Consider the following 53199-nt stretch of genomic DNA (forward strand, 5'->3'; position numbering starts at 1 on the left):
TCTCCACATCAGCCATCAGCCAGAACTCATCAGCTCCACGCTCCGCTCTGCTCTGCTCTGCGTAAGGATGTAACACGGTGACAAAAACTCCAGGAATGTTTTTCTGACTGACTGACTAACAAACAAACAAAGGGAAGAAATTCAACATCCTCATAACAAATAAATGTTCCACAAAGATTACGACAGCTTCCAAAATAGCTCATGTGGGTAAATCCCTGGACATCAGCATGACGTCTCCATGGTGACAAAATCAATCAAGCTTCTGTTTCGGGGCTAGAGGAACTTGGATGGTATCAATGACCATTCAACTACTTCTACATTCACTGTGGACAAGTGTCCTCCAGCTTGGCAGGCCTCCGTTGGTTGTAATTACAGTACCTGTCGTAAGGGGTTTCACTGAGCTTGGTTAACTGCATTCCTGTGTCCTGTGTGGTTAGGAAGACAAGGGTTTTGCGAGGGCCTTACGCAAAGAAAAAGTGAAACTCACACTCGAAGACTTTTCTCAGACAAAAGGAAAGTACATCATCGCCCTCTGATTCTGTTGTACTCTGGCCCCCGGCTTGATCCCCCCCCTCCCCGCATACACACACTCAAAGACCTTTGAGTTAAATGGGGTGACTTTCATGTCACTTTACAGGGGTGTGAGGTTTCTTTAAGGGTATTTTTTCCATCATGTTTGTCTTCCTCTTCCTTGTATTATTCTTTTTGGGGTTTACTCAAAGAAAAAAAAAAGTCCTCTCTGTCTCACTCCGGGGACAACCCCCTGAAGTCATATCTCAGAGCGCAGTCTCAAAAAGAAAAGAATAAGAGAGAATGAGAAAACGGCAAAAAAACAGACTTTCCGGATTTACTGGATCCATCCAGTTGATCATCTATAGAGGATGAGTCAGACTACCATGCGTCACAGTTCATAGGTTCACGTCTAGATACAAACACTATTTGAACATCTCTTATATTCACGTGAAAAGGTTTTGTTTTCCTTTCTACGTCAAAAAGTCACGTATCTTCACTCAACCATCTTTTTAAAATATTCTTTCTAAAAAAGAATCCTCGTTCTCTCTTTCTGTCATACTTTTCTCTCTCGCCAGGTAGACTTGGACAGAGGACTGCGGGCATGTGGCTTCGCATGGGCAGAGCTTAAGGGGTTTTAGTTTCATTAGTGGTTGGCGGCAGGGCTGGGTGATGTCTACAGCTGGGTGTTTTCCAGAGGTGTCAGGAATGCTGTGATGTTCCCCGGGTGCTCAGTGTCGACTCATAACGGGAGGAGCTCGGAGCTCAGAGCACAACGCAGATCTCACTCAGAGGGAATGGCCTGCCAACTCACTATGTACAGACTCATATTTAACCATTCAGCTCTCTCAGAGACAGATACACACACACACACACACACACACACACACACACACACATAGAGAGAGAGAGAGAGAGAGAGAGAGAGAGAGAGAGAGAGAGAGAGAGAGAGAAAGACACACACACACCTATTTCATTTTTTTTTTTCTTTTAACAATAATGGAAGTGGGTACTTCCAACAATCCAAACAATCAGATGCTAAAGACCACAAATATTAATTACTATAATTTCCTGTCTGGTTCTGGCAGAACTGGAATCTACCTCTGTTGGGTTGACTGGGACTTTTGTTGATGCAACTGCAGCTTAAGCGGATGGAGGTAGACTTGGAGGAATTACATAAACATGATAAAACCCTGGAAATCCCATTCCATTTCCTTCAGTCAAACTCTTTGCCAATCCTGAATTTCAGCAGTAGAATTTCCCTGTGTGATTCTGTGTACTTGTGTATTTCAGTAGCAGAACCTCATGTCATTGCTAATGTTTACTCATTGAGCTTTTGAAGGAGCGTTTACAGTAAATAAAAGGTGTGTTGTTCATCTTACTGCTTGGAACACCGTGTACAGTACTTGCCAGGACTTGCTGATACATTCACAATTCCCCAACACTTAACAGGAAAGAAGTATGAAAATCACTGACTTAACATTTTTGACCATTGAAAGGAATTACCGTGACCCAAGGAATGGACAGTGCTACATTAGCCACACCATAGCCTATAGGGCAGTTGAATAACATTGCCTGCACTTAAGCCCCAGTTGAACACTTTAAATGGATGTGGAATAAGATGTTTTGACTATTTGTGTTAGTAAGAAAATAAATCATATTCTATTAAGATTATACCCCCCCCCCCCCCTCCCCTTATGCAACAGGTTATCTCTTTCACAATTTGTATTGAACAGAAAAGAAGAAATAAAATTGCATTGTTATTGGGCTCATAGGCCTACTATAACAGGTGACACAGCGACATACTGTATGCAAAAACCAGCCACTGTAATAGGACAGCCTTTCCTGACATTCGAGCGTTTCTGATAACTATGAAGCCCTCACTGTCAGCAGAGAGCCGGTGACCGCTGGCCTTTCACTATGCGTTGTCGTGTGTGCTATTTTCATAAGCGCTCACCTGTTGCTGAGGTGACTGTGAGCCTCACCGCCCACGCTACAACACGACAAACGCCAACGCGTAAGCTAAATGTCACCCTTTCCCTACAACAAACACCCCCACCCTCTGTATTTCAAGGGGTCTTTCCTCCCCACTCCAAATCAGCCTACACTACACTGTGTATTAGTGAAGGGGGGTTGCCTGTTTCTCGAACAAAAAGCGAGGATGAAAACAAAAGTGTGGGGGCAGTCGTCTGCATTGTTCGAAAGAGGAAGAAACTAAATTTACCTGACATACTGAGGGCTGTGGCAGCCCTGTGTCGAGCTGGTAGTGTTGAACTTCTTGTTTTTCTATAATAGTCAGGAGGCCAATTCTGAAAAGGGCTTCCGTTAAGACTTTTGCGGACATGTTTTGGTACAAGCGGTCAACCTATTTTTTTAGTTAGAAGACACCCATAGGTAAGATATTATGGTGGTTGTCAAGCAACATTTTTATTTTTTTGACTTTTGCAAGCAATTTCAGGCCAATTTTTTGGTTTCCTGCTCAACATGACATGCCAACGATAAATGTTGAATATCTCCACAACCACAAGGACCATATAGATAAAAATGGTATGGAATGAAAGCTAACACTCGTGGGATGTCTGCTGAAGTGTCAGAATTAACATTTATTGTACAGTATAAGGGACAACAGACCTAGAACATGAAAAAAACAATCTCCGCCTAAAGAGAACCAGTTTTCAAAGTGAATATCAGATTGGAAACATAACATAGCATTCCAAAACCTCTATCAATCAGTACCCCTATCTATGGGAATGAGTCAAGCCAAGTTTAAAGCTTGTAGGGAGAGACAGTGCACTGCTGCACATGTTGTAATACTTTAATGTTATGGCAAAAATGTAGAACTGTAGATGGTGGTCTATGGTGCTATTTGACTTCATTAATGTACCAGGTTGTGACAAATTGTGTTTAATGGACATATCACTATAGTTCTCAATTCTACCCAAACATAACTGCTCTCTCAGTTCTTTAGGATTAGAGGTTAGTAACTAGTTAGTAGTAATAACTTTGTAATAGTCGTATGGCAAAGGCATTTTTCCCCATCCAAGCAGTGGTGCTCGGGTATAGGCAGCCAACAGAAGAAGGCACATGAAGGATGGCATGCTTTCCCCCCAGCTTTTAACCACAGAGGTCAGGTGCTTGGAGCTTGGTGAGCACAGGTCAGGTGCTTGGAGTTGACGATATGTGGATGTGAGGAAAGTGGAAGTCAGTGCAGTACCAGGCAGTGTCGATGTCCCTGACCAGGACTCAGACTGAGCACATGGACATGGTCCCTGGGTACCTTCTGTTGGCTGCCTACCTGAGCACCACTGCTTGGCTGCACTGCAAAACCCGGGAAGTTAACTTAAGTGTATATAAGTCATTCAGCTGAGTTATTTCTATGTGTGTAGTTTGTGTTGGGATAACTTTAAGGAGTCAAGTAAACTACTGTATACTCATTTTATTCACCTAATTTCAACTTGAGTAAAATACAGTCATGGCTGAAAGTGTTGGCACCCATGTTAAAGTTGACTAAAAAGAGGAATATAGAATCATCTTTTGGAAATTGATCTTAATGCCTTAAGTAATAAAAGTAGAACATATCCAACCTTTAAGGACACCAACTTTCTATGTGAATGAATAATGTACTGTATCATAAATAAATAAATGTATTGGCACCCCTATGTAACCCTATGGGAATTTAACACAAAGGGTTAACATAGGGGCAGGCAGATTTTTAAAGGCCACTTATTTCATGGATCCAGGATACTATGCATCCTGATAAAGTTCCCTTGACCTTTGGAACTAAAATAGTCCCACATCATCACACACCCTTCACCATAACTAGAGATTGGCATGGTGTTTTGTTCAGTTGGCCTATTAGCTGGTTTGATTTGCATTGAGCTCAATGAGCATCAAACAGGCTAATAGGCTAACTGAACAAAACGGAACAAAACACCATGCCAATCTCTAGGTATGGTGAAGGGTGTGTGATGATGTGGGGCAATTTTAGTTCTAAAGACCAATGGAACTTTATCAGGATGCATAGTATCCTGGATCCATGAAATAAGTGGCCTTTAAAAATAAAAATCTGCCTGTCTCCGTTGAGAACATAGGGTTAACATAGGGGTGCCAATACGTATGACCCCAGTCTTTTAAGGAAGAACATTTATTTATTCATGATACATTATTCATTGCATGGGTTGGTTGCCAACTCTTTCAGCCATGACTGTATATGCCACTCATTTCAATTAAGTAATCATGGCAAGAAGTATATTCACAATAAGAAATGGCTGACCACACATTACATTTCCCAGAATGTCACTGTCCATAGTATTCTTAACACATTATCACATATTAATCTTGACTGAAATTGAATCTTAAATGCAATAGTTAAACTATATTTACGGCTATACTATAGCTGTTATGTTATTGTGTTATTTACATTGACACCACACACCATCAAGCAGATGACTATCCATAACAGACTTGGCCTGTGGGCTGATTTTAAAATCTTAGATCACTTGTAATGCTTCTGACAGACGTAATGATAATCTGAAGATACAGTATATCATGATGGCCAGTACTGCCATGGTGATACATATTATGTTTCACAATTACCATCATTCTGCAGTAATCCTATTCATTTAATAGAAGTTTAAACCTATAAAAAAAACCCTGAAATCTTTACTCCTGAAGCTCATATCCTGTCCATAAGAGGGGTAATATAGTTACTCAATGTAAACATGCATAATGTGTCTGTATCTCCCCAAGAGACAATACAGACAGACAATAGGAGGCTCAATCACACCATTGGGATACTCAAATTTGTGATACTTTCAAGTGACTATAGGTCAAAGTCAAATTGGGAAACGCAATCAACTTTGCATTAGGCCAAGAAAAAGTGAACTTCAAAATGTTCTTTATATTTTGAGAATGGGCTTCTCCTTAATGGTACATCTGACCATATTCTGAAAATCATCAACACAATATTTTTGCCCATCACCTGGTAAACAGTAAGAAGCCACACTTAACAGCTAAGAGAACAAATACTTAGAAAATCAAAAGAAGCATTTACCCATAATCCATAAAAAATGATAGCTCACACATTGAGTACATTGCATTTTTTTGTGTGTAGGCCTACATAATTCTTACTTGTCATGATAATTCACTCAAGTTGTTATTAGGTGAATAAAATTAGTGCAGTTTACTTGACTCCTTTAAGTTATCCCAACACAAAATGCAATATACTGTACAATATACTAATAACTCCAGTTGAATGACTTATTAACACTCAAATTAAATGAGTTGCCAAACTCAAATGTCAAGGCATCCGGTTTACTCAAATAATTTCAGATAAGTTAGCTTCCCAGGCTTTACAGTACTCAAATAATTTCAGTTCAGTTAACTTCCCGGGTTTTACAGGGGAAAATCATACCTTTGCCATACGACTATAACAAAGTTGTTATTGCTAACTAGTTACTAACCCCTAATCCTAAAGAAGTGAGAGAGCAGTTATGTTTGGATTGAATGAATAACTATAGTAATATGTCCATTAAATATCATTTGTGTCACAACCTGGTATATTAATGAAGTTAGCACTATACACCACCATCTACAGTTCTACATTTTCACTGTAACATTTAAATATTATAACTTGTGCAGCATTGTATGTCTCTCCCTACAAGCTTTTAACTTCGTCTTCACAACCACCCTGATATCTTACCTATTTGTGTCTTCTAACAAAAAAAAAATAGGGTGACACTGACAGCTTGAACCAAAAGATGTCTGCAAAAGTCTTAACGGAAGCCCTTTTCAGAATTGGCCCCCTGACACAACAGTGGCCCTTGTGGTGTGATACTCTTGTGGTATTTATTGATCATTATTTTTTTAATGATCATGCTTGCACACAAGTTGGATTATATTGCACATTTGCCCAAAATTACAGTAGGTAACATGGAAGAAAAAGGAAGCACTTTGGGGGAAAAATCCGCTTTTTCCACTTTTAAGAATATAGTGTTAAAATGGACAAAATAACATTTTCTAAGCTGACAACCTGTCTAGAACTCATGTTGAGGGGTTAAATATCAATACTGGATAGGTTGTATGCTTGTACCAAAAAGTGTCCGACAAAGTTTTAATATCAGTTTTGGCCCCCTGACTATAACAAAAATGGACCATTACAACTCACACACAGTCAGTAGAACAAGAAATTGGGAGAAAAAAAGGGCCATGAATCTAATTTCAAGTGTCCTTTCAAACTGTCTATTTTGGAAGCCTTATTTTCACTATAACCAAAAATCTGAACCTCTGAGTTCCTTCTGTATCAAAGAATAGAATAGAATATATACTTTTTTGATCCCGTGAGGGAAATTCAGTTCTCTGCATTTAACCCAATTTAACCGAATTAGTGAACACACAGCATACAGTGAACACTCAGTGAGGTGAATCACACAACCCAGAGCAGTGAGCTGCCTGCCCAACCAGCGGCGCTCGGGGAGCAGTGAGGGGTTAGGTGCCTTGCTCAAGGGCACCTCAGCCTTGGACTGGTCGGGGATCGAATCGGCAACCCTCAGGTTACAAGCCCGAAGCCCTAACCAGTAGGCCACGGCTGCCCCAAACGAGCACAAATCAGCACATACTGCCTTCATCAATGAACACATCGAATTGTCTATTCAGAATAATAACTAAGATTACTTTGCACAATTTACAGTAATTACTGAGTCTCAGCCTCACGCCGAATAAACCGAAGGACAGTGAAAAAAAATACTTCAACAACATTTCAAGTTCATGTTATTTTCTTAATAAAAATAATTTATTTTCAGGACAACATATAAATATTTTCAACACATGGTACAGATATTTTGTTATGAATAAATACTAAACAAATCAACAGGAGAGAAAAAAGGCGTTTTCGTACAATAATCTAATATGAAAGGTTGCACAAATAAAAAAATTCTCCAGACTTTCTTCGTTGTCTTAACCATCATTGGAATGTCGCTATGAGTGTCAAAGAAAGTACCATCCTTAAATCAGAGCAGCGTTTTAGGTTATTGTGCAAGTTTGTGATGGTCTGTTACTCCTCTTAGACACAGACATAAAACTGAAAAAAGTGTACACCCTTTCCAAAAAATCTCCTTAAGCGAACCTCAGATATCCCACGCCGGTACATCCTCTGTGTAAAGCACATATGTGTAACTATCTAGGCCAACATTTATCTAGGTTTCAAGTAGACAAAGCTATACATTACAGTATTGGGACCTCGGAGATGCATACAGTGGATATATATTGAAGTATCTGTATCTGTGTGTACTGTATGTGTAGATTTGAATGAAGAGAGTAGCTGCAGAACAGTTCACACCCCCTAGATAGTAGGAATCAGCAGACTGAGCACACAATACATTTGTCACACAATTCTGATCTGGTCTTTTAAAAAATAAGCGTTGCAAAAATTAACATCAAGATGCCATTTTTTAAAGGTCTGCAATGAATTTTAGGCATGGTTGGAGTATTGATCATGGTCCTCTACATTAAGATAGCCCTCCACATGGTAAGGGTTTACAGTGGTCTGTCTGTCTGGCAGACTAGCCTCTTCATGAGAAAACATTACTGCAGATATTGTATACACTTATTTGGCAGCTTCACTCCTAAGTCCATGTCAGTCAGAGCACACAGGCTGTATGTGTGACAGGCATCGAGTGGTTCTTTAGAGAGAGAGAGACAAAGATACATAAACTCTAGGTAGTTTAGATAGATTGATTGATAGATAGGTAGATTAGAGACGGATAGGTAGGTAGATGAATAGACAGGCAGACAGTTCAGAAAAAAGAGAAGAGACAAATCGATAGATAAGATGAACCGAGAGACAGGAAAATAGAGAAACAAAGAGTTAAGACAAAGAAATCGGAATCGATGTGAACGTGGAGGATAACATGCGTTTTGTGTGAGTGTACTGGCGCATGTGTGTTCCTGTGCGTGTGTTATCAGTAGACTTGGGTTGAGTCCTTTTTCATCATTTAATCTCTGTAGTACAGAGGGAATGGCTGATGGCTGTGTAGTTTCTCCAGACTCCACTTTGCGAGTGTTCCCCGTGGAACGCGTGAAACCGCCATGTTATGACAGCTCTCTAGGCGTTGTTTGAAGAGAGCGCGGACAGAGAACAAAATCGTTTGTCCACCATTTATAAAATTGAAGGCAGGATATACAGAAGTTTTATTGCACTTTTTGAAACTGTTTTTCATGAGCTACGTGTCCATGAGGTCTCATTTTCTGGAACCGCAAAAGATTTTAGCTGCTGTGGTACTGCATGTCTCAAAAAACAAAAAACAAACAAACAAAACGATAGTCCTGTTTAGAACCAAAATAAAGTGTCTCTGTCTGCACATTGTACTGTAGGTGTGTATGTGTGTGTTTAGGTTTGTGTGTCAGTATGAGAGTGCTGTGTGTGTCTGTACTGTGTATGTGTGAGAGAGAGAGAGTGTGTGTGTGTGTGTGTGTGTGTGTGTGTATGTGGTCAGAGGCAAATACAAACTCAGTGTCAGAAAGGCAACATGTCCTCCCTCTTATGGCACGTTAAGTGACATGGCAGATCGATGAGTGACCTACTGCACACTCATGATAGGGATTCAGTTTGTACACACAGTGGCATCACATGCCAGTGTTTCTGGGCTATGGTGTGTGTGTGTGTGTGTGTGTGTGTGTGTGTGTGAGAGAGAGAGAGAATGTGTATGTATGTTGTGAGTTTAGCTGTTGCTGTATAGAATTGTGTTGGTGTAGGCTATGCTGGGGTTTTTGTCTTCAAATCAGTATTTTGGCAACGTGCACCATTTGTTTTTGTTTTGCTTTTGTTTCGTTTTTTTCTTTCCTCAAAGATTTACATTTGTACGAAATTAACTTTGGTCAGTTATGCTGCTCGAGCATAAAATAAGATCACTTCATTCATGTCCTTGCTTGTCCTTGAGTCCCTCCTGCTCTGACATTCGATGGGCATTCAGGCCATCTTGGAGCAGGACCCTTCCAGACAGGCAGTTTGGCACTAGACACACGTGACCACAAACGTGTGTGTACTGTATGTGTTTGGAAGGAGACAGGTCTTCCGAACTGCTGCGTCACCCTGTTGCCCGATACACTTTTGCGCAGAGACCATCGGCGGCGTCTGCGCATTGAGAAGAGAGAAAAAGCCAATTCATGAACCTGGCTCTTTCGGCTGGCCACGACTGCCTCTTCAGGCTGATTTCGTTCTGGAGTTGAAATATTTAGTTTAGTTTTTTTTCATCATTTGGCCTTCAGGTTGATTCAGCAGGGGAAGAGGTGGGGGTTGTATGTGATATGGGTGGGCTTCGAATTGGTCAGTGGCAAAAAAAAAAAAAAAAAAAAGAACGAGCCACTCATGATCTCAAATTGCACCTCGAACAGAGCCGCATGCTAGTCCAGACTCTCCGCGCCGGGGTGGGGTAGGGGGTGGTGGCGCTGTGGATTCCTCGTGCTCACCGTCTCGAAAAACACGGCCCAGCTCAGCCGCGGTAGATCTGCTTGAAGTGGTCGCACTCGTTGCAGTAGCCCTGTTTCTCCTGGTTGGCGTAGTGGTCGCAGCCCAGCGTGCGGCAGCGCTGCTTGCTCTTCTCCTTGGGCGCCTGGGCGCGCCGGCCCTCGCGCTGGCCCCGGCCCACGCAGTCCGGGCACAGGTCCGTGCAGCCGGGCGACAGGTTCTTGCAGCCGCTCCGCCGGCACTGGGCCTGGCTGCTGGACGACGTCGTGGTGGGGGGAGGACGGGCCTTGGGCGCCCTCTGGGGGAAGGACAGGACGAAGGGAGGAAGAAAGAAAGAAAGAAAAGACGGAGAGAAAAAAAGGGGGAGAAAAAGAAAGGTAGGAATAGAAGCAAGGGAAAAAAAGGAGCAAGAAAAAAAGGGAAGTTAGATATTAGATATACTTCAGGGTCTCTCACATGGTGATACAGTCTTACGCCCCCAGTCAAACAGTGGAACGGTCTTACGCCCCCAGTCAAACAGTGGAAGTGAAATACAGGTCCCGAATAACCCAAAAAAAGTCCTGCTGTAACCAAGATGACTTTGTGAAATGCTCAACGATGATGTGAGCTCTCACAACCTAATTTTAGATCTTCTGGATATCGATATCTTACTTCATACACCACAAAGTCATACTTCTTTTTTTTCTGCTGTCTGGCCCTCGAGTAAAACCCCTACTCAAAAATCACCTACAGAGAGTAGTGCTTTCCTACAGCACAAGACTGTGATTTCACCTCTCCCCCCCATGTAGACAACATTTGCCCCACCCCCACTTTACCCATGACACAAACATACCCCACCCCCAAGACACCCCATAGTAACTTCCGCAGAGAAACCTGCACTCTCTACTCACAATGAACCCACAGTGACGACCCCCATGAGCAATTAGACAATTGCGTCATAAGAATAACACATTATTAGACATTCCATATTCAACTTCCAACTTCTTAAAGCCTGATGTATATCTTTGTTATGAAACACAATAAAGTAAAAAAATTGAAAAAATTGTAAAAATCCATATTCAAGTACTGACATGCTACAGGTAATCTGGCATGTATACGCCAAACAAAGTGCTATAGATTCAGATAAAGCTAAGAAACAGTGAACGCAGACGCAGAGGTTGGCTTACCATGACTAGCGGGGGCGAGTTGGGTCCTCTGGTGGTGGTGGTGGCCTGGTTGAGCCGGGCGCTCTGCTCCTTCACGTAGCACTTGTTGCAGTAGCCCTCCAGCATGGCCTTGCCCACCGCTCCGCAACCGGGCCCACGGCACCGCGGGCAGTTCTGGAAGCCCGCCTCGGACGTGTGGCGCGGCTGGACGGTGGCTGGTGGTGCTTCTGGACATGGGCACAAAGACAACGATAAATGTCGAGACAAAATGCAAATGATCCCTTGAAGTCACACAACCCAGATTGAACCAGTTTTAGAGTTGGGTTCTAAGAAGTCACACGACCCAGATTAAACCAGTTTTAGAGTTGGGTTCTAAGAAGGAACAATAGACATGCATACACACATATGGACAAATACACAGACATACACAGACAGTTTTCGGGGTTGTGTATTAGCAAGAATCTGGCAATACCAATTACAATACAATATATTGGAATATATTGCGAAACTTGCGATACAATGTGTAAATTGTTATACTGTGATTTAAGTCTAATTCTAGAAAAAACTATATAGAAAAAGACACCTTCATGTGCATAAAATGTAAGCAAAAAAAGTTAAAGAGTTTCTGTGAAAGTGAGCTGTCTGTACAGACATTTGGAATATGACAGAGACGAGCCGGTGAATCACCCCCTGTGGGGTCCGAAACTGGGTCAGATGGAACTGAGAGCATCTCACTGACAATGACAAAGCACTTCAAGTGCCGGTCCCACTATGAATATGTAAGGGCATCACAAGCGCCCTGGAGGTCCCCGAGTAGTAGTTACGAAGCGTTCCAAGGTGACTTGAACAGTCCGTCTCACTTTGAGTCAAACTCAACACAAAGGTCAAACTACCCCACTCCCACAAGAGTGAGTGTGGCGAGCAATTCATTGATAGAGACCATTCATTCAATCAAGTGCAAGCCGGATTCACGTACTAATACATGTTACACAAACACACACGCACACGCACACGCAATAGGAATAGCGGAATTTCCGTAATGGCATAGCCTAGTATTGCATTATTATTGAGTGAAAGAGACTCACGTCATAATCGGTCTTGTAGGTCTGACAGGGATGAGAGGCTGAGACAAATGAATGGGGGGGGAATGCCCCAAAAGGGGGCGTTGTGTTCAGGGCCTTGCTCTCGGGCCCACCAAGACTTTTGTGTGGCAAGCACCGAATTTTTTTGTCTCGCTGCAAAATCTTTTTTCTCCGTCAACGCCCTCATATAGGGCTCTTATGTGTGCCTTCCTGTTTCAGGTACAACACCACAGCAACCACCCAACCACCACCACAACACTACCTATCACCATGGTGACTGACACACACGCACACACTCACACACACACACACACACACACACACACACAGACAGAGTAAGGTGTGTTGGGCCAACACACCTTCCTCTGTGTGTGTGTGTGTTAGGAGTCCCAGTAAGGAGAGGCAGGTGTGTGTACTTACGGTGGTTGGTCTGATAGTCCACATAGCAGATAGTGCAGAAGCCCAGCTTCTCCTGCGTGCCGAAGAACTGGCAGCCGCTGCGCTTGCAGAGCCGCGCCGCGTTGCCCGGCACGTGCCAGGGCGTGAGTCCCGACGCCGCTGAGCGCTCGGCGTCCCGGAGCTGCGTCCACACCGAGGAGGACGAGGCGGTGGCGGTGGCGGCGGAGGGGTCGACGCGGGGCGGCCCGGGCGGCTGGGGCTCGCGCTCGGCCCCCCTCTCCGCCGCCGTCCGGTGCATGCAGGGCGCGCACAGCCCGTTGAACGTCCTGAAGACCTCCTGCCGGCACACGCCACAGCGCTCGGCCTCGCGGTCCCTCTCGCCGCGCTCGCGCTCCCGCTCCCGCTCCCACTCGCGCTCTCGGTCCCGGTCGCGCTCACGCTCCCTGCCGCCGGTCCACTGGCTCCAGCCGTGGTGGTGGTGCGCGGGGCCGTTGAGGGGCGCGGCGTTGGCCGCGGACGACGACGACGACGGCGGCGGCAGCGGCGGCGGCGGGTTCTGGCGGGCGGCGAAGCAGCGCTCGCACAGGCCGTCGTGCTCCACGCTGAGCGTGAACAGGCAGCCGGGCGTCTTGCACTTCATGGCGTGCGTCTCGCTGTACAGGCTCAGGCTGGGGGCGGTCGGCGGGGCCGAGCGCGGGCTCGGGATCTGGGCGCGGTCGCCCACGGTCGCCGGCGCCGGCGGGGCCCCCCGGCAGCGCCCGCCCTCGTGCTCGCCCGCCACCACCGGCCCTCCCAGCGTCACCCCCGCCACCGTCGCGCCCACCACCACCCCGGGCCCGGCCGGCGACGTCACGTTGGGCTCCAGCGGTCGGCTGGCCTGCCGCTTCTCGAAGCACTCGTGGCAGTGCGGCTGCGTGTCCACCGACACGTAGAAGGTGCAGCGCGGCGTGGCGCAGCGGATCTCGATGAGCGAGAGCTGCGAGACGGAGAAGGGCGGCGGCCGCTGCTGGGCCTGAGGGGCCCACAGAGCCTCCTTGTCCTCCTGCCAGCGCTTGTATTCGTGGTTGACCAGCTGCAGGTAGTCCTCCATCAGGTCCATATCCTCTGGGAGGTTCCCTTCGTCCAACCTGGACATCAAAACACACAAACCACACACTCAGGGTCAGCTGCTTAAATGGACTGTAATATCTGCATCCAGATATGTGGTATGTGGTACAGTATGTGGTAAATATCAGTTGTAACTGTTCAGTATACATATGGTAGAGATTTTTTTTTTTTTATTATTACCTGGCTGCACTGACGATGCGCGTAGTGTCGATGGGGAGGCCGATGATGGGGATCTCGATCAGCATCAGGTACTCCTTCAGCAGCCGCTCCTTCTGCTGGTGCTCCTTCTCCGTCAGGAAGTGCACCCGCAGCTCCTCAAAGCCGCCGCGGCCCGGATTGATCAGCGGCACCCCTCGGATTTCTGTGGACGCAAACGGTCGCAAACACACACACATACGTGAGTACAATACAATCCAACATGCCTCTAGACAACTACTCAGAATGCTAACACGATAGCACATGTATTTTTTCTATATTGACCCATGTCTCTGTAAACTGGATTTAGTCACATTTGTCCACAAACACAAGCTATTGCCTACACCACACATATCACACCAATAAAATCAGACATTTCTTCAACAGGAATACCTGCCGTCAGAATGACATACACAACACCCCTACTAACCTTTACTTTTGACAGTAAAAAGGAAACATTTCCCCTTTAAGATATTGGTATGAACAACTGATGGATATTGGTTTCAGTTGGAGTCTGTAAAGTGTGAGTGCAACTGGTATATAGCCCTCACAGGGGTCAGCTATGTGTCACACCAGGTGTGCTCATCACCTGGGCCGCTGTCTTTGATGGTGATGAGGGGAGCGAAGTGCTGCGAGTCGTAGCCGAGCACTATGGGATACTTGTAGCACTCGCTGGCCGGCCAGTGCAGGGGCAGGTAGATGCCACCCACGTTGAGTGGCGCGAAAGAGGATCCAGACTTCATACTTCTTACCACACTGTCTGTTAACAGGAAGAGACAAAAGGACAGCGTTCACTGAATTTGCCATAAAATCAGCGCTGTATAACTCAGTAGATTACACCTACAGTATAATATGTCACCTGCCATGACAGGTCTAGTAAATCAAATAGGTAAAGTAAAAAAATAATGATAATAATAATAGTGACTATTTCAAAGAATTAAACATAAGAATAGCTTTTGCGGTTCAGCAAGTTACCACAGAACTGGACTGCTTCCTTTGAAGAGGCACATGACTACGTTAACACTTCTGCTGAAGGCTTCTGTGGAAGCTGAGCACTGCCCTGACAGGAAGAGAGAGCATCAGCAAGAACAACCAACCAACCAACCTGCGATGACCACAATCGGCCTCCGGAGGATGTTGGACAGCACGAAGATGTGAATGTCCTCCAGGGAGTCAAACTGCAGGCCGTTGCTACTGGACACTGGTGAGGCCATGTCCACGATCTTCCTCCACTCCTCATCCCAGTTCTGCAGCACACACACACACACACACACACAAAATAGGTAAGGGCACCACAAGGAGAATTCAAAATAAGACCAACACTGCAGTCTTGCTGAGGATGGCGGATGTGGGACACCATCAAAAGGAAAAAAAGATCACATCTCACTCTGCTATCTGTAAGATAATCTTAATATAGCCACAGAAACCCCCCAATGCTGTAGTGGAAACAAAAAAAAAACCTACAACAACATAGTCAAACTAACCTAAAGTACCTCAGCCTCATATATTTCAGATATATGACCAACAAAACTGAAAATAGCACCGCAGCATAACATCAAAAGTCTACATTGGATATGCTGGTCTGCATAAGTGTGTGTGTGTGTGTGTGTGTGTGTGTAAGCAAAACAACTCTCTAAATACTGTTCAATCTCTTCCATTATTGAAAGTCGGCACATTTGGAGAAGGAGGTGTTGTGTATCCCTTAACACTGCTGTACTGAGCTTGGTTGCGGTCAGCAGAACCATAACTGAATCTTGTCTGAGCAATTGTTGCACCTGTCAAATTTGTATCCTTATGTGATATTAATTCTTAATTGTGGATACAACTAAAGAAGTAAACTGTGTGTGTGTGTGTGTGTGTGTGTGTGATAGTATTACCATAGTGCTGTAGCGGAGGCCTGTCTGGGTGAACTCCTGTGAGTGGAGCAGCTCTGTCTGGAAGCGTGCTCGGAAGTCGGCCGTGTCGGTCTCCTTCAGCACGGCGTAGAGGGTCTTCCGCAGGACCAGGTCCGTGTCCTGCACTCCCAGCATGTACTGGGACGCGGCGTGGAGCAGGCAGTTACCGTCCCCTGAAGCACAAACAACATATCAAATCAATGTGCGCGTACACACACACACACACGACTACACACAAAAACATGAAAAGACTCCAAGATAACATGACAACATGACAAACAGAACAGCTACAGTAGATGTTTATTGTAGCTTTTCATCCAGCAGAGGCTCAAAGCAAGAGAGACTGGGCCTCCAGGTTTTCAGTTAAAGATGTTGCTTTAAGACAGAACGTACATCCGGGAAAATCAGAGCAGCTTTGTTTTTCAAACGTCTAGCTAGTGCATGCCGTTGTGGATCTTTACACTTTGATGCGATTTGGGTTCAGAGTCCGGGTAATTCCGGTCATCACCTGCTATGATGACAGCCGAGCCCACCTGAGCCTTCATATCTAACCAGTGCTAAGTGATAATAACACCGTCCAATTGACAAAAATGCCCTCTAATGTGGAGTTCCCCAAAGTTTCCTGAACAAACGCGCGCAAATCATAAAAGCGTTAATGATACTGCACTAGTGTTTCATGTTCAGTAAGGGACGTCTATAATAGCTACACAATGTCTCGCACGTACATCCACACACAAGCGTATCTCCATATATAAATACACACACGCACACTGGCAGACTGCCTGTGAGCAAGTTCTTTAGCACAGTGAAATGAACACACACACACGTTCCTCAGTAGTTCTGTACCCTCAAGCAGCCTGGCAATAATATAGACATGGCTGTGGGGAAGAGATCTGCTTCAAGGCACCTGCGTGACTCAAACCGCACCACTCCTGAGGTTTTACAACTGTGGCAAAGAGAAAACACAACTCTTGCAGTGCAGGTGACCATATCATGCTCAAACACCAGCGACGCTCTTTCTACGAAAGCTAGAAAGACACCAACATTTCAGTGTAGGACTGAAAAGAGTTGTGGAAAAAAAAGGGACCAAAAAAGAGGCACAGAGGGGATTTCCGAAAAAAAAAAACCTGGTTGAAGCGCATCAAACGGGTGTGCGTTACACCTCACTACCATCCCCACTTTTTTTTTTTGAAGAGAGGAAACATGACGGGAGGTCTGGAGAAAAAAAAAAGAGACGCCTGAGATCATCCCCTCCTCTCTCCTCCTTGAAAGCCGAGGAAGGAGAAGAAAGGGTCAACTCAAAGCACGAATTCAAAATCAAAGTGTACATGTCTGGTCGATTGAGGCCCTTTTGAGCAGCGCGCTTCTTTTGGTCTACTGTATGTTTTAGGCAGAAGCGTCCTCTCTACAAGCAGGCTGGTTCAGAGTGCCAACACGGCACATCTGTCAAAAAAAAAACTGCCTACTTAGGCAGTACTGCACCGCACGCCGGCGACCCGGGTTCGATTCCCGCCCCGTGGTCCTTTCCGGATCCCACCTCAACGCTCTCTCCCACTCACTTCCTGTCTCTATCAACTGTCCTAACATTAAAAGACATAAAACCCCCAAAAATATACTTAAAAAAAAAAAAAAAAAACTGCCTTCTTCACCTTTGAATGCTATGAAACCTACCAAGCAGTGATTAAAAACACACATTGGGTAGAACTACAGTACTCACTGCAAGCAAAGAGGTCAAAATACCTAAAATGCATCCAAGTCATGCAAAAATAAAGCATCAAGGAGTGCTTTGATACTTTCAGACACTTTGAATATTTATTGCATTTTAGCGTTGAAACATTTTTCCAAAAATAAGACCATATAATGGCCATCCCAACCCTACAGTAAATGAACTTAAATGTATCCCATGTGTTTGATCAACACAACTGCTAGCTATGAAAGAAGCATGATCTCAGCTGAACCTCTACAGCTCCAACTCTATGACTCTTTGGAAAGGACAAAACTAGGTGTGTTGTGACACCAGCTCTTAGACGTCCTGACATGATTGTTCATTAAATTAAATCTGCCGAGTTGTAGCCCACTTTCTTCATTGTGCAACACAAATGATGAGCGCAATGGTCATGCACTGAAATACCCTAACCCTCACACACAAGTCAGACCCACACACACACACACGCACGCACACGCACACACACGCACACAGGAGGAATTTCCCTGTGTGTGTGTGTGTGGTTCTCTCTGAGTCAGTGTCGATAGGCTGGTGTCGTTCTCATCTCCCCTGGGCTCCAGACACAGGTCCTCTCAACAGAGCCGGACTTTCCCGAGGGGCGGAGCTCGGTTCGGCGCGACTGGAATGCGTTGCCCGGCGACAGCCAATGGGACGGGTGTTTTAAGACCACGTGTTAATGGTGGTACTAAAAAACACAAAACCTGCTTTCATGTCAGCTACATGATGTGTGTGCAGCCTTGCACCTTTCACAAGAATAGAGGAAGGGAAGAGTAATCACAGTTCCTCTTTTATTCTTCTTCTTCACGGTTTTACGGCATGAGCCAGCCTGTCAAATTGTAATGTTTGGTGACTTTGGTCACTTCAGGTCACTTGAGCATAAAACAAACATGACACCTGCAATTAATATCCAGGCCTACATCCTGTCTCTCAAATAAACACACATACAGTACGCACTGGTACCAAGGAAGGATGGCATAACTGTAGAATAGAGGATGCTGGGAAACCACCCCTGTTTAAGGGCCTTCAATGAATTGTAACATACTTCCCATTTTATTGTTTATTTTTGATAAGAGAGAGGACATTCCTTTACACGGCTGCATCTTATTTCACTCCAGATATTTGTTTCCATGCCCTGTGAATCACTATGCTGGTAACTGGTATTCTAAGACTAATGTAGACCTCTGCAGTGAAGGCCTGTTCAATTTACATCAAAAGGAGACATTTGCTCTTTCAGCAAACAATGGAGCCAAATGAAATGAAAAAAAAAAAATCATGTTTTTCCGCCAACCTAAAGGAAGAGGAAGGGCACGTTTTTTTTTCATTTCGAGGCTCAAAGATTCCACACCATGAGCATGTAAACAACACCATAGCGGGTTGATGGTGCGCAGGTCTAAGGTTAGCTCACGGAGAACAGAAAGCCAAAAATAAGGCCATTACGCAATTTTGGTGAAGCTAAAATACACACTTGATACAACCGCCTCACGGCCACTTGTTGAAACTGCCTTGTGTTGAAACCACAGGACACGTGTAGCCTGGCTGTGGCTGTTCCGCATTAACTGAGTTAAAGGTTCTTCTGCCCTCACTCAAGACAAAAACAACTCCAGAGCTGAGACCCCTTCTCTCCTTTATGATGAAGCCCTCTGGTTGGTTGCGAGTGAAAAGGGAAAGTTGGGATAGGACACATGACACCGATAAGATCCCGTCTTGGAAATACCCTCTCCGCCGACTCACACAACCACATCCTTATCAACGACGAGCCAGGTTTCAATCACACGCTCGAGAAGTGTACACAAACAAAGTGGCTCACAGTTGAACTGTGTGGTGGCAACCAGTGGAAGCCACCAGTTTGTGCTGTCCCACTTCACTCTACACTCTTCCCCTGTCACCTGGAGCACACCTGGTTCGGCCTGGGCTGAAGTGGCCAGCGTCCACTGGCATTACACACTCTGTACATTCCGTCTTGAGGAGTCACATATGTGTCATATCCCTGAGTGAGGCCAGAGATTCCCGAAAAAAAAAAGAAAAAAAAGAAGACAAGATAAACCCTGGGCTTTGTGTTACTTCAAAGAGGAAATTCCCCTCTCATTAGGAAGGAAATGGCTGCCAGGTCCTGACATATCACATCCTTGGTCTTTCTCAAGCACTAACCTTCGCAGAATCAGTCAGCCTCTAATCAGCCCTTTTAGTCAACTTAGGCCTCAGAAGTTACCAACTCATGATCTACATGCATACATATTACATAACAACATTATTGCAACTCTTTTTCCAACAAACAAGAGCATATTCAAAATGCTCCATCACAATAAAGAGTGAATTGTGGGTAATAGTATTTTTCGGCAATATATAACTTATGTGGTTATAAAGCGCATCATGTCAGGTGACTGAGAAGTCTTACACAATAGGCATACACCCTATGGTTTAATTAGCCTGTGGTAATATAGTTCATATATCTGAAACTTTCCTGTCCTCTTTATGTAGAAAATATAATCACACACTGAAATGACAATGTATTCACAACCGAGAATTTGCCCATTAAAAATGCACTGTTAGCAGAAACACAATTAGCAATGACAACATTGGCAATACATTTAGTTTAATGAAGATGGACTAGGCCATCTACTAAAAAACACAACATACAAGTTATCATGTCCTTTCAAGTTAAATACACAACCAGGGACAGCAGCAGCCATTTCTAAAAGACTTAGCCTAAAGCTGGTAGGACCCTGAAATGTAATTTTCATGTTACGCATGTTTCAGGTATGCTGAATATGAGTGTCAACTCTCAGAGATGATCTGTCATCATCTGCCATCGCATCGCAGGCAAAACAGCAGTCTCTCGCAAAGAGGCCATCTCCTTTTTTTTCTTCTTTCTCAAAGTCAGTTCCTATTCTTCTCAGCTACTCAGTCACAATTGACTATAAACTCTTTGGGAAAAATGAAGATGAAAAATCCAGTAATTTAGTTGAACATTAAGCAATCATACTGTGTCTCATCAGCGAGAGGACTTACAGTAAATGACTAGTACACTAGCTAGGGAGACTCCACTGGTACACTCACACAAGTTTCCTTCTTCTTAGTCATACTAGCACTCTGACTTCTGTTTGACAAAGGGGGACTCATCATCATCAGCGATGGACAAGTGAAGTTGATTGAGATATTAAGTTAAGTCGTGTTACACGTGGGGGATATGAGAAGGGTTCTTTACATGGAAGAATAGGCCTTTCAGGTCACCATGACCCTACTTCCCGAAACACAGTACACATTGTACATCTAGCACCAAGTAGAGGAAACACAAAATGCCTGGAGTTTCAACTTGAGGATGTTTTGCTGGGGTTGACTAAACTATATTGTGCAACCGACCACATGTCAGCTTCACTGCAGCAAATGGCAAAAGTTAGTAAATGATTGCATGCAAACACACACACGCACACACACAGACACACACACACTAATGCATACTTTAGAGGTTACCTTCTCTCCAGTATAAGAGATTAACTGTTTACGCTCACTATTTAGCACAGATAACACTCATTGTTTGAGCCAGTGTTATAAGAATATCTTCAAATTAAAGACACCAACTGCAAGTGATCACCACTGATCCACAGCTTGTATCGATCAATCTCATTTGATAGTCAGCGACAACAGGGTATCAGGGTATCCAGTTTCAGCACTGGGATGTGTATGCATGTGGGTGTGTGTGTGTTTCTGCTCTTACCATTAGTCCGCAGTGGCACCAGTTTTTTTACTTCGCGGCACCAGTTGAGCCTCTTCTCCTGCTCCAGGGAGGTCTGCATGGCCCGGTCCAAGATGGCCGACTGGATGACCTCGCGGAAGGTCTGGTGGAAGTGGCTCATGCGGATCATCTCCAGCGTGTGCCGGTGCATGCCCCGCAGGTGGTGTACCAGGCCGCCGCTGGACGACGGCTTGACCACGTCGTTGGGCACCCTCTCCCGGATCTTCATGGCCTTGAACAGGTTGCTCACAAACAGGAACTTGGGCAGGAAGTTTTGACCCTGCGACATGGTGTATTCCGGAATAATCGGCACCAACTCGGTACTGGGAAAGGTGACAGAGAGGGATGGAGAAAGAGGGACAGGGTGTTAGGCAGGAGGCCTCAGCATACATCAGACAACACTTGCCGATGATCTTGATCTTCGATTTCAGTCTCAGAGAATGAACAATACGTTGATATAGGATCACTTGTACTTTAGCTACCCTTTCTGAATGAATTTCAAACCAAAAAAAGAGGCTTAACATGCATGTTGAGTTAGAATAATGTGGCTGACCTGTGTCTGTTTTTAAATACCACCTCATACATGACTTCTGTTTACAAAAGATTGCCCCTGTCACATGCAGTGTGGGGCCAGATAAACAGTGTCACCAAAAGCATTTTAGATCATTTTTGCCCTCATATCAAACCCACTGGTGTCATTTCAGAAGCTCGTGAGAAAAAAGCACTTCAAGGAAATGTCAGTTGGATAGTGCTGACAGAAACTGTCTGGTTGGCAAGCCTTTTGCTGACTTTGACACAAAGAAGACGGTCAACTAAGAAACAAATTGTACTGAGACAGACAATCGTATGGGAAACAGAAGACAAGAAGTTGCTAGGTGAAAAGGCACTCTCACTCAAAAGATGTCACGTTAAAGACAAGGGCACCAGCCACCCCACCAGAGGTGCTTAGGTTAAGTATGTTAATATAAAAAAAACATTATAGGCTCTGGATATGTTATAATATGGCCTTCACTCTCTCCCCGATTAAGGCCAAGGGCCCTCACTAAACGCTGTCTCCGAGGCTTTGTGTGATTTCGCTACTAGTAGGCTAAAGCAGACAGCTACACCACAGGACTGGGCACAATGGAGACCGCCGCAGCTAAGGTAGGCTACTTCGGGCTCGAAAAAATATTACAACAGGAGCCCTTGCTGACGCTACGATTACGTAATTGGTTTGATAGACAAATTTTAACAATGTTAAACTGTTAGTCGTGACATCCGTCGTTGCTTTTGTCAGTGACACTGATATCAACATGAATATTTCATCCTTCGTTAATGCTATTTAATTGCTGGTAGGTGACGTATTCGTAAACAATGGCTGTCAAAAACGGTGGCGCCGAGAGAGAGGGAAAGCAACCCCGCTACCAGACTGAGAAGCTTTGAAAACGAGACATTGGTTTGATATACTTTAGAAGCTAATAGGCCTATCGCGTGAAATGACAATTATTGCAGCGATACCGGGCCCGAAAAAAGGCAAAGCGACAGGATGCAACTCTTACCTGTTCAATATGTCGGTATCAACAAAGCCCATAAGATGTTCCGACTAGACCACTGCCACTTCACTGAATGTAACCGCAGTCGTCCATACCGCCATTAACCTTAACTCGCAAATATGCTGTAGTGTCCTCACGGTAAAAGATACTAGCTCACAGTATTCTTAAACACGGAAAAGAGTGGGGATTTCCACAGCTCGGGACTTTCCGCCACACACGCTCACATAGGCTACAAGGCTGCCTGTGCCGCTTACAATACTATCGATGGCCACTAGGGGCGCCCACATGCAATTATGCTGTGACGCCATCACGTTACGTTCATGATGGAGTGACGTGCCGACGTTTTTCCCTGTTCACGCTCTCCACCCTCTGTGCACAAAGGAGAAACGAACGTCATTAGCTGTTGTGAAATTCCTGAGGTTTCAGGCTAGCCTACTAATATGCATTCAATGTGAGTTCAGCTTATGTCAGATTGCGTATTTTCCACGTTGTTTTCAAAAGTTTCTTTGAGTCCCTCATACACCTGTAGCCTCTAGACCTTGTTATTGGGAATGGTCGAAAAGCTGAAATGTAAGCAATAGGCCAATATTTGGCAAGTCTGCATTGGGAACATTAGTGTGTAAAACATTAAACAGCAAGATGGCTGGCTGAGGATGGAAGTTGATGTGAGTGATTGATTGATAGCCTGGCTAGCAAGGGGGTATTCCAAGTAGGCCTCTGTGGCCTAGTGACAAACCTGGGTAAGTTACACAGAGTGGTAAACCTCCACAACAAGAGCCCAATGGCATGGCATTGATTTGTAAGGAGAATAAAGCCATACAGCTCTTCTATTGGGAGGTTTAGATAAATAGATAGATAGAAAGATAGATACGTTATTGATTCTCAAGGGGAAATTCAAGGTCCCAGCAGCTTAAGACACCACACAACATAGGCCTACTGTAGGCTACACTGCAATGCAAACAGGATGATAAGAAATCAACAAATAACAATGACTAACAAGAACAGTAGGCTATACTAAAGATAAAAATACTTAAACAAGGATCTACATGAATGTACCAAGGATTGATACTGTGGTCCAGTATGAGGTGTGTGTCAAGGTGGTAGTGCAAATATGTCCAACAGTGCAGGGTCAAAGTCTAGTGATCAGCAATAATAGGCCTACAAATGGATAATAAGTTATTATGATTATAGCAGCAGTGCAAGGATAAGCAGAGGTGGAAAAAGAACTAAAATATTGTACTCAAATAGAAGGATATTGATGCAGTATTACTCAAATACAAGTTAAAATACCATCTGAAAATGTACTGAAGTAAAATTGAAAAGTGGATAATTTAAAATGTACTTTAAGTAAAAGTCACTAAGTTACTTTTTTGTTTAGGGGGCAGCTAAGCCAGCCATGTTGCTAAGTAATACCGATTGTTTTTTTTCCCCATACTGACAGTAGGCTACTCATGACCTTATAAAACTGGAGATCTATGTGAAAAATCGCAGCAAAGTTTAGGCACATAATGGTTAATAGGCCTACTAATGTAGTGAACATTTCAAATAACCTCACTGGAAGTATGCACTACTTACTGAAAAAAAGTATCTGTAGGCTATCACTGTATAGGCTTTATTTTACCTGGATATTTTGATCTCCAAATTAAATGAATGTCAGATGACCTTTTGTATATAAATAGCATAGACTGTCTAACGTCACTCACACCTCCCTTGCTAAAGTGATAAAATGGTATAGTCCACCTGCACAACGATTCATAAAGTAGGCTATTTTTTGTTTATTTATAGGGTAGTAGCCTGGAAAATCCAGACCCTGGTAATATTTCAGATTAAGGGTCTGGCCACAAATAATGTAATGGCCCAACTCAAGGGGGCGACACCAAGCATGCATTTGGAAATCTCACCGCGTGCAACTGGATAACACTACGACCAATGTTTACTCTGATTCCGGACTTAGACGCAATTGGATAACACTACGACCAATGTTTACTGACTTTGAATGTTGCAGCACTGTCGTCATCAGTGTAGCTCGCCTATATCAGATACACCGATGTGATTGGTTTGCCCCAATGCCTGGGGTAAAAGTAGCGTGCATCATTGCTCATTGCCAGAGTGTCTTGCAGACATACTGTATATGTAATTCAAATTGTGCTCTCGCAAGAACTCGAAGAAATTGTTCTGCTGCTGGTACAATGTCTTTCTCCCGGAAAGTCAAGTTGACATAAAGCGAGATCAAAATAAACTACTAATAAAATTCTTTCCAAAGAAAGGTGAGCACAAACGTCAAAACACAAGATACACTTTCCTAGGTTCCACATGTATTCTGATGTATCCTTGTGATCCTCTTCCATCACATTTGGCGCCATCTTGATTCTTACTCTATTGTCTACATGCTGATCATTGTCACCTTAGTAAGTGGTTCTGGGAGCTTTTTTTTTTTTTTTTACTCAAGTAACGGATTGAATTTGCAATGTAGCAAAGTATACTTCACTCAAAATGTAATCAAGGTACCTCTAAAATACAAAACACACTAAAAAAACTCAATGCAATAATGTGAATTACTTTCTATTTCTGAGGATAAGTAAGATAAGAGTATAGGCTATCAGCCATTGGTCAAGTATGAAGTTAGTTTACCACTTACTATGGGTTAACTGGTTTGTCATTAATCCACATACTTGGAATACCCCCCAGACCAAGCTCAATATTTTGAGACTGAACATTAGTTTGGGGAGTCTGCACTGTGTTTCTAATGCACAAGAGGAGTGATCAATGTGCATCATATGACTCACGCTTGAATAGTCCTTCAACCAATCAGACCAACAATCCGGGTGCATCAGGTGGATAGCCTAAGCCAGTTTGTGACTGGTCCCTGCAAATTTGGAACAGTAGCGGGAGAGATTAATGTGCAGGTTTCCAGCCTGAGCTGCAGGGCGAAATCCAATCGCCGGCAGATCGGGCTGGGATTACTCAGTCTAGTTGATTGACGTTATGTCCATTTGCATAGCAAGCATGAAATAGGCTATTTAGTGTGATTTCACATATGTGTTTGTGTGTGTGAGAGAGCGAGTGAGAGTGAGTGAAGGAGAGAGAGGGTTGGAGAGAGAGATGGGGGGGGGGGTATGATTGGTATATTATTGACCTGTTGAATGGCAACAACCAGCAACTTGTTTCTACTCCAGTTTCAACACATTAATGCTTCAAGGTAAATATATTATGCCAATATCCATTAGTCAATTAGATGTTGTGCAGTTTTGTATCGTTGTTGTTGTTGTTGTTGTTGTTGTTGTTCATGTTTTCATCTTGCGGTGTTTGGCAGGCGGGTCTGGGAGGGCAAAGTAAACAGGAAGATAAGCAAATTTATTTTTTTTAAAAATCAAGCAGTGGACGTGCTTGTCTGCAGGTAGACTCCGAAGAACGTCACAGATACTCTCACCTTCCATCTCTAATCATATATGATCGCCATGTGTGGCGTGTAGATAGGCATCTTTCACGTCTTACAACTGCTTACTCTGCTATCCTTTTTGCATCTGCGTCACTGCCACCGTGCTGCACCAGATACCTTGCTGCTCATTTAGTCAAAGGACGCACAATGTTCATGTTGTTGAGCTTTGGTGAGACCTGTTACAGGGGGATCCCCTACTTGCACACCGCTGTAACCTACTTACATGTAATGAGGTATTTGCATGCTCTGCAAAAATGAATTATTAGTAGGGCTTAAAAATATGCAATTTACTTGGAAATATATCTGCAGCTGTGCAACCGAATCACCAAAAGTATATCTTTTAGTATGTTTTTGTGAACTTTGTCACTTGTAGACATTGAGCTAGAACAGCAGTGCACTCTGGTGGTCATTTGTATGCACTACAGTCTTAAAAAATAAACAATACTATGAATAAATTATTCATAATCATAATATTAATAATCATTTCAAATGTATACATGCTTACAGTGCAGAACTCATTTAACTCTTATACTTAAAATGTTTTTCCCTCATATAAGCATATCTCCCAGAAAAATACTAAATCTTCTCAGTTCTGTGAAATGTTTGTGTGTACCTAGACAAGGGATAGACAACCAGTTCCTGAAATATTACCCTACCTCTTATTTTAAATATTCTGTATTAGGATGGGATCAATGGCAAGACTACGTATCTATTTAAGTTAAAGAATTGCACAGAATCCATTACAGTAAATACTAAGGTTACGTTTTCTGCGTCACACCCAAACTAACAAACATTACATATTTCCACACATCTTTTAAAGACATCAGAGGCAATTGACAATGGATAAACATATAACTATCATTACTTAGGAGATACTCTGTTGTTTACTCTGGAGATACTCTGATACTTGTAACCAACACATGTCGCCTGCTTTGTAACACCAGATGGCAGTAGACTCAAATGAAACATTTTGCAAGAGCATTGGTCTCGTTGCTTTTGGTGCTATGTGTAGCGAGCAGTGTGTTTCAGACTGTCAGTACTAACTCAATCACAATACCAGCTTCATTTAAATCTTATTTTTTTCATGAATGTAAGAAAATATTTTCTACCGCAAAAATATGTCAACCAGGGGTTAAATGCAAAGGATTTTCAGTGACAAAATAAATGTGATTCATTTTAAAGGTAATCAAAAATCCAATGCAGGTTGCAAGCCAATGGAGTAATTTAAACACCTGCTGTGTCTGACAGACTAAATTCAAAGACTGGATGTGTGAGTGCTCACAGTGCCTCCCACTTTCCACATCACGATATTAAAACCTCCATCTCATTTCAATGCAATATTTTTTTTTGAGCAACACAGGTGCTGTTCCTCTTGATAAGAAACACATTTTAATTGCTGTGATTGTTTTGTCATTTTAAAAGTTTTGATCAGAATTTTGTGTATTTTAATAGGCTGACGAAATGATAGATGCACCAACGAACAATTGTCACCCCCCCCCCACACACACACACACACACACACTCATACACACACACACACACACACACACACACACACACACACACACACACACACACACACACACGCACACACACACACACACACACATGATAAGCCCCCTCACTGGGAATAGAATGTTATCAGTGGGAGACCAACTCGTGCATTCAGATTTTTTATGCTATTTTTTTTTTTGTGAGTGTGAGTTATATCATCATCAGATATGTCTCAGCATTATTGTCTTCACACATGTTCATATGTATAGATTTGAGTTCCTAGAACAGTTCAATTGTGTCCACATATTTGCCATTTCAAATGATGTCATTATGTGGAGTGGGATATACATTTATATAATTTTAATTATGGTTTGTGCAGGTCTGTGAACAATATAAATAAATGGTGAAAACTGTCAAGTGATATCTGGCATATGACACCAGTATGGCTATATCCCCTGAGATGCTCTCTTGTTGAAACTTTCAGAGTCACTTCAGACAAAATTAAAACAAAGCGATATGAATAAATACCATATATTTATAAAGAGTATTCTATACATTCCTTCATTTAGGAAGTATGTAGGGTCTAGATCCATAGAATATGAAACAAGATGCAATGCAATGCCTAATGACATGTTCTTTACTGGTCTTTAGACCAGAGATGCCACTTGTGGTTATAGAGCATAATTTGAACAATGTGTAATAATTCTATGATCTGTGATTCGTGGCTGAACTACAGTAATTCCCTGTGTATTAGCTGCATTATGTAGGCTATAAACCACAGGACAGTGTTTTATACAAATAAAAAACACAAAACCTTGTATTATCCACAGCAATGTAGTGCATGGCCAATAGCCCAATGATTCAGAATCAGCTCGGGCTTTAATCTTAAAGAAGAATGATGGAAATGCATTCCTGTGTATGGCCAATGCAACCCCAGCTTTAACTTCATAGCTGAATACATTTTGCAAGATCAATGTATAATCCTCGGTTAATAGTCTGTAAAATATGGTAAATAATTTAGTATAGGCCTATACAAAATGTAAGAGTCTTTAGTACATTTGTGAATGGCTTTCAAATGTTGAACTTGAACAGACGGATTGCTCAATTTGTCCATCTGAGGGGTCTCTTTCCACAAAATGCAAACTCACAGGTGTCAAAGACAACCCTCCACTGAACAATCTACCTCATCTGTGTCGCTCAGGAAAAAACAAGGTTACGTTTCTATTGTGATGTGTCATTTCAGCATGCTGCACAGGCGTGCGTTTCCCCAAACCATCATTGAACAACAACATTTAAGAACTACATTATGAAGATAATCTTCAACATTCATTATTTAAGTTACCATGTTGGTTGCTCAATGATGCCTTTGGGAAATGCAGTCCTGGGTGGAAGTTGTTGAACATTGTGTCACAAGCAGTATAGCGAAGAAAGGTGCAAAGTAGACAGGTCCCATGGTTACTATGTGACAAATGCAACACGAGTCAAGAAAATAGGCTGCACCTTAGGCAATGTATCCTGTCAGTGTTCGTCTCTCTCTCTCCCTTCCTCTCTATCTCTCTCCATTTATTTTGTCTTTTGTTTTAACCCCAGCTCCCCTGTCTCTGCTCTCTCTCTCTCTCTCTCTCTCTCTCTCTCTCCATCTCTCCTCTCTGCCACCCTCTCTCCATCTCACCTCTCACCCCCATTTCTCCACAAGCATCCTGGAGTTCATAGGGTTGTGTGTGCGTGTGTGTGTGTGTGTGTGTGTGTGTGTGTGTGCGTTTTTCTCTTTCTCTATCTATCCTTTTTTCTCTATCCTGCTCTCTCTCTCTCTCACACTCTCTCTCTCTCTCCTAACATCTTAAGGTAAATATAGTAAAACAATGAGAGGAGGCACACTATGTTTTCCTATGTCAGTCATCTGAACTTTGTGATGTACTGTTTTTGAAAAACCAAGAAGGATTTTACTGATTTCAGCTTCTCTTTATGACAAGGACAGAAATGGCATGATGGACTATATGAAATGTATTCATTTGTGTGTGTGTGTGTGTGTGTGTGTGTGTGTGTGTGTGTGTGTGTGTGTGTGTGTGTGTGTGTGTGTGTGTGTGTGTGTGTGTAGGTGTCTGTGGTATGTTTAGTATTTTAGTATTTGCCTTGAAATAACTTCAAAAGTTTCAAAGAATTTCAAAGAATGCTTCTGTTTCTCTCTCTTTCACTCTCTCTATGTGTGTGTGTGTGTGTGTGTGTGTGTGTGTGTGTGTGTGTGTGTGTGTGTGTGTGTGTGTGTGTGTGTGTGTGTGTGTGTGTGTGTGTGTGTGTGTGTGTGTGTGTGTGTGTGTGTGTGTGTGTGTGTGTGAATGTATGTGAATATGTCAATATTTCTGTATCCATACATTTGCATTAGTCTTATAACACGTGCATAATACCAATAATAATATTAATATTAATAATAATAACACATACAAGTTTGGACAACTTGTATGTGTTATTATTAATAATAATATTATTATTATTATTGGTATTATTTATGAGAGAATGTGCATAGGCTATGTATAAGAGAGAAGGCGAGGAGAGTGAGAGAGCAGAAAGGAAGACCATTGGAGGGACTTGCTGTAGATCTTGTGTGTCAGAGCAGAGAAAGTGAAGAAATAGAAAGAAAGAGAGATAGAGAGAATGATTGAAAGAGAGGGAGAGTGAAAGAGAGAGAGAGAGAGTCCTCAGGCATGACACGCTCCCACTTCCCAGTCTGCTCCCCTGCCAGTGGGGGCACAGAGAGGTGCGGCGGCCCCCAGGCCAAGCGCACAGAGCTGGGGGCCACGGAGCGGAGGTTCCCAAGGCCAGGGGCCAGGGGCGGCCGGATAAAGACACCCCACACTGAGGGCCTCCTCTCCCCGGAGAGAGAGTGGCGCTTCTGTGCAGCGGGACGCTTCACACAGGAAGACACAGGCAGGGAGGGAGGAGAGAGAGAGAGAGGGGGAGGGGGAGAGTGAGAGAGGGAGGAAGAGAGAAGGGATAGAGAGAGAAGCACTTTTGCTGAGTAGGATAGCAAGATGAAGAAGAATGATAGTGTATGTGAAGTGTGTGCATGTGTTTGTTTGCGTGTGTGTGTGTGCCACCTGCATAACATCTGTAAAAATGAATTAGACTCTTTGAGCCTTGATTTAAATGATGGGTTTGATGTCAACAAGACATGCAGATTTATACTGTCTTAAAACATCTTGGCCATTAATAATAAATATGTACTCTGCTGGTTAATCTGGAATGGTGGTTGACTCCGGATGGTCTAAAACTAAAACAATTACTCCCCAACTCTTGTTAGAGTGTATTTGGTGGTTGACATCTGAAGTAAAGGAATGTATCCTGTCATAGCCATACAGAAATGCTCAGTTCTGATAGGTGGATCACATTGCAAGAGAGGGCACTGCATTTGGTATGTGTGTGTGTGCGTGTGTGTGTGTGAGTGTTTGTGCATGTTTGTGTGCAGATGAGTTGAGAAGATGATTATGGGTGTGTGGATATCTGAATGTGTGTGTGTTTGTGTGTGTGTGTGTGTGTGTGTGTGTGTGTGTGTGTGTGTGTGTGTGTGTGTGTGTGTGTGTGTGTGCGTGAGTGTGTGTGTGTGTGAGTGTTTGTGCATGTTTGTGTGCAGATGAGTTGAGAAGATGACTATGGATGTGTGGATATCTGAAGGTGTGTGTGTGTGTGTGTGTGCGTGAGTGTGTGTGTGTGTGTGTGTGTGTGTGTGGCTGGGAGTGTGGTTGGCTGTGGCCAGCAGGGTCTATGGCCCTGTGAATGGAGGGAGCCAGTGGAGGAGGCTGGACCAGCAGGAGTCCTCATCACTCTCTCCACACTTCTGCTGTCAGGCTCTTTGTGAGTGCAGCATTGCTCCAGCCCCAGGCTCCAGGCTCCCGGGTAACCCCTGCTCCATGAGGGGGAAGCAGGGGGGCGCTGGTCAGTTGGGTCGGTCCAGAGTTAGATGGGGGGAGATGGGGGGGGGGGGTCGCTATGGAAACGGACAAGCTTTGTTCCCACCACTGCTTGAGTAGAGCTACCTTAGTTGTGTCGGTCACTTCCTGCTTCGGCACCAGAAAGATCAGATTCTGCAACAGGATTCTGAGATGCCAACCATTGGCAGTATTATTAATCTTAGCTTATTTTGTGTGGCGATAGGATTCGTTTTTTTGGTATCTTCAAATCAGAATACCAGTACTGTCAAAATTTATATTAAAGTCTCTGAGAAACTCAGTGGGGGAGCAACAGTGATTAAAAACTGAAGAAAAAAAGCTGATGAGGGAAGCTGGCATTAAAGTGAAATATCTCTTCTTTGTGTCATTCCATCAAATCTTGTTTTTCTTTTCTTACTGTTCATAAACATATCAAAAAACAAAGTTTGCCCCCTGTTGCTGTGGCATATAGAGACTAAAGCGCTGCCAGATAAACGAGAAGGAGCATGTTAAATGTGTTCTGAGGTCTCATGCTGTGTTTTTTAAATGTTTATTTTCCTCAATACCAAACTTTCCTGGTAATTAGCTTTGCCTTAATGCATGTTGTGATGTTTGTATGATATCCCCAGCAAGACAATACTCTCTCTTTTTTTACTATTTTTTATTTGTTTTCTTTTGCATGTTTTCTTTTTCTTTTTTTCTAATATATTCTCCAACTCACAAGTCACAACGTTGGAGAACTTCCACATTATGAAACGTTATTTTCTATCCCTGGAACAAAAAGCACTTGCTGCTTTTCCGTCCTCTGGATTTCCCATTCTGTCATCCGCACCAGATGTGAGATGGGTCTATCCAGCAGGCACGGCACCAGGAGAGCACCACCACCGCCCTCTCTCTCTCTCCTCTCTTCCTTACCGCCGCCGCCGCCGACGTCTGTGTTTGGCCACTGACGGAGAGGCTGGTGCCCATGCGGAGCGTCCCTCTCTCTCTCCCCCCCACGCACGTCTCCTCGAGGGCAACGGCTCGTAACACCTCGTTAGGGCTGCTGTGCTGGCCTCCGCTCTTAGCCTCAGGCCCCGGGTCTCTGGGGGGGGGGTCATGAGAGTGGGAGTGGGCGACAGGGAGGGACAGGGAGCACTTTACCTGAACCATTGACACTGACATCAAAACACTGACATATCCATGTGCTCCACCTGCAATGGGTGATGGCATGTCTTGTGACAATTATCAGCAATGTCCATGAAGACATTCAAGTTTGCAATGGACATAATTGGTGCTATGACTTATTTTAAGCGTGTGATATTTAGACTGTAACAGTGCTGCAAACTACTTTTTTTTTCATTTTGTTCATTTTGAGTAGAATCAGTTAATCAGAATGTTCCCAAACAGGGCAGAACCAAATAAAATGGCATGACAATATTTGGATGGCATTAAATATATAGCCTATATATTTTGCATACAGACTTAATGGTTTCAGGGTTAAACAAAAAATGCTGCTGCATTGGAACTTCTTGATAAACATAACCGTTTACCTTCTCTGGTTGCATAATAGGGGCAGGCGACACATTTCACTTTAAGATTAACTTTATAGAGAAAGTTTGCTGCCTGCAGTCATCAAGTCCACCATCCAGACATGTACAAATTCTGCACCAGTTATCAATTCAATTTACTGGCATGGCAAATAGTAAGACACTTGTATTGCCACAGCAATTGTTACATACTCGTATCAGGATATAACCAATTGTACAGTTAAGAAGAAAATATTTCAATCGTAATAATAAATTAAAGAGCAGAATAACACTATTAACTGGTAACCATTATTTCAAATATACGTTTCTGTGCCAGAACATTTAAAAAAAAAATGTTTCTGGTTTCGTTTTTTGTTCCTAGCAATCTTTCAATTGTTTTTTTATTCTAAGAATTGATTCAAGGCCTTGGACTGTAATGATATTTGTATAAAGTATCAACTATGTTAGCATCACTCTGTCAAATCTTTAGATTTTGAGGGTTGTGATATCTGTTATAGGGCACCTGTCTTAACATGTTTATGACAAGGCAATGTCGGAGAGTTCAAGTAGATTGTTGACACTGCCGCCCGGGTCCACTCCGACTGAAGTGAGAGAAGTCATTGGATCTGAGGCTGATTAGGTGGGACGGGTGAGTGTGTGCGTGACCCTGCTCTCTTGTGGTCAACGCCCTCTGGTCATCGGGTCAGCGCTCTGGGCGCTGAGACGGAATGGCGGGGGCTTCTCCCCTGGCGCTGGGCTCTGGGTAGATTATCTGCCGGGGGCAATTAAGCGCGGGGCCCCGGGGTCAACGTGGACAAATGAATCACGCCGATGGATGGCTTTGCCATGGCTCCTGCGCCAAGCCTGAGAGCGCTGAAACAAGAGGCCTGGCCCACGCCTGTTAACGCCCTGCGCTCCCAAGTCCACCAGCCTGGCTGAGCCTCCATACTGCCGTCAACCCCCTCTCCCACACCACCACCACCACCACCACCACCACCACCATCCCCATCCCCACCACCCCAGCCCAGGGGAAATGAGAAAGCAAACAGTGAGTGGGACAGCTTTGTAAGAGATCAAAAGCTGTGCAAAGAGACACGGGCTTTAATTGTCGGGCTTTATTTTGTGGATAAAGGCAGACTAGGCATCACTTTAGTCTGTCTTTATTAGGGAACAAAGCAGATTGAGCGAGCAGAATGGTAATTGGCACAGAGAGCCAAGCGCCCCGATGAAAGTGGCGCAGATTACCATGTCAGCGAAGATGGCGGCTTTTTGATCAGGTGGCCAAAACGAGCGCCCGCTCTTGTTTGTCGCGCTTGCCTTTCACCGCCGTGCCAGGCGGGCCAGCGATACCCCAAACGATCCAAAAAAACAAATGCCACATTCATGCCATAGAGAGTTTGCCCGCTAACAACTGCCTCGAGCATGCATTTGTCCCTCGTTTTTAACAGCATGCCGTGCTATGCCATGCCAATGGCATTCATTTGGGCAAAATGGGGAATATGTACACACCTATTTGTGCAATGTAAAAATATATGTCAGATTTGTAAAAGATTAAAATTCAACCAAATATAGCACCTCCAGTGCAGTGAACATCCACTTTAATCCACTGCTTCTTTCCATGGTACCCAGGTCTCCTTTGCTGCCCCAGAGTGAGCACCATATAGACGAGCACTGAGGGTGAACTGAGAAGGGTAAGCTCTTCCTATTACAGTTGCTTTATATTTATTTTATTTTTAAAAAAAAGTATCTATGTCTTCAAATGTTTCATGTGTATCACCATTATCATCCAACATCTTGTAAATTGTCAATGGAAATATTGTTAGTTTGTTGTTTTTTTTGTCTTTTTTTAATACTTTTTAATCTAAATGATAAACAAAAATATATAAATTATTCAAAATCGTAAAATGCTGATGTTGATTGTTTATCTCTATTGTTAGTTAGTCAGACATTATTCGGCATGTTGTAAAACTTTCATTTGAGTAATTGGTTGTTAATAATGGGCAAGTAATGGATATTCACATGACCAATACGTCTCACAAAGGCTGTTATAAAACCCAGGCCGTCGCTCAGGCTTGTTGTGGGCTGTTCCACTCCGAGGTAAACACATGACGGCTTTCCCTCTTTGGTCTTTTAAACGGCGGCCATAAGTGCAGTGGCCCTCCCTTTGATAGGGCCACAGGGGCCCCAGCCTGAGGAGTGGATGGGAGAGGGAGGGGGGAGATGGGTGAGGAGGTGGGGAGGACGAGGGGGGAGTGGAGGGGGGGGGGGGTGGTCGGTTCGGAGGCGGCCGCGGCACCATGTCCAATCGGCCTTTCTCCCCAGGGTCAGGGCACTCTGTCTGGGTGCGCTCGCGTCCTTTCCTCAGAAGTTTCTTCTCTTTCACGCGCACAATGTAACTGTCAGTCTGAACAACGGATCCTGCCGGCTCTGGCTCCACTGCTTGCCGGGCAACACAATATTTCACAGCGCCAAACAATCGCCTGTCTGCCCGGGCTCACCATATGGTTACTATGGGGGCGCAATATTGACACACATCACTAATTATTCAAAAAAGGAGAAAAAAGAGGGAGAGAGAGAGTGGGAAGGAATGGGGTCGGGTGGGAGGGGGTACAGGAGATGGAGAGGGAGGTGACAGAAATATTTTGGAGGCTTTCATTAACCAAGTCCTAAGTTGTACAGTGTTTTTTTTTTTTCATGTTTTGTTTTGTGCTGGTCTAAGGACTGTGTAAAGAGGGTTAACCAGGACTATCAGAAAGTGGGAAATGACCAAAATCTCCACTCTGATCTGTCTCTACTCTGACGTGATGCATGATTGTGTAAATGTGTGGAATATGGAACAGAGGAACCCTCTTAACCCTGTGGCCTACCTGGAATAGATCACGGGGTCTGTGAAGCCATGTGTGACATGATGACATTACACAAAGCCACACCTTTGCAGACAATTACATTTCATTATGGTTGACTACCATGGTCAAGAGCTATAAATTAACCTTGTTGCTGCCTATTAGACTGGTCAGTCAAGTGAGTGACATGTTTCCTTGAAGCATTAAAGTAGAAGTGATATCAATATTTCATTTAAGTATGCGTCCATGTAGATTAAGAACAACAAACAAAGCCATTTGAAGGCAGTTTATTGCCTCAGTAAGTTGAATAATTGCCCAGTGACTGCTGTACTGTGAAATTGTCATATTATTGTTTAATTGGGCTTTGGAGGCTTGTGTGTGATTATGTTGCATGAAAGAAAAAAACTTTAAAAGATTGCAGTTTGCAAAACAACATCAAATATAGCTTTTAATCTTTTTAGAATTAGAGCTTTCATGTATTCTTCATCTTCTTGATCACACACTGCACTGAGACACTATCGATTTGCAGCGGAATAACTTACTGTAAGGTCAAATATTTAGCTTTCCTTATTGCCCACAAGCAGCCAGGAATATGAGGAAAAAACTTGTTTTTTCTCCCGCCACAGTCTGACCCCCTACAAGGTGGGAAACTCCACTTGTCTATCAGCCCATGACAGGCCCATGTTGAGCGAGACTCCATCAGACTGCACGGCAACCAGTTTGATTGACAGCCTCTTGTTTTTTTTTTTATTTCTAAGGGGGGGAGGTGGTGGTGGTGGTGTGAGTGTGTGTGGGAGGGGGTGGAGGGCTCAATGGTTGTTACACAATTGATGGGCGTCGGAATGCCTGAGACCGTGAAGGGGTGACTGGATTCCTTGAGCGCAAGAGAGGGACCAGGTACCCACATACATGGATACTGCCACATCCCCCTCCACAGTCCACACACACACACACATACACACATTAAGATGAGTGCCAGAACCCCCCCCCCCCCACACACACACACACACACACACACACACACAGATAGCTGGCTGTTCCCTTCTAAAGGTCGACTGGTGTTCGGCTCCATGCTGTCGGAGCAGCATCCTAAAGTGAAGGGGTGGCACCGCCTTGGGTCCAGATGTTGTTCCGAGTCACATGCCCCCACAGCCAGGGGGCTGTTTGGGTGGGATGGGGTGTGTGGAGGTGGGGGTGGGGGTGGGGTATCTGCATCTGTCCTCCCAGAAAGGTGGCATATTGCACCCCATCTGGCCAGGCAAAATGGAAAAACCTAGCACACGGATTCCATCCCTGAAACAGGCGCAGCCATGCTTCTGTCCCCCTCCTCCTCCTCTTCCATCCACCATAAATATTGAAATTCATGGGCGTGAAACAGCAGGCCTTTAATATTGCTCAGAGAATGGAGAGAGGGCTGAACGTTTTGGCAGCTCCGGATCAGTTTCTGTTGGTTTGGTCAGGTGGCTTGGCGGTGACGGGCTTATTTTAAACAGTTGCCTCTCCGGCACTGACCACTGACTACGCTTGCAGGCCCGCTTTTGACCAGAATGTATGTCGAGCGTAGAGGGCCAAGGGTAGGACATCTGAAATGAATGTCACCCTCACACGATATAGCACGATGGGGAAATTGACTTCTTAGCCTCGTGCTGTCCTCCGCCATATGCTGGTGTTTTCATATTCCAGGAAATTGGTTCGGGGAGTCGTAAAGTTTCTCAAAGTCCAAATTGGACCCCGACGCAGCGAAATGAAAAGCAAGCCCTTCTGTCGCATGGCGAAGACTTAAGTTAAGACGGCGCTCATTTGGCTGTGGATTCGATATGCAGCGTCCCTGCTCTTATCTATTTTTCATGGGCTGATTCACTAACTGGGTAATATGGTTGTAAACACCCCATTAAAAAAAATCGATGGACAAAGAACTCGTGCTTAAAAGCATAGAGGAAAAAGGAGAGGAGAGGAGACTTTTTAATGACTATATTTACATATTCACAAACATGTCACAGATCCTACAATCTGCCAAATCTACATGTTTACTTACACATTTAAAAACATTCCACAAAGTGCCAGAATCTCTAATACAGAGCTCAAAACTCTATTTGTGCAATTTCCGAGCCTATCCCAAACCTTGAAATGTGTTACAGAGTTTGACCACATATTCAACAAAAGGCTACTGTTACTGTTGGTGTTTAGTGCGCTTTTAGACACACTTGGCCAAAGTATACTTTTCTAGTACACTTTGCAAGGGTTCAGACATGCTGTATACTGTCAGCACATGAATCCCTGACTCTTCCCAGCACGCTCTCATCTTCCACACCCCCCACCCACCCCCCACCCCTCCCCCACCCCTCCACCTCCTCCTCCTCCTAGGGGACCCAAGTGTCAGCTTGGTGTGCCGATGCCACTGCCCGTGCCCAGCGAGAACGTTGGCAGCCGTCTCCTCCTGACATTAAGCTGTGTCACCGTTCCAAACAGTCCCTGGGTGCCCAATCAGCGCGGGTTATGTAAGGCGCTCCGGACTCCGCACTCCGCGCCGCGCGGGCACCGGCACTGCGGCGGCGCTTCCGCTCGGATGTCATTTGTGGCGGCTCATCTCTCGGGCGCCGCGAGCCGACAGATGCTCAGTCCAGCTGGTGCCGAAAAAGTTTATAGCCCAGTTGGAACGAGGGTCCCTCCACTCTCCACAATGTTGGCCACCGTCGCCTCTTTTAATGAGTCACGAATTGCCCGTTTATCTCCTGTTCCCTGCTGTTTCGGCATTTTCCCGTCCAGAACAATCCCAGAAACACATGCTGGGACAGACGCAAGAGCAATGTGTGCGGACCGTTGGCGCCAAATTGTTGCAAGGAACAAAGTTTTTTTTTTTTTTTTTTCAACACACACATGGTCTCTCTCTCTCCCTCTCTCCCTGTTTCTCTCTCTCTCTCTCCCTCTCTCTTTCTCTCCTTCAGCATCACAACGTAAGGGGGAATTAGCCATTCTGTAATAAAGCCGTCTTTCAGATGTTCGCCGTGACCCCTTCAATATGGTCAGCCAGAGAGAAGCGGGCCCATTTGAAGCCTCAACAAACACATAAATGACTCTATAATTGGTGTGCTTTGTTGTTCATGTTTTGGCTCTGCTGAAACTGTGCTAAACACTTTGTGTGACGGCGCTACATTATGACAACACATGGCTCGTGCTAAAGAGAGGCAAAACTGGCAGGGAAAAAGTAGCAGGTGGTGTTGACAGTTTGGTTTTAACTCTTAAAATAATAATTAAAAAGGAAAAGTTAACGCCGCCGACGGATCAGAGATGCCGTGAGCTCGACCCTTCTGTGGCAGGCTGACGAGGGAGAGGGGGGTTTGTGTTTCGACTGAAGACAGAGGCTCTGTTCTTGAGCAAAACAACATGAGTTGGACGTACATCAAGTGGGCTGCAGCATGTGCAGACATTGAGACGGTCTCCGAGAGACATCTTTGTTTTCTGTGTGGACGCGCTTACTGGCCAGCCTCAAAGGTGGTCATTCCAAGTTTTTTCCTGATTTGGTTTTTGGTTTGTTTTTTTTGTTTTTTTTGGACTTTGAGTTGAAAGGTAAATCAAGAAAGGCAGTTGTGGTAAACAACTGTTGGTCCCAGACAAAGGCAAATCTTGAAGAAGCCAATAGGCCTCCAAAGCTTACCTTTGTGCTCTCTTTAATCTAGTCTAATTATTTTTTAATAAGGCATCCTTTATTGACCAGCAACTGTTGATATTTGTATTTTCACCAAAAAGTGAAAGTATGGTTTGAAGTAAAATTTGTGTTAGTGTGTGAAAGAGAAAAGGACCAAGGATGTAAATTGACTGTACATGCGTGAACACACATGCCGTCATGCTAGCGTTAGTGTGTATGTAATATGTTTGTGTATTGTCAGCGCCTTGTCTAATGTTCTCCTCTCCTTTAAGACAATATGTGTGTGTTTCCCAGAAGGCCCCTCGGGGTGGTTGAGTTTTAATTCTAGAACAATGCTTTGGTTACTTTTGGAGCAGTCTCTCCGGTGGGAGGCTCTCCCGGTCATTAACCCCTGGCAGGACAGCCCGAGGCTCAGGCTTCCCATATGGTGCCCGCTGCACAGCGTGTGGGTGGAGGAGGGTCACGGAGATGCGTGCGCGCCACTCGTGGACCGATGCTGCAACCCGTCCAAAAGACGGCGTCACACTTTCCGCTTTTTTTTTATCATTTGTGTCGATAATTTGATGATTTATTCAAAGTAGCTGTTCACATTGTTCGTGAGATTTACTACAGTGAACTTTATGAAGTGACTGTCATGCTGCTTTACCGTCAAATCTGAAACTGTTTTGGTGTTTATCAGCTAAGTATTTACAGGTTTGCCAGTGATGACATGTTTTGAAAGTCTGACCAACTTTTTATTGCTACAACTTTGTAAACTGCTTTCACATTCTAAGGGAACATCTGGACACGAGGCAGTCCAGTGGTGAGTTATGTATGGTCAACATTTTTTTTAATGTTCCTTCCAGAAATATGGGAAGGGTCACAAAATGATTGGCTGTCTGAATGAGTTTTTAAGGTTTAAAACTAGTGGCTCTGAGAAGTGCTCCTCCAAAAGTGCATGCTCTGTTTTCACAAATTCTCCTGTAATAATAATCTCTACCTGCACCTCAAGCAGTGACCTTTGAACTGCAGTGTGCGATGCAGTGTGGGAGCTTATCAGGGACACTACACTCTGCACTGTTTTTTGCCACAGGAGCAACGGTTATATACTAAATGAGTGTTAATTATCGTTTGGAAAATAATAAATCAGATTGTTGAATGCTGCCATTGACATTAATGAGTTTGGTGTTGACACCGCCTAACTATTAGAGAAGAGATTTTCTGCCTGTCGCCAATATCTGTAATGCAACATTATCCGAAATTTCGCTGGTTGGAAAGAAGGGAGTCGTGAGACTTTGGACATTGGCTTTTGGGGAATGGTCAGACAAAAAGCTGTTAGACCAACGGCCAGAGATTAAGTGGGGTTCCAACCCCATGCTTGCATGTGCAGAAGTGCAAAGCCCTGAGAGAAAGACATGCTAAAGGTTTTGGCAAATTGTGAAGACATTCTTAAGGATCTCACGTGCATATCTTGCATGTTGAAAGAAGTGACACAGAATCCCTTGTCACCCATGAAGACGAGCAATAAAAGATGAGTAAGAGAGGAAAACTGGATGGAGAAAGGGAAAGATAGACAGAGAGAGAGAGAGGGAAAGAGAGAGGGAGAGATGGAAGGAATGAGGGAGAGGGAGAGAAAAGAAACTATCTGTGGAATCTTGGCCGTACTGCAGCGCGGCTCAGCGGCGTGAAATTTTTATTCTGTGGCGATCCCCTTTGTGGCCAGCAGCGAGGTCAGGGCCGGCATTCTTCTCATTGTGCAGGTCACTGCGACGGAGGCGGCCATGTAGAAAAGGCCCTTCAGGGGGAGACAATGGCAAAAGCCAACCCATAAATGTCTCTCCCTCAGTATCGGCCCATTGACTCCTTGATTCCCCACTAGGGTGTCACTGTTCGACCAGCTCTCTTTAAAACAGCTTAATTAGCTGAAAGCAGAGAGTTGTCTGAGCTTGTTTTGCGTTCCGCCGAGAAAGGAAGAAAGAAGCGAAAGCGTCAGTCTCCCCCCTCGCTCTTGTTCTTTGTCCTTGTGCTCTTTTTTCCTCCTGACAGAAATCTTGGTTTCTCCAGAGAGCAATACAAATAAAACAGCATTCCTTTCATTTAGAATTAAGTGCCTGACAACAAGCTTGGGACAGGCTGTTGTGGCGGACCTTTGTTTTGCCTGTGTTCTCAGGTTGCATGAGTGAGTGTCCAGTTGTACAGTAACTGGATGCCCAGAGCAGTGATAGATTTTGGAGAAGGAGCAGGTGACCAAATGAAATTAGAATCAAACTGCTATACAGTGTGCAATGGCAAACAAAATGCCTAAAGGCTTGACCACGTCATTATGTAGAATTATTCAGGTTTATCATAATACATGCAGTATCTTGATTTTAGATTTGATCAATTACAGTATGCTTCCCAGGTTGATTTTGGTCCATTATAATGTCTGTTCTCTGAACACAATTTGTATGTAAAATATGTTGAATACTGTAGCTGCAAGTCGTCTTCCAATATCATAATATCACACTGAAGAGAGGTCATTCTGAATAACTGTTTTACTGTTTCATTAACTAATTAATGTTGAAACTATGAGTATCACTAGTTTTCTCTGATCGCTTGGTAAACCTGACTCAATGTGGATAGCAGTGGAGTTAAATGGAGCTGTGGGGTGATATCTCAGAACTATTAAAGCCCACACTTCCAAAGGATTTGATCGATTTCTCAGTGAGCAGATATAAAAAGGCCCCTTGTTAATCACTTAATGGCTCCCTTTTGATGGAGAGGTGCAGGGCGCTCCTCGCTGGTTGCCTTTGAACCCGTCTCCTCATCTCCATTTCTCAGCGGCGACCCCCAATCACTTCTTTCTCTTGGCCTCTCACTTCAAAGACTCTGAACAGATTGATTCTCATGTGAACACAGCTGAAGTTGGGACCCCGAACGCTTTGAACCCCCCCCCCCCCCCCCCCCCCCACCCACCCTCCCAAACTCCATCCCATCCAGACACCATCACCGCCACCACCCCCATCTCTTTCGGGTGTCGTCGCCCCCCCCCCCCTTCAACCAGTGTTTGCCCAGGGACTGGGCGTGAGGACGAACCATGGCAATCGCAAAACAAACTCCCCATTCACGGGAGGAGACTGTGTCAAAGGTGAGTCCCTCCTTCCTTTTAACGCGCTGCTAGTGGAACTAACGCTGGCCGCCACACACCGGTCCCGCCGCTGGGCTCCCGACGACCGGGCTCGCTCGGCCCCTCCGTGCGTCGCCATAGCGATGTACCTGCCTGCCAGCCAGCGTAAGCAGACGGAGACGCGGTTCTCGCCTGTGTGGGAACGGCCGACGGCGGCACTCTGTCACGGTGATGGATGGAGACAGTGGCCCACACTGTCAGCTGGACAATGGGGAACGTCGGTGGGAGGGGACGGCAGGAGAGAGAGTCCAGCTCAGGATTTGAGAGGTATAGCTCGTCCTGACTTCACCCAGGGAGGCTACTGTGCCACCTCTTTAAGGGGTTAAAAAGGATGGCCCATAGGAGGTCAATATTTAACCGTTTCAGTGCAGTACAAAAGCACTGTGGGAAAGGTCTGTATTTATCCTCACTTTGTGCATTACATGTGAATATGTGCTGAAACAAGGGCAGTATACTCATCAGGTGTGTTCAAGAAAAAGAAGTGCATACTTAGGATCAGAAGGCATGTTTGACATGAAGTAAGTGATGGCAGCCCTTTACTCTCATTTTATGCAGCCCCTCCCCACGGTAATAATGTAAACAACTCTGATGACCTGTCATGCAGGTGTGAGATGCGCACAGACTACTGAAGATTTTAGATGAGTGGCCACGACATGGTTTAAGTAGCCCTGAATTTGCCGTCTAAAATAGGAACCAGGATTAAGTTGGGTCACACACCCATCAATTCCTCCACCTCCTGTCAGGAGAGGGCCGCTGGAGCTTTGGAATCTCCAGGTAATAGTGTTCCACTCTTCCCCCTGTGTACAATCTCTTAGTCTCTCACATCTCTCTTAGTCACAAACCTTGCAAATAGATGCAGATGATAAATGTGGTACCACAGTGAATGCCAAAAGGAGAGAACGGAGCATTTTTTTAGTAAGGTGGTTCTCTAATGAATCCTCATTCTCAAACGCTCTCTAACTAAGAAAGTGTTTAGTTTCAGTTTAAAGACATTAAAGGGAAATTATGCAGGTTTGGGGATTTCATCGCCGGTTTCGCTTTCGCTTTTCGATTTCGCTCCTTTTATGATTGCAGAGTTCTCTGCAGAGCTTCCCCTACAGCTTTAGCGTGTATATTTTACAAAACTCCTCAATTGGTCAGTCTGCATTTTCATTTTATTCTTTTCATGAGCATGATCGCGAGGCCCGGTGGTACAAAACTTGCATGCGTGGTTTTTCCGCTCAGAGGCGCTAGGGGGAAGCGAGACAGCCGTCATTCAACCCAAAATAAGTGAAATAACCATTCCAATGACACCAAAGCTGACTAGTTAAGGCAAAATTAAACAAAAAAAAACTTGCATAGTTCACCTTTAAAGTCCCTGCAGACTGGTCCATGCAACTGAACCTCAGACTACCAAACTGCGACTACAACATCCAAAGTCAGGCAAAGTTCATTCAGGCAGACACTACTTGTCCAGCATTAGTAGTGGGTAGCCAGTTCATGTAGTCTTTCTCTGTGTTTGCTCGGTCTCTAAGAGCAGGAATGAGTCTATACATCTCCATAAATTTTCCTCTGAATGGACATATGTCCAATGTTGTGTTACAAAGAGTGCGCAGTATATCGATAGGGTCACACAAAGAGAAGGTTATAGCCTTCAGCTTTTGATGGTTAGCCGATAAATTTAAGGACAACAAGAGGTGTATACAGGCCTCATTCAGTCTGACTTTCAAGCATGAAGTTCAGAGGCGGGACAACAGTGTGTTAGCCCCGCCACCTCTTGTCATTTTCTGACTTCAGGACAAGATATAGAGCGAGCATAACTTATTTTTTTAACAACCCCCGGCATTGATGCCTTCAGGGACTGAACCATATTTAACCCTTATTGCTCAGACCACCCGCCAGTGTCTACCATCCACACTGACCATTCACACACACAGCTCCGGGGTCCTCGCACGAATATGATATAGAGCAGGCAAACGGAGGGGCACCAAAAAAGGGGGCCTCCAAAGAGATTTATGTACTACAGCACCCAAACATCTTTAGAATATGCCTTGTATGGCTCCAGACAAAGGCTGCTCAGATGACAATGAACGCTCGGCATAAATTCCCTTCCATCTGACGCGTAGTGGTGTTTTATAAGGCGACTGGCCGCACTATAGTCTGGGCCGAGCAGGTTAAAGCGCACTGGGAGCCGTCTATCAGTTTTACCCCATACTGATGGCACAGCCAGCGCAGAGGTTGGGAAGCTCCTGTGTGCAAAAAAAAAGTTCCTCACAACTTTTCCCATGTGCTATAATAAATTCTTCCATAATAAAGACTTCTGAAGGGAGGGAAAATATTATGCAGCATCAGGTCTGAAAATATGCCATCTAAAAGAAGCATTACCACTGACACAGTTGAAGCATTGAACATCTAGAGCCAGTAGGTAAACATTTGTGTTTTCTTCCAACATCATACATAAGAGCAGTTGCCTTTGATGTCCTTTACACAGGTTTTTTATCTTCGTATTTTAATCTCGATGGACTAATGAAGGTACTTTGGCACTCAGTATTTTCAAAGCGTGAGACTGAGATGCATTAATAAAGAGTTCTAAAGTATTCACAATGCCTCATAATGATAGACAAAAGTCTACATAATTATTCATACATATTAATGTCTATAATACTATTACTATCAACTATCAGAGTGCATAATAAGCCATCTTTAATGTCTTGATAATGGCACTGATGGCATATTTTGCTTTTGTTAAATGTTGACCAAATACTCTTTACTCACCAAATACACTTTATGGAGCCATAATGTGACTCCATGCAACCTTTGTTAATCATAGGAGTGGAGTCCTTATGCAACAACATTAGAATGTTTAAATGTGTTCATGTCCATTTAAAAGTCCAAATAATGCATAATGCATGCTTTACTACATACACATACATGTGTGCATTATGATCTATGAATTCCAAATTTCTGTTGGTATTTTCTTCCCTTAAATAAGTAAATAAATTACCACAAGAAAATATATGTTATTGTGAATATTTTTTTTTACATTTGTATTTTAAAATAGTTGGAGAAAATGAGCTGCAATCTTTAGCTTATGGGACCGGAAAATGATATTGCATTTATGCAGGGCTCAACACACCTCTGCAGGAGCCAGTATACAGAGGAAGGCGACACTTCAATGTGAAGACGTTGGTTGTTTGAATGATGCCGTGATGATTTTCTTTTCCCGTTGCTGTGATAGAGAGACACTCAAGGATGATGGATGATAAAAGTAATTTTTTTTAGCGGTATAGATCAAAAGCTGGCCAAAACAAAGCTATCTCAGCCAAGACAATCAAGCCAAGAAGAAGCAGCACATCTTTTGCTTAAGACTCCCAAACAAAAATCCTGAGACAATGCAAGACGTTGTGCAGGCCCACAGAAAAAAGGGGAAACGCAGGTCACCGAGTCATTTATTTTGTCTAGTCTTTGCTGACAGCTTCAAGCTGTCGGAGGTAAGAATCTGAGCTGTGTCTCTTTCTCCAGCGCGGGAATAGATGCGACTCCATCCCCACTGTGATGCCTGCAGATGACCCCACTGCGATGACCCCGGTGCAGTGGCTGGGAAAAGCAACGGCCAGCAGTCGGGGAGGCTTAATCACTATTTTCTAGCCCGTGAGTGGAACACATGGTGAGAGGTAAGAGTGAGCTGTCACGTGGGGTCACAGTATAACTGATACAAGTGATTGGGCTATAGGATTGGGCCATAGGCGTAAAATAATCAAATGATCAAAACCTGCCAATGCAAGCCCCCTCCCCTCCCCTCCCCTCCCCCAATACCACCCCCCCATCCCCTCCCCTCCCCATAATCATATCATCATGATGAATTAAACTGTTATTACATGATGAAGTGGAGCGCTCAACCCCCTCCAATGTTCAATTCAAAACTTCACCCCTGCATGGGCATAGTCTGGGGCTGGGCTCTGTTTGGAGCGGCATCAAAGCGGGCCAGGTAAAAACCGTGGCCTTTTGACAGATGAGAGTCCATGGTGTGCACTTGACTGTGTGTGTGTGTGAGAGTGTGGCAGAGGTGAACACACAGATTGGAATCAAACGAAAGGGCAAGCTCTCGCTCTCAACGGAGTCTATTAATTTCAGGCCTGGTAACAATGGACTTGTAGAGATCAGAGAGGGAATGAAAGGCACAGTGCTGGCTTTAGACGCATTGTGATGGGAAGACTTAGCGGACCCCTACAGCCTGAGAGGGGGAACAGACCATCACCTAGAATGATTTAAGATGAAGGGGGGGACTAAGGAAATGTGCTATGTTAATGTTCTATAGGCTTATTAAGGTCAGAAAATGGTGACTGTGCAAGAATTATATTAGTACGTTTTGTGTCTGTGTGTCTGTGTCTGTGTGTGTGTGTGTGTGTGTGTGTGTGTGTGTGTGTGTGTGTGTGTGTGTGTGTGTGTGTTTTGATATCATAATCTAATTCCGTTTTTACATGTCACTGAAGATCTGCAAATATGCCTCTATTATTTTCCAGAGTGGTGTTAATGAAATAGGTAAATATTTTATTTATGAATATTTGTATTAAAGGTTAATCACTTTTGAATGTATAAACATAAACAAGTCAGAACATACTGTTACTTACTTATTTCTAGTTTATTCGAAAGTCTGCTTTTCGCTCTATATTGAAATTTATTTAGACGTAATTGCTTTGTGATTTAGTTTTTAATGTTAGTATATGATGATGTAAAGAACGGAATAGAGTTAGAGATATATAGTTTTAAAGACACACCTTCACAGCTAGTAAAATCTTTGCATTGCGTTAGACTGCCCAGATGAGAGATATCATAAATACTGTAGATCAGATGAGGTTGAGTAAACAGCAACCTTTTATTATGCAGCCAAACCACTGTGCCTCATCTCTGTTGTTCACTGATGAAGTATGACTATGTGATAACCTGTCAGGAAAAATGCCTGATAGTAAATGTAAAAATGTACCCCACGACTAAAAATTAGCAGAAGAATTATTATTAAGCAACGTTAATGTGACTTATAGGGGCATTACAACTCTGGGGACATTTAGTGGTGAGATCTATCTCAATTGTGCTCCTGCACCCATTAAAGCCAAGAAATTAAAATCTTTACTATTATTATTGATTAAGTCACTTCCCTAAACACAATTATGCCTCAGGGTGATTTCACTTGTATTTAATTTCTTTTAGCTATACAGTTCCTGTCTTCGATCGAACTTTTAAGGCCCACATACCATGGAACCCAGCAATAAAACAGCCTGGTGCATTTTGGATGCTGTCATCTCTGACAAGTACCAAAGTGTCAATACAGCAAAGACGGCCACTTAAATGCCTGTGTCCCCACAGTCATAAATCATCCCTTTGGACAGGCCCGGGCTCCATGCTCCTCTAATCCGCTCGGAGAGGGAGCAGCCAGAGTGGCCATTCCCCTGAGGAGGCTCTCCGAGGTGGCCATGCAGGCGGCCGTGCCGTGCCTGGACTCTCGTTCAGGCCAGCCTGGAGCCTGAATTCAGGGGGGCTCCATGCACGCTTGGGCTCCATATGGAGGTATTCTGTGAAATATGGTCTAAATGTGTCTGTCTGTTGCTACTCAAGGGTGGAGGGTGGTTTCTGAAGGTGTTTTTTTGATTGTGCTAGTGCTAGTGGCTTTGCGTTTGTATTTTTAGTGGTGACAAAGTCTTGTGCAAGGGCCTCACTGCACATGTCAGGCATCTGAAAGCCTTCTAAATGGGTCCTTTAGTCCCACGTGTGAAGACTACTTTGCAGACTATGACATCTTAACATGACCTAAAAGAGGTGCAACTGTCGTACACCTAGCAAAGACAGAGAGAGGAGCCCAACTGCATCTGAGAGAGAGAATTTTTATCTGGTGTTTTGGGCTGATCTCATTAAAAAATATTCAAACATATTCAATTAAAGCTCAAGTAAAAAATCAAGAATTAGACAATGAAACTCAGATTTGATTGGCATAGGATGGCACACAGAAAATATCACCATTAGTGAATAAATAAAAAACTGCTTCATGTTTTTTGTTTGTTTTACTGTAACTGAATCATGTCAGTGTATAAATTCTTAAAGGGTTGATAAATGATTCTGCCTCATCGTCGTAGGTGCACATAAGTACAACTAAATGAATGCACTCATAAAGCACAATGATGTGTCTGTAAGCCTTAACATGTTGATGTATCAGAATGTGTTTTAAATCTTCTTTTGCCCCTTGATAATGGTTATAACACCTTATGAGTTCAGTTATGCCGATATACTATATGTAGATAAATATAGATGTATGACAATTATTAAGAGGCTTTATGAATACTCATAACCATTTATGTGTTTCTAATGTTGTATAAGTATTGACACCATATTGACACTTTATTGTCATGTCTGAGAGGCATATCAACTATGAAAAGTTCCTTTAGATACGGTTCCTTAAACCCATATATTTCTCTGTGAAGCCGGAATGTCCCCAAAAACGACAAAATTGTCATTCTTTAAATCTGTAATACCTTAATGTTTGTTTGTCATCATTTATTTAATGTCTTCTAACTCTCTAATGAATGTTTTTCTTTCTGATTAATCTCTCTCATGTCCTCTCTCTCTCCTCTCTCTCTCTCCTCTCTCTCTGTCTCTCTCTCTCCGAGTGTGAGGATTAAACGGCACGGTGGAATGTCAGTCAGAACCGTCCTCGTCAGACGTTCGCCGGGCGCATAAAGAAGATGAATGTTCCGGAGCCGGCGAGCAAACAGCCGCGGTTGTTATCACTCGCCGAGCTGTTCGGAAGCCAAATGAATTATGATGTCTTTAACTAACTGACAGATTACTTAGCGGCTTGGACGGCGCCTGTTTTCACACTTAGCGGCGTTCCCCCTCGGGGGAGATGGCATCACGGCGCGCCGCAGCAGTCCTCCCCTCCCTGCCAGAGCTATTTTTCACCCAATTTATTTCCAAATGATGGCTAACCTGAGGTGCTCCCCCTGGGCGGGCTTTATGCCATGATTAATGGCGAGTGTTTAGCAGGGCCGTACCTGGGGGACCTGGTCCATCTGCGCCGAGGTGTCAGGTATAGGGAGGCAGCAGAGAAGGTTGGTGGGAGAGGGGCGGGCGGGCTGGCGGGCGGACGGAGGGTGGGGCGGGCGGGCGAGCGCCCGGGCAGGTTGCGCCCAGATGCTTGACTGGCAGTCCTCCTTCGCCTCGGGTGCTTGGGCATGCCAAACATGCCAGGTCTTAAGTGGCTTCCGGGTGTGAAGGCTTCTGCTGATATCACCTGTCTCATCTCAGGAATGGCTGGGTTTTGTCTGTTGGGGTGTGGAGGGGGGTCATTTTGTCTGTGTAAAAGACAGAGAGAGAGAATGGGGGGGGGGGGGGGGGTCAGGCGGTTAACAGGCAGGATCATCTGACATCATGTGCTGATTCTGTCTTCTTTCCCCAGATTGCAAATAGAACATCCATTCCTTCTCTCCCTCACTGGAATGATATTGGATTGCTATTCCCATCAAACTCCAGCCAGCCCATGAGACACAACCTGACATGAAAACACTGAAACACACACACACACACCTACACACACACTCAAAAACAAACATCTACAAGCACACACACACAAAAAAGTTTAGTTAGCAGAAGTCCTCGTGGCCGACCTGCGCAGAGTCTCGGTGGGCACGCCGGTGATTTAGCCGTCCATTACACGCATGAGCGGCTTGTCTTTTTCATTCCATCAAGCGCGCGGGGCCCTGGTGCAGGGGGGGCCTGGCGTGGGGACGGCACAGATGCTGGTCAGGAGCGTAATCAAATTAGGCTCTGGACAGGTTTACGGCCTCTCGCTGTCGTCTCCTGTCTGCGCGGGGGATCCCGACGACTGATGCCTCTCTGATCATGATTAATGGGCGCATTAATCGCCTGGATCGCAAAGTCTGCCTGAGCGGGGATGCTGATAGACACATCACCAGCCACCCCCCTCGCTCCCCACCCCTCCACCGTAGCTTCAGGGTCCGGTCGAGCCACCCCAGGCTGCGTCGGATCGGCCTGATTTCCTCTGGGCCTGCCACCGCCACGCGGGTGCGTACGGCAGTGCACGACGGCGGTAGATCAGAGGCGAGGGCCGTGACCAATCCTATGCAAACAACTTTCACGCCATTGTGCCGCTGTTTGGCCGATGATGTATTGCGTCTGAGCTGGGATTGGCTGGTGGTGGTACAAGTTGAGGTGGTTGTCTGTGAAGTTTGCCATCGTCATTACCGAACGCCGTGAACTTTTGAGAAAGTCGTAGCCGTAAGGGATGTTGCTCTCATGTGTGTGTTCCAGTTCATTTTGTTGCCGCCATAAAATATGTTCATAAAGAGACAAACTGAAAAAAACAGCATACATACTTAATCATGGACATTTATGCTTGCATACTTTATAAATGTTTTACAATATGATGTTAAAATTGAGAATTATCACCACAAGGAATAATATGAAATGACAGCTGTTATGGTGAAATAATGGCGCATTGACTTGTATCATTTGTCATTGAAATGACTCATAAAGTTATCTTGATTTAGCAATTCTTGAATTTGTTCAAAGCCATATTTAAGGTGTAAATAATCTTGTCAGCTGATGCACTTTAACGGGCCTTATATCATGAGTACTGTAACCTATCACTTTTCTCTGAGATTTTTCTCTTATACCATCCTTCTCTCCTTCACTTGTAGATAAGCTTTCCTCTCCCTCTCCCTTCTTCTCTCTCTCTCTCTCTCTCCCTCCTCACTCTATCTCTCTTAGAGTCAGTTCAAAGTCATTGTGGATAAAAAGCACAGCCCCTACTCTTCTCCAAGCATCCAGTAGGTTCTCTTCAAAGGCTTCTGCTAACAATGGCCCTGGTGCTCCTGGCCTCTCTGCTCTTAGGAGCACCACCAGGAGGGGCCTTTGTCCACCCCCGCCTCAGAAGAATGACCCAACCCAAAAAGGTACAGGGGTGAGGGAAAGGGAGGAGGCTGGCTGGCAGGCAGTCAGGCAGGCAGGCAGGCAGGCGGAGAGAGTGTGTGATAGAGGAACTGCGCGAGAAGGAGCTAAAAGAAAATATGAGATCATGTTTTGGGAGTGAGAGGGGGGACACCCGCCCGCCACCACGGGCTTCTCCTCCAGCGACTTCTTGGTGAGCTTGAGAATAGACAGTCAAGAGAAAGCAAAAAGAAAATATCAAATCATATTTGGTAAAGTATAAAGGGGGCACTTAGGTCCCCCTTCCTACCCCTCCAGCTCCCCCCCCCCCCCCCATCCTTGGACACGGCACACAATGGCTGCCAGGGCGTACAGATCCATAAATCAGAGGTGCCTACAGCCCCGGGAGCAGCTGGCATGTTTGCAAATGATTGTAATTATTAATCATGCCGATTTCACAGCTCTCAGCCGGGCGGCGGGGGCTCTCTGTGGGCCGGGCAGGGCTGGCGCCGGGAGCCCGCGGCCGGACAGGGGCACAGGGGGTGGGGGGGTACGGGGGACGCGGGCCCGCATGGGTGCTTTGATGAAGGGGGCACAGGGGAAGAGAGAGGGGCACACAAAAGGGGGTGTGAGTGGCACTGAGAGAGCCCATCAGGGTGTTTAGGCAGCGCACTGTACACAAAGACTCACTGTCTTCAGAGCTACACATACGAGCATAGATAATGATGCAACATCTACAGTTCGCCACTTTTACTTTAGGCTGGGAGTTGCACATGCTTTTTTAATTATTATTTGTAAAGCAATGTATAAAGACGAAAGTAAAATATATAGTGATGTAGGCCTACACTGTTATTTTTTATTTTCCTGGTCAACAAACTCCAATATCAGCATGTTTTATTATTATTATTATTATTATTATTATTATTATTATTTGGACAGAACATTATGTTTTCAGTCAATCAATCAATCAATCAATCAGATTTTATTCATATAGCGCCTTTTGTGCAAAAAGTGCTTAGCTAAGATAGCAAGTGCCCAACAACAGTAGAGAGCAAGACAATTCAGAAATGCCAAAGTGCACAGCAACAGGAGGGCAATAAGTCATAATAGTGAACACAAATAAAACAGTGAAGGTGGCAGGATGCCAAGAGGGGGGGCTCAACAGAGAAATGGGGCAAGGCCAGCACTGGTACTATGTGTCATTAAGCATTATACAATGTCTTTACTGTCATTAATCCTGCAAATGATATTTGGAAACACATGGATTTATGTGTAATTATGAATCGGCCAATAATTGCTGTATCAACTAAAAAAAGTAGTATGTCAAACGAATACTGATGTAAAAATACCGTACATTATACAGCAAAACATTGGCAATTAAAAAAGAAAACTGCTTTCTAAAAGGAATTCCTGAAGAAGTAAAAACCTGAGACCATTACACACACACACACACACACACACACACAAAAACACTTTTATTTGTGTCAAGGCAAAGGAC

The 53199-nt window shown here is 44.3% G+C and overlaps 1 protein-coding gene across 1 annotated transcript; it reads right to left on the reverse strand.

Annotated features, from left to right (window-relative positions):
* Positions 1-7265: 7265 nt before the first annotated feature.
* Positions 7266-23023, reverse strand: tnfaip3 (tumor necrosis factor, alpha-induced protein 3). The gene is made up of 9 exons (XM_062519578.1): positions 22794-23023; positions 21238-21578; positions 15779-15969; positions 15007-15148; positions 14491-14661; positions 13887-14067; positions 12621-13726; positions 11140-11345; positions 7266-10271 (listed from the first exon to the last, which is right to left on the reverse strand). Exons 1-9 carry the CDS (start codon positions 22823-22825, stop codon positions 9999-10001), a joined length of 2643 nt encoding a protein of 880 aa, XP_062375562.1. The 5' UTR covers positions 22826-23023; the 3' UTR covers positions 7266-9998.
* Positions 23024-53199: the final 30176 nt, after the last annotated feature.

Source organism: Sardina pilchardus, chromosome 18, assembly GCF_963854185.1.
Source record: "Sardina pilchardus chromosome 18, fSarPil1.1, whole genome shotgun sequence".
NCBI lineage: Eukaryota > Metazoa > Chordata > Actinopteri > Clupeiformes > Clupeidae > Sardina > Sardina pilchardus.

Coding starts and splice junctions, on each gene's coding strand:
- tnfaip3 (XM_062519578.1), bottom strand. CDS start 22,825: ATGGGCTTTGTTGATACCGACATATTGAACAG. Junction 13,727..13,886: donor CGCATCGTCAGTGCAGCCAG/GTAATAATAAAA, acceptor TTTGATGTCCAG/GTTGGACGAAGGGAACCTCC. Junction 10,272..11,139: donor ACTCGCCCCCGCTAGTCATG/GTAAGCCAACCT, acceptor TCCTTCCCCCAG/AGGGCGCCCAAGGCCCGTCC.